At 43.2% G+C, this 72,089-nt stretch overlaps 1 long non-coding RNA gene across 1 annotated transcript; it reads left to right on the forward strand.

The window, feature by feature from the left end:
* Positions 1-23,497: 23,497 nt before the first annotated feature.
* Positions 23,498-30,368, forward strand: LOC141148621 (uncharacterized). Its single transcript, XR_012245236.1, has 2 exons — positions 23,498-23,929; positions 28,032-30,368. It is a non-coding gene; the product is annotated as an uncharacterized lncRNA (long non-coding RNA).
* Positions 30,369-72,089: the final 41,721 nt, after the last annotated feature.

A 72,089-nucleotide genomic window follows, 5' to 3' on the forward strand; every position in this document is an offset into this window, starting at 1 on the left:
CCACAACCTGATAGGACTGAGAAGCTATAAATTGTAAAAGAGGGCCTACCACAGCATTCTCTGTATCTATCACCTTAGAAGGCTGGGCATCTGTGTGCTGCCATGAAGATGCAACAGGAAAGGAAAATTACGGAAAGGTGAGTATACAATTTTCTGTTTTCCTTTCGCATCATAGCAGCATAAACTTGGGAAATAACTCGCCAAATGGGTGGGTGCAAGAAAAAAATAAGTTTATTTAACAAGCAATTGAGGTATTGGCTTGAATAATTTATCGAAATCCACAGTCAACAACTGTGCAGAATCTACTTTGTAGTGGGGCATAAAGGTGTTTCTGGATGACCAAGTTGCGGCTTTGCAAATCGTCTCCCCTGATACTCTGCAGTACACCGCCCATGAAGTTGCCACTGCCCTGGTGTAGTGAGCTTTTAAGCCCTCAGGTATTTGAATCTGTTGTAAGGAATAGGCCTTCTTGATGATCTTTACCAATCATGAGGCGATGGTCCGAGGGCCACCTTTCACCTTTTGAAGAAGTGAGGAATGACTAAAAGATTATCTGTCTTCCTAAATGGACTAGTTGCTGTTAGATATGCTGAGATGCTACTTTTTACATCCAGCGGATGCGGAGCACCTTGAACTGTAAGAAGTACTGGGAGGCTTATTTCTTGGTTAAAATTAAATGAAGAGGCGACTTTTGGAATGAATCAGTCTGAAGGTCCTAGGACCACTCTGTTAGGATAGAACACTAAATAAAGTTCTTACATTTGTAGTGCTTGCATTTCCGATACTCTCTTCGCTGAGGTTATGGCAATGAGGAATGCGACCTTAAGTGTCAAATCCCACAGGGAAATAGCTTCACTGGGGAAAAAAGGTTTGTGAGATAGTGTTTCCAATACTACTGATAGATCCCATGCCGGGGAAGTAGGTTTCCTGGGAGGTCTTATCTTTAGGTAGGCTTTTTTAAACTGTATGGCAAGAGGATTTTGTGCCCATTTTTATGTCATGGCTGATAGTGCAGAGACTTGTACTTTTGAGGTATTTGACCCTAGGCCTTTCTCCAGACCAGATTGGAGGAACTTGAGGATTTGTGTTACTTTGGGTGATGATGTGTCCCAAGATTGTAGTTGTGAAAATGAGATTAAATTTTTCCAGATTCTCTTGTAAGTGTTGTTTGTAGTGGCCTTTCTAGCTTGGAGTAGAGTTTCCACCACTTTTCGAGAACATCCTTGATCTAGAACCTAGACCTTTCAGCCTCCATGCCATCAGATGTAGTTTCTCTGGTGACGGGTGGAAAAATTGACCCTGGGACAGTAAGTCTGGTGTTATCGGTAGAGGTAATGGGTTCACCGTGTTCAGCTGTAGAAGTGTTGTGAACCATGGCCTTCTCGGTCAGAAAAGAATCACTGCTATCACCGTTGATGTTGACTGATCTTTTGAGCTGGAGTAGGAACCTCGCTATCAAAGGTGTTGGAGGGAGCACGTAACCTAGCTGGAAGTGCCAAGGGTGTTGTAGGCAGTCTATCACTTCCGCCGATGGGTAAGCGGCCCTTGAAAGATATTTCTGGTAATTTGTGTTTTCTGGAGTTGCTGCCAGATCTATGTCCCCAGGTCTGAGTTATGAGAAAGAAAGCCAGATGGCTCAGAGACCACTCGTTGTTGGATAGAAAGTTTCTGCTTAGATCGTTGGCTAGTTGATCTTGGGCTCCGGCAAGTACAACGCCATCAGGTCCGTCAGATTCGCTTGTGCCAATTTGAGGATGGGACGAACTTCTTCCATAAGAGAACGACTCCTGGTGCCCCCCTGTCTGTTGATGTAAGTTACTGCCACCTTGTTGTCCATACGTAGCAACACCCTCTTGTCTCTAAAGAGGGAGCCGAATGTTACAAGGGCTTAAAAGGCGGCTCTCATTTCTGGTATGTTCGATACTATATCCTCAGATTGGAACGGCCAGATACCCTGAACTGCCTGGTGCCGGAAGTGGGCTCCCCATCCCTCCATGCTGGCATTGGATGTGACCACTTCTTGTGGAGGGGAAACTATGTTCCTGAACCTCTTGAGGTTGTGTACATGAGTCCACCACCATATGACTTGTTTGGAAATAAAGATTGGTTGAAGCATTGACACTCCATTACACTGTCTCAGAAATTAATTCTGAAATGTCCTTGTGGGTCATTGGGCCCACTGAACCATTTGGATGGTTGTTGACATTGAGCGTAGAGCGCTGAAGCATGCTCTGGCCGGTAGCGATACTGCTGCTAGCAATTTTTTCATTTTCTGAATTGGAAGGGTTATCTTCTCTTGGGGAAGTTGCACTCTATTTAACCGGGTGTCTAATATTGCTCCTAGAAAGATCATTTTCTGAGTGGGTTGGAGGTTGCTCTTTCCCAATTTATCAACCAGCCGAAACGTGGTAGTATGGAAATCAGTGTCTCCCGATGAAAGATAAGAGATTCCCGGCTGTCTGATAGGAGGAGGATGTCGTCCAGGTAATGATGGACTCTTAAACCCTTCTCATTCAGGAGGGCTATCACAGGCAGTAGGACCTTTGTGAAAGTCCTGGGAGCGATGGAAATTCTGAAGGGTAGACTCTGGAACTGAAAGTGCTGATGGTTTACTGTAAACCGGAGGAATTTTTTTCCCCTGGTGACTTTGGATATGGCTGTGTCCAGCTTTTCTCCACAAAGATTTGTTCCGTCGTATGGAATCTTACACCAGTTAGTCTTTAAAGCGGCATCTGCTGTCCAGGGCTTAAGCCATAGGGCTCTTCTGGCAATCACGGAAGCCAGCATTGCCATTGAAGATGATCTGATTGTATCCACCGAAGCCTCTGCAACAAAATCTCCTGGAGGGCTGTGATCACTCTTTATTGTTCTGCCCCTTCCATAATTAGCTTTTCAGCGTTAGATGTCCAGCTGAAGATGGCTCTTCCTACAGCCGCTAAGGTAATGGCTGGCCTACACGCACCGCCTGCTGCCGAATAAGCTCTTTTTAAATCAAGGTTGATTTTCCCAATCTAACACATATCTGAATGTCACCGCATCCTCGAGAGGTAGTGTGACATGCCTGGCCAAACACATTAGTGATGCGTCTACCACTGGAGCTGACACTAACAGATTTACGTTAGGTTCTTTTAGTGAATAGAGTTTTGTCAGTCTGTTGTTGAGACTGGATTTTTTTCTCCAGCTTTTGCCACTCTTTTTAAATCAGGTCTTCTAATTCATCGATAAATGGGAAGGCTTCCAGGTCTTTTTTTTAGGTTTGGAAACATTTTTTCGTTTTCCGTGGAGCTTCTTTAGGCTCCTCCCATCCAATTGCCACGGACTGAACAAATGGTTCTATGAGGGAAAAGTCTAATCCAGCTGATACTTCCAATTCTTCACTGTCAGATAAGTTATCTGCTGTTTTTTTGAAGTGCTAGGTTGAACCGCTGAGGAACTCTGAGCAGGTTTATCAAATTCAGGTGTTGATATTTGCTGGATCAATTCTCTGACCGATTCTTTAATGATGTCAGTCACTTCCCTGGTATCCGTCTCTTTTTCTCTGGTAGCTTCGTTGAAGCAAGCACGACAGGCCAATTTGTCTGGGAGAGCTATGGCGCCACAGACCCAGCAAGCGTTTGCGGTTCGGGCGGGAACGGTGGCTGGCTGCTGATGGTCTGTGTGAGGGAGACCTTCTATGGTTTGAGTGATGGTGTCGTGAGCATGACTTTGAGTGACCCCTTCTGTACCCTGAGTGGCTCCTTTGACCTGAGCGACTTCTTCGGTGACCTGGGTGGGTCTTTCGGTGATCTGAGCGGCTTCTTCAGTGACCTGAGCGCTCTCTGCGTCTTGAGTTTGCTGATCTTGTGGACCTGATAGGGCTGTCCAATGAGGTAGCGTTAGTGGCAAGGCTCTCTTTTTCTCAATCTTCACTACTTACCAATTCGTCCCCTTACCTATTAGGTTGTGGATGGTCTGCTTGGGCAACAGTCTCCATGAGGAGTGAATAGAGGCTCTCACCTAGATTATATAATGAGATTAGCAGGAATATAAGAGAAAACTGGAACAGTCACCCATAGGAGAGAGATAAACTACTCTTACCTTGGGGAAGGAGTAGGGATAGAGCAGGCAGAGATAGCAGGTGTAAATCCAGGAGAAATCCCTTGTGATACTGAGTCCTGCAGTGACAGGAGGAAAAGGAAGTACTGGAGGCTTTTAAAAACGCTGTTGCCATGGCTGAAGTGATGTCACATTCGCGCATGTGCATTTGCCTGCCGAGGAGCCGAGAGCCATATTGGAAACTGACAAACAGACTGCCATTGGTGTCACTTCCGCTTGCGCATGCATCTTGGGGATGGCAGGATGGCTGTGTGGGACTACAGAGCCCAGAGAAACCCCTGCAAGTGCAAGAAAAGGGAAATGGAGACCGCTGCATACAATTTAAGCCTGTTTAAGGCTTATATAATACCAGGCAACATACTCCTGAGACCAGCCGAGTGGGGTTCCTTCCATCTAGCTCATTTAGAGACTGTACAGGCAAGGACTTCCACCCAGGAGAGGCTTGAACCTGGCTGGGGTAAGGGGTACTGAACTGTCCATTAGTCTTGACCAGGTGAGGAAAAAAAGGAGAATGCTGCGGTGGCTCCTCTTTTACAATTTATAGCTATTCAGTCCTATCAGGTTGTGGGGGCAGAGTCACAACCCAAGTGTATGCTAGGGTTGCCACCTTTTCTTTAAGCCAAACCTGAACACTTTAGCAGCCTGGGAGACTTTTGGGTGCCCCAAGGAGAGTAGTAATGAAGTGCGCATAGCATACCACAGTAAACAGTGGGTATAGCCAAATTGCACTTGCTGACATCACCCTGCCCCCCAGTGATGGCGAACCTGCCCCCAGATGGCTGCCCGCAGCTCCCAGATGGAAACAGATTTGTGAGTGACTATCTTGGTTGCTTGGGGAGCCACAGCCTGGTCTGAATAATGTGTCCAGGTTTCAGTCCGCCTGAAACCCAGACATATGATTCAAAACCCGGACTGTCAGGATGAATCCCGGACAGGTGGCAACCCTAGTGTATGCTGCCATGATGCGACAGGAAAAGCTAATTCAATGTCAGATCTACCTACCATCCCAGACCTTCTATATAAACAAGATCTGTTTAAAAAAAACTTCAGGGACAACTAAATGGCATCCTGTATATACAGAAATCTTAAGTAGGTCCTACAAACAAATGCATACTATGTGTAAATAGCACATATAGGCTTTTTGCTTGCCATACCATTTTAACAGTTAGTCCAGTATTTCATTAGTAATTAGAAACAAATCTTTAACACGCTGTGAGTTGGAGGATTATCACAACAGGTTTCTAATATTTAGAGTAGAGCAACATAAGAAAATACATTACTTGACTTTGCACGCATGTGTAGTGCTACCACTGAAGGAGCCACTGATAATTTGGGCCTATCCCCCCCTCCCTCTCACTGCATACACAGCCAGGCGCACAGCATTTTCGTCATTCTTCCACTGGCTCATGAATCAGTCCAGGGGTTTCTTTTTAGGGTTTTTATTGAAGCCGGGACAGTCCCAGAACATGGTCCCTGTCCCGGCGACACAGGGTTGAGTCCCGGATCGCCTGCAGCGTGTGCAGGGTGTCTTGGTTCCCGCACGCCGTGAGCAATACTGTGTATGGCAGCTGCCAGCCGGCTTCTCTCCTGAGGGGAGGGGGTTCAGTCATTGGGGAGTGTAAAGAGTAAAGGGGGGGATATTTTGGAGGAGTGTAAGCTTAAAGGGGGATTTGTGCTAGGAGGGGGTGGGGGAATTGGTTAAGAGGAATGGGGGGGGATTTGACCCCCTATACCCTGCCCTACTACCCTCCGATCCTCCATCCTGCTGACCTCTGTACCCTGTTCTATTGACCTCTGGTCCTCCGTCCTGACCCCTGTACCCTGGCTTACTGACCCCTGGTCCTCTGTCCTGTTGACCCCTGTACCCTGCCCTACTGACCCCTGGTCCTCCGTCCTGCTGACCCCTGTACCCTGCCCTACTGACCCCTGGTCCTCCATTCTGCTGACCCCTGTACCCCACCCTACTGACCCCCTTTCCTCAGTCCTGCACACACCTGTACCCTGATCTATTGACCCCTGGTCCCCCATCCTGCTGACCCCTGTACCCTGCTCTACTGACCCCCTGTCTTCTGTCCTGCTGACCCCTGTACCCTGCCCTACTGACCCCCTGTCTTCCGTCCTACTGACCCCTGTACCCTGCTCTACTGACCACATCTTCCATCCTGCTGATCCCTGTACCCTGCTCTAATGACCACCTGTCTTCTGTCCTGCTGACCCCTGTACCCTGCCCTACTGACCCCCTTTCCTCTGTCCTGCTGACCCCTATACCCTGCCTTACTGGCCCCCTGTTTTCTGTCCTTCTGACCCCTGTACCCTGCCTTACTGACCCCCCTTTCCTTCATCCTGCTGACCCCTGTACCCTGCTCTGCTGACCCCCTGTCTTCTGTCCTGCTGACCCCTGTACCTTGCCCTACTGACCCCTGGACCTCCATCCTGCTGACCCCTGAACTCTGCCCTATTGACCCCCTGTATTCTGTCCTGCTGACCCCTTTACCCTGCCCTACTGACCCCCCTTACTTCTGTCGTGCTGATCCCTGTACCCTGCCCTACTGACCCCCTGTTTTCTGTCCTGCTGACCCCTGTACCCTGTCCTACTGACCCCCTGTCTTCCATCCTGCTGACTCCTTTACACTGCCCTACTGACCCCCCATCCTCTGCCCTGCCCTTGCACTTGCGAATGCACCCGCTCGGCAAATGGATATGAGAACCCCAGCGAGAATTCCTGTGATTAGCTGTGAGAGGCAGCCCAACCGAAAGCAATGAGAGGCTGCCGCCTCTTGCAGCTAAATGCACCCAGTCACATGTAATTGCTCATGCAACAATTATATGCCAGTGATCAGCCCTGGACACAGGTAGGAGATAGGTATCTTGTGCTTATAGACTACGGTGGTATGTCCCTATTTGGTGGTGACAAGTAGGGATGGGCTGAATGGATCCCTGTTCGGTTCACACCAGAACTTCCGAAAGTTCGGACCTGAATAACGAACCCCATTAAAGTCAATGGGACCCGAACGATGGATAGCACGGGCAAACTCACTAAACAGAGGAAATGATGCCCTGCCTGAGGACTGACCAATAAAACCACCTTTGCCTGTGGACACATTTATTGCTGGCCCCCTTACAGTGCCAAGGGAACGTCTGCCTCTCCTTGCTGTCCTCCCAAACATTATTGGGAGGGAGGGGGCAGTGCTTATAAGCAAATGTAAAGAAGAAGTTGAAATCTGTACATAGATGCACTTTAATCAATGTAAAGAGGTGGTTGGTGCACTTTAATTTGAGTACTCACACTACACAGACACACTCCACGAATACACTATAATATACTGCAATATAATGCGCCGAACATACAGTAAAGCACAGAACTATATGGCGTGAAACTGGCAGTAACACACACAGAAGTAAATGGTGTTAAACTGGCAGTAATGCACACAAAACTATATGCTGTTAAACTGGCAGTAACGCACACAGAACTATATGGCGTTAAACTGGCAGTAACGCACACAGAAGTAAATGGCGTTAAACTGGCAGTTACACACAAAACTATATGGCGTTAAACTGGCAGTAACGCACACAAAACTATATGGCGTTAAACTGGCAATAACTTACACAGAAGTAAATGGCATTAATCGAGACCCATGTGGATGAAATGAGATTAATGGCAGCCTCAGCTCGGACTCCAGCCATGCCACGCCCCCAGCGTGTTCCTCTCTGCCCCTTGGAGCTTAATCATGGGAATCCCCATGATTAAGCTCCAAGGGGCGGAGTGAAATTCGTTGGGGGTGTGGCCTGGCTGGAGTCCGGGCTGAGTCTGCCATTAATCTCATTTCATGCACATGGGTCTCCATCATGATGTGCGGCGTATAGATCTTTTCCTTTGATGTACACACTTAGGCTTCATGTACACTGGCTGACATTTACCATGGCTGCGGGAAAACGCAAAGTGCAGAAGAAATGCCATAAAAATGCGGCACAGTTTTGGTGCATATGGCGTTTTCCCACAGCCGGCGGAAAAAATGTTCATATTCCGAAAGTGATTCTTTTGCATTCAGGAGAGGGAGGTTGAAGTTCACTTAAACGCTGCAGCTCCTGACCTGCCAGTGTACATTAACCGCTTCAGCCCCGGAAGGTTTTACCCCCTTCCTGCCCAGAGCACTTTTTACAATTTGGTATTGCGTCGCTTTAACTGACAATTGTATGGTCTTTTGAGGCTGTACCCAAACAAAATTTGCGTCCTTTTTTCCCACAAATAGAGCTTTCTTTTGATCACCTCTGCGTTTTTTATTTTTTGTGCTATAAACAAAAAAAGAACGACATTTTTGAAAAAAAATATTTTTTACTTTTTGCTATAATAAATATCCTCAAAAGTTTATTTAAAAAACAAAATTTCGGGGGCGTGGCCAGGCAGAGCATGTAGCAGGACACACTTCTCCTCAGCTCCGCCGAAAATCCTGGTAATCATCCTTTGGATCACTCATCCAGCCCGCTGATACCTCCAATCGGAACCGCACGCCATCTGGGCCTCAGCAGACCCATTCATCCGACCGATTTGCAGCTGAAAAACATGCCAAAACGGGACAAGAATGGTGGAGGCCAGCCCGCAGCACAGGCCCAAGATGGTGCTCTGCCACAGCGATCTCAAAAGGAAAAATATAAGGAGGCAGCCCAGAAACTCCTGTTTGGCAATAAATCATCAAAAGAACTACCATCACCCACATCTGACCTCAGTGAAGGAGAAGGAAGCCAGCTGGAGATGGATAATACTATTCCACTGGAGGATGGCGCTGGATCCCCTTCTGACTGGGCCGCAGTGAGTACAGTATCACATTCCTATCAGGGCACTCAGACACCAAGTATGCCCCTGGATAATGCTGAACCCACTCTCAGAGACTTTCTCTCTGCAGTGACTATATGCAACAGATCCATCTCAACCCTGACTGATGAAGTGAAGGGTGTTAAAGCTGAGATATCCTTTGTGAGACAGGACATGCAAAAGCTGAGAGAGCGCACAGCTGCAGTGGAGAGCAGGGTCAGTGTAATTGAAGATGATTTAGTACCCATGCAGAGAGATTTAAAGTATAACTGCCATCTTGCAGATCAGCATGCAGCGCGTTTAGATGATTTGGAAAATCGCATGCGCCGCAACAATGTCCGCGCCTTAGGATTCCCAGAAAGGATAGAGGGTAAAGACCCTGTCACCTTCATCGAACAATGGCTCCTCACTACATTTGGAAAAGAAGCATTCTCTCCGCTATTTGCGGTGGAGAGAGCGCATAGAGTGCCATCTCGTCCACTACCCCCTGGCAATCACCCTCGTGCTTTTCTGTTTAAGCTCTTAAACTACAAAGACAGAGATGCCATCCTTGCTAAAGCCAGAACCATGGGAAGTAAGCTGTCTATTGAAAACTCCAAAATCTCCCTGTTTCCGGATTTTTCGGCTGAACTCCAGAAGCAGCGAGCAAAGTTTATGGATGTCAAACGAAGATTAAGAGACCTTAACTTGCCATATGCGATGCTATATCCTGCCCGCCTTAGGGTAGTCGCACTCGGAGAAACCCGCTTCTTTGAACGCCCGGACATGGCGGCTCAATGGCTAGATCGTGAGGATAGGGCCCTTAAAGCTGCCAGACCACAAAGAGATGTCCCTGCTTAAGAGATAAGTCCTAGATATGCAAAAACCTGGCAAGACCCGGTCTATTTTTGCTGGGATAGATCCCTGGGCCTTAAGATTCAAAACAATTGTTATCTAAGGAGGACAGTTCCTACTCTCATATTCGATGTTCAGGCGGTCGAGGAGAACTGTTTGTTTGTCTTACCCTCCTCCCCACGTTTTTTTTGTTTCTTTTGCCCCTTTTTTTCCACATTTTTGTCTGCAATTAATGAAGCAATACGTGCCTACCGTAGCTGTGAAACCCCTACGGGAACTAACCTACTGGTTAACTAGGAGTTTTCAAGGCTTTTACCCCTCCCACACCTGTTGTGTGGGAAAAGTTAACACTGCAGCCAAGTGGCTGCGTGAACTGCTGACCTTTAGATTCTTGCCATGCAGAGTAACATGCATTAAGCCAACAATTTACTGTCTTCTGTACCTATATACTACCCTAATAATGTATTTCTCTTTGCCTTGCAACATGATTTCATGTCTACAAATACCTACATGTTCTCTGAAAGGAGAAATCAAGCATGATTTGGGGAAAGGGGGCCTATCCCCCCTTCCAGATAATATGTTATGGTATGACCTGGGAGGTCTGAAGAGAATTATGCCGGCCTGGTCAATACTCCTGAAACAAGATGGGGATGGCTAAATTGTCCATTGTGACTTGGAATGTCAGAGGACTGGGAAATCCAGTAAAAAAAGGGGCGGTCCTTAGACATCTCAAGTCGCTGAATGCGGGGGTAGTCTGCCTACAGGAGACCCATTTCTCTGCGGACCCTCCCCCCAGCCTCAGTCCACGATTGTATACTAACCAGTTTCATGCAACCCACTCCACTTACTCAAGGGGAGCAAGTATATTGTTCAGAAAAGATACTCAGTTCAATTGCATTAGAAAACGCATTGACCCGGCTGGCAGATATGTCTTTCTTCTATGCTCAATTACAGGCCTCAAATGTATTCTTGCTAGCATCTATATACCCCCACCGTATAACTCGGAGGTTATCAGGCACCTAGCAGGTTTTATGGCCCAATACCCAGAAGTACCCTTACTGGCAATGGGGGACTACAATAATTTCTTAAATCCTCTCAAAGATAAATTTCCTGTACCTACTGCTGGCATATCTCAGGTGAAAGGTAGCACCCTCTTTGCCAGAATACTTGAAGAAACAGGGCTAATAGATGTTTGGAGATCCAGACACCCAAACGATAAAAAATACTCCTGCCACTCAGCCTCACATGACGGGTTATCCAGAATAGATTTGGGCCTTGGGAATGACAAGATGCTACATTTAATAGAGGAATCTGGCTATGCAGACAGGCATATATCTGACCACTCGGCACTTTGGGTAACCATTTCATTACCAAATAGATACAGACGGCCAATGTGGAAACTCAATCCCTTTTGGCTCTCGCTGTTTGCCGAACCAGACCCTCTAGCCAGGGCACTTACACTGTTTCTACAGGATAATATTGGTACGGCTGGACTGGGGGTGGTCTGGGATGCAGCAAAGGCCTTTTTGAGAGGACAACTTATCAAAACAATATCACGGATTAAAACTGACACCAAGGCTTGGGAACTATTGGTACGAAATAGAGTCACTGAGACTGAAAACGATTATATTAATAACCCCACAGGAGACAATAAGAGGGCATGGTTGAGTGCACAGACAATGTCTGGGCAACTGGCGTTGCAGCTGGCGGAGAACAAACGCTTTTTTTTGCAACAATCACATTTTGAGGAGGGGGAGACGACTGGTCATATGCTTGCAGTAATGGCGCGGTCTCAACAATCGACCTCTCTCATCTCCGCCATCTGTGACGCACAGGGCGCTCTGAAATGCTCTACTCTTGATATCCTGACGGTCTTTGGTGATTTCTATGCTGATCTCTATACTTCTAAAGTTACACCCACTGACAGTGCAATAACAGACTTCTTAGGTAGCTGTGAACTCCCCAGTCTGCCAATAGAAGATAGGGTCATGCTTAATGCCCCTTTAACTGCAGAAGAACTGGATATCGCCCTATCTCAAACTAAAAACAATAAAGCACCAGGTATAGATGGCCTCCCTTCAGAGATATACAAACGCTACGCTGATTCCATGCTCCCCACACTACTGAAAGTTTACAATGAGGCATTAAAGGAGGGTTCACTGCCAAGCTCAATGAATGAGGCGATCATTATTGTTATTTTAAAACCGGGTAAAGATGCGAATTCCCCGGGATCTTATAGACCCATTTCATTGCTCACATCCGATATCAAGTTGCTGGCCCGGATGTTAGCAAACAGATTGGCCAAGGTAATTCATAAAATAGTACATAGGGACCAATCCGGGTTCATCCCCACGAGATCCACGGCCCAAAATATAAGAAGACTATTCCTGAACTTACAGCTCCCAGTGGACAACACAGGCAATAGAGCAATTTTCTCGCTGGACGCAGCTAAGGCCTTCGACAGTGTCGAGTGGCCTTATCTGTGGAAAACACTACAAAACATGGGACTGGGAGATACCTTTATTCGATGGGTACAGCTTTTGTATGCTGCGCCCACAGCCAGGATACGGATTAATGGGGAACTTTCAGAACCTTTTCCTTTATTTAGAGGCACCAGACAGGGGTGCCCATTGTCGCCCCTGCTGTTTGCCTTGGCCCTGGAACCTCTGGGAGCAAAAATTAGAGGAGACTCTAGAATAGCGGGATTCCAAAGAGGTATGAATAAAGACGTAGTGTCCATGTACGCAGATGATACCCTGCTCTACTTAGGAGACACAAAAGATTCATTACAAACAGTCATGTCCCTCATTAAGGACTTTGGGGAATTATCGGGCTTCTCCATTAACTGGGACAAGTCAGTGCTGATGCCGCTTGACCCCCTGAACACTCCATTACCATTAGGTGCAGAGATGATACAACAAGTAAGCTCATTCCGCTACCTGGGGATCCAGGTGACCCCTAACCCAACCACTTATGTTGAACAGAACCTAACACCCTTATTAACTAAATTCCGTGAAAAAAGCAGGGCCTGGTGTAAACTACCCCTGTCTGTCGTTGGTAGAATTAACCTTATTAAAATGGTCTGGGCACCACAACTGCTTTATATTTTTAACAATTCCCCGGTATGGATATCTAAAAAATGGTTCGATAGAATAGAGACCCAATTCAGAGAGCTCATATGGAGAAAAAAAATAGCGAGGATAAAACTATCAACATTACAATATGGCAAAGAGGAGGGGGGACTTGCAGTCCCTCACCCCAGGATGTATTATCTCGCTTCCCAGCTACAACAACTAGGAGGATGGGGCTTGCTGGACCCGAAAGACCCGATTCGTAAACTTGTAATACTAGAAGACAATAACTATTCAGCACTGACAAATTTGGAGGCGGGATTCCTGCACTTAGACCCGGAAGCTCCTACGGTTAAATTATTGATTTCACTTTGGGCCTATGTCAAAAAACTAATAGGCATCACGGGCTTTCTGTCCAGCACGCCTCTCTGGCGAAATAGACAACTGAAAGAAATACAAAAACTAAAAGGCTTCAAGAGCTGGGAGGACGCAGGCATCAAATATATCTCACAATTATACCAAGATAACACTCTCAAATCATTCCAGCAGATCCAAACAGAGTTTGGGATCCCACATAATAATTTTTATAAATACCTCCAACTGCGACATGCCTTACAAACCCAGAATAGAACTGTCAGGATCCAACCAACAGAACATCCGATTATCCTGGATGCATTTATGGATGAAGTTAAAAAGGGCATGATATCTAGATGCTATAATACACTTATAGCACGAATACAAGACCCCTCTAGACTACCATGCAGGCAGCGGTGGGAGGAGGATATAGGAGCAATAGATGGAGACACTTGGGAGATATGCCTTATGAATGCCCCCCTGGTATCAATTTCTACGTCACAGAAACTTTCACATCTTTACCTTCTACATAGGGCGTACAGAACCCCCCTTCAACTCTATAAATGGGGAATTAGGGACTCACCCCTGTGCCCGAAATGTGAACGGGATCATGGAAATTTACTCCACATGATCTGGAAATGCCCCAAGCTATTCAGATATTGGAAGGAAGTACTGGACACGATTTCAGAAGTATATATGATACCTCTTGAGAGAACTCCAGTGGTATGTGTACTGGGGGGAATAGATGAAGAGTTAGCACCCCCACCTACACGTATAGCGCTTATTCGTTTACTATACATAGCGAAGAAACTAATTGCCCAGTGGTGGATTACCCCGAGAGTTCCCACAAGAGTGCAATGGATAGACAGCGTGAACAGGCTCCTAATAAGAGAAAAAATAACCTACCAACGTAGGAAGGCTCCACAAAAATTCCTCTCCATATGGCAGGCGTGGTTAGACGTTCCTGGTTTGGCCCCGCACCAATTAATTAAAGATAAGTTACTCTTGGGTTGATGTAGACTTGACTACTGTATAGAAATTATACGCATGCAAGGAAGTGTGGAGTATAAAAAGAGACAGCCCCTGTGGGATATATAACAGTATATATGATGAGGTACTGCATGGCAAGGTTTTACTCTGCTTTGTTCCTATCTTTCTTTTTCTCTTTCTCCTTTTCTCTATTTCTCCTGTCTTTCTCCTCTATTTTATTTCTTTACTTTACCGATGAATACTATATTGAACTAAACATAACGAATCAAGTCAAGGTTGTCGGAATTATAATGCAGTAGAGTTGATTTTGATACTACTGTTAAATGAACAACGGGTTTGCTATTTTTACACTCTAAGATGATCAGAGATCATTAGAGCTTTCAGCATACAAGGGTAACATTATTATAGCTTGTATTTGATTAAATTTGTACCTTATTTGGAGTCATACTCCTTGCGAATTATATTACATGTTAGACATATTATAACTAAAAGATAAGAGCACGATAGGTGATATTCCTGATAGGATATAATCGGAACTGTCTTACAATAATTTTAGGTAGCTGATAAATGTTCCCATAACATGCTTTGTGAGAATTTCGAAATTTGTATATGTTATGTACAAGTATCTGTATGCTATCTGTATTTGTTTTTTTTTTTTTTATGCAAAATAAAAACCTTTCTGATTAAAAAAAAAAAAACAAAATTTCTTCATCAGCTTAGGCCAATATATATTCTTCTACATATTCTTGGTAAAAAAAAAAAAAAAAAAATTGCAATAAGCATATATTGATTGGTTTGTGCAAAAGTTATAGCGTCTGCAAACTATGAGAAATATTTATGGCATTTTTATAGCATTTTTTTTACTTTTTTTTTTTTTTTTTACTAGTAATGGCGGTGATCTGCGATTTTTTTGCAGGACTGCAACATTGCGATGGACAGATTGGAGACTTTTGACACTTTTTTGGGACCATTGGCATTTATAAAGTGATCAGTGCTATAAAAATGCACTGATTACTGTATAAATGTCACTGGCATGGAAGGGGTTAACACTAGGGGGCGATCAAGGGGATTAATATGTGTTCCCTCAGCATGTTCTAACTGTGTGGAGATGGGAGTGACTAGGAGAGGAGCCATATCGTTTTTCCTACTTAGAAGGAAGAAACCATATGGCTCCTCTCCTCTAACAGCATAGGGATTTGTGTGTTTACACACACAAATCCCTGTGCTGGTGCTCGTGCACGTGATCGCCCTCTGGTGGACGAAAACAGGGGTTTTTTTTAGGTGTTGCTTTCTTTATTTTCACCTGGTGATCTGGCCAGTAACACCATTTTTTTTCACCTTTTAGGATAAAGGTTTTACATAAATTAATAAAAGCTGGTAATTATAAGCAACCTTGTTAGCGTCAAATGGTTTGTCAGCCTCTAACTGATACTTTTGCTGGACAGCTTTGTCTGTTAAGGGAAGTTGAAAAATAGCAGACTTACTGGCTGCATTACCAGGTGAAAAGACAGGAGTTAAAAAAAAAAAAAAAAAATCCTGCAGCATCCACAATAAAGTGACACTAACTGATATTCTTCTTATTATCCCAAGAAGCTGCTTCCAAAGCGTCTTAAAACCGATTTCAAAGTGCCGCAAAACGGGAGTTGTTACCATATTTTTTTTTGGTAATAACCGCCCCGCTAGCAGCCGAAAAGCACCGCTAAAGCGCAACAAAAACTTGCAGTGCTTTAGCGCCAACTGCACAGGTGCTCAGTGTGAAAGGGGTCTAAGTCAGTTCACTGCAGCAAAAAAACGGAAAATTTATATCAAATACTTACCGTAATTTTCCTTTCCTGATGGACTCCATGGCAGCATACGTATGGGTTAATCCCGCCTCTCATACCTCATAGGACCCCACTCCCATAAATCTTTGCTCCTAGCCAGAGGCCGTGTTCCGTAACTTAGCCTACTCCAGCAAATGGGAGGGAACTCCTGCTGCCATGGAGTCCATCAGGAAAGGAAAATTACGGTAAGTATTTGATATAAATTTTCCGTTTTCCTGACAGACTCCATGGCAGCATACGTATGGGAAATGACTAGCCATACACTCCCGGGTGGGAAATTGCTGGTTTAAAGAAAAAAGGTTTATTTGGCACCGTCAACAGACAAGACATGCAAACCAAAATTAACCGAAGACAAGGAAGCCGGTTCTACACAATAATGCGTCATAAACGTGTTGATCGACGACCAAGAGGCCGCTTTGCAGATCACTTCCGGAGATACATGACGGGAAGCTGCCCATGACGTAGAAACGCTCCTGGTAGAATGAGCGGTCACCGCTTCTGGAGGAGCCAGACCCTTGGCTGCATAAGCCCCTTGTATAGCCTGAACGATCCAAGCTGCAATGACTCTGGAGGAAGCACGCAAACCCTTGTTCTTTCCTTGAAAATAAACAAACAAATAATCGGATCTTCGGAAAGAGGCAGTGATTTCAAGGTATTGCCTTAAAACTTCTCCCACATCCAAAGGGTGAATGCTAGAGTCCTCAGTCGTCCGGAAAATTGGCAGAACAATCTCCTGATTCTCATGGAATACCGATGTTACCTTAGGATTTGCTCCTAGCATAGGAATTAGGACCACCCGGTCAGGGAAGAAGGTAAGGAATGGTTCTTTACATCCTAGAGAACTGATTTCGGAGACCCTCTTGGCTGATGTTATAGCCACTAGGAATACAGCTTTTAGAGAGAGATCTTTAATAGCTGCTTGATCCACAAGTCGTATTTCCTTCTCAGAAAAGAAATCCAGGACAAGAGGAAGATCCCACTTGGAAAACCTCGGCTTTCTTTGAGGCCTGATCCTTATTGCTCCTCTGAAAAATTGCCTTGTAAGGGGATGTCTGGCCCAGGATATACCTGTGAAGGCAGAGATTGCGGAAACCTGAACCCGTAGAGAACTTACTGATAAGGATAGATCCAGACCTTTTTGTAAGAAACCCAGAATATCCTGAATCCTTGGGTCAATACAGGAACCGTCAGTGGTGGCAACATAATCTGCGAATTTTGACCAAATTCTCTGATAAACTCTATTGGTACCTGGTCTTCTGGCATTTAGTAGAGTTGAAATAGCTGCACTTGGGCATCCTAGGGCTTCCAACCTTTCCCTCTCAAGAACCAAGCCATCAGATGGAGCTGGGATGGGCATGGGTGAAGAGATGTCCCTTGTGATAGGAGATCTGACCTGGATGGGAGAGGAATTGGATTCCGGTAGCTGAGCTGTAATAAGAGGGGGAACCACGGCCTGTTGGGCCAATATGGAACAACTGCCACTATCTCGACTTCTTCCCACCTGAGCCTCGACAGAAAGCGTAGAATGACCGGAACTGGAGGAAAGGCATAAGCCCTGTGGAATCTCCAGTGGTCCGTCAGGGCATCCACTCCGAAGGCCTGGGGACAACGACACCTCGTATAGTATTTCCCTATTTTGTAGTTGCAAGGGGATGCAAACAGGTCTACTTCCGGTGTCACTCCCAGGGATAGAATCCAACTGAAGACTTCTGCATGGAGAGACCACTCGTTGTTGTCCAGAGCAAACCTTGAGAGAAAGTCCGCCTGGACATTTTGAGCTCCGGGAAGATAGACAGCCGTCAGATTTGTCAGGTTCGTCTGAGCCCAGGACATGATTGACCCACTTCCCTCAGTAAGGAGAGACTGCGTGTGCCCCCTTGTCTCTTGATATAGGACACCGCTGTCGTGTTGTCCATCCTTAGGAGGACTGAGGCTCCTGAAGTTAAGTGGAGAAAGGCTCGTAGAGCACAGAAGGCAGCTCGAAGTTCCAGAACATTGGAGACTACACCTCGGGATGGAAAGTCCCACTTGCCTTGGGCTACCTCTGCTAGACAGAGAGCGCCCCAGCCTCTGCTGCTGGCATCCGTTGTCACTGTGATCCAGGAAACGGGTGCTATGGAATGACAGTTGAGGAGGTTCTTCCGCTGTAGCCACCAAGGGAGACTCTCCCGCATGGACGGGGTTATCCGGACCAGATGGTCTCGAGATCCCGGATCCCACTGCTGAAGAAAACCCTTCTGAAAGGGGCGCATCTTCCACTGAGCCCATTTCACCATGGGGGCTGTTGCTACCATGGTGCCGATTATCCTGAGACACTGAGAAGCTCTGAGTAAGGGCGATGACATTGCACGATGAATTCTGTCCCGAATTAACGGGATTTTCTCCAGAGGCAGAGAGATGGTGCTCTCTATCGTGTCGAACTGGGCTCCGAGGAATACCAAAGACTGAGTCGGGTCTAGATGACTTTTCTCCCTGTTTAACAGCCAACCAAACTCCGTCAGAGTAGAAATGACTTGATCTCGGTGCGATAACAGATGCTCTCTGTTCTGTGAAAGCAGGAGTAGATCGTCTAGATAGTGGTGTAATCGGATACCCTTGACCCTGATTAAAGCCACGACAGCCAGTAAGAGCTTCGAAAACACTCGAGGCGATGTTGTAAGCCCGAATGGGAGACATGTAAATTGGAGATGCCTCTGATCTACTGCAAAGCGAAGATACTTCTGGAAGTCCTTTGCAATCGGTACGTGAAAGTAGGCATCTTTCAGGTCTATGGAGACCATCCAATCGCCTGGTTGAATTGTTTGGCGAATTGTTAATAGAGATTCCATCTTGAACTTCTCCTTCTTGATGAAGGAGTTCAGGTGTGTTAGGTCGATGACTGGCCTCCAGGAGCCATTCTTTTTGAGGACCATAAAAAGGGGGGAATACACCCCTTGAAATCTCTCTTCCGAGGGTACCGGGATGGCCGCACCTTGAGCTATCAGTGAGTCCGTGTATGATAGAAGAATTTGTTTCTTCTCCTCCAGGTGAGGAAGGACTGTGGAGACAAACTGGTGTAAGGGTGGGCTGCTGAACACCCATGAATGACCTGATGAGACTGTCTTGATTGTCCAGTAATCCCTGATCGAAGCTGCCCAGACGTGCTGAAAAAGGAGTAACCGAGCCCCAACTTGCTCCGCCTGGACAGGCATTATATCAAAAGGACTTGGAAGCCTCCCGTCCACCAGAAGAGGTTGTCTTAGAGGACTTCTGACCAGAAGGCTGATTTCTCCTCCAGTTCTTTCTGAACTCACGACCGGGTTTGTAGCGGCGGGCATCTCTAGAACGCTCTTGATCTTGCCTGGGTTGAGGTCTTCTCTGACCCAAGAGGCGACGGTCCTGGGGTAAGAACCCTGACTTACCCCCTGTAGCACGGGTGATGGCGGAGTCCAGCTTATTCCCGAAGAGGGAAGAACCCTCAAAGGGAATTCTGCACCAGGCCTGTTTAGAGGCAGGATCCGCCACCCATGGGCGTAGCCACAAGGCGCGCTTAGCTGTGACTGAAGAGAGCATGACACGTGCCACTAGGCGAATAATGTCAAGGGATGCTTCACCCAAGAAGACTGACGCCAGTTTCAGCTCATGAATCGGTGAGTTTTTAACCAAATCTTCAGAGACACTTGCCAAAGCTGCACCCACATCATCCGACCAGGATTCCATGGCTTTAGACAAAGCTGCAAGGGCTAAGGCTGGTTTACAAGCCATACCTGCCGTGATGTAGATACGTTTAAGATCCGTATCGATTTTCCTCTCTAGACCATCCTTGAATGAGACGGTATCCTCGAGAGGGAGAGTGACATGTCTCACCAACCTCATCAAAGCAGCATCAATGAGCGGAGCCGATTCTAGGTGCTTAACCTCTTCACTCCTGAATGGATACATTTTAGCCACTTTTGAAATCAACGAGTTTTTCCTCTCGACTTTAACCCATTCCTCAGAAATGATTTCTCCGAGTTCCCCCAGGAAGGGAAAATTTGGGCGATCCTTTTTCAGATGTTTGAAGTATTTCCTCTGTTTAGAGGGTGCTTCTACTGGATCTTCCCATTTCAATGCATCCTTCACAGCCTTGACCAACCGTGGTACCAGGGAAAAATCAAAACCCACTCCAGGATCGTCCATCTCAACCTCACTCTCCGAGGATTCACTCAAAGAGGGACTACGTCTGGAGGGACCAGGAGCCCCAAGGTCGTCCCTGCCGGGAGCCAATGTAGGAGCAGAGGGAGCAATAGTTGTGCGGATGGGATCCGTTCTGATCAGAGATTCCTGAACCACTTTCCGGACCAGGGCCTCTACCTGCTGGTCTTCTGCTCCCCTTTCTTTTGCAGCTCGGGAAAAACATAGCTCACAGAGGGATTTACCCTCTGGGACCTGAGCTTTACATCCCCAGCAAGCTCTCTTCTCAGAGCGACTGGAATGGCGGTAGGAATGACGCCCGGACGTGGACTTGGGCTCTTCACTATGACGCCTAGAAGCTGAACTAGGGCGTCTGGAACTAGATGAAGATTGTTGGTGATGTGATCTGGAACGATCCGTATCTTCGCGTGCTGAGGACCTATGTTCAGACCTAGAAGGGCTGAGCAAGAAAAGAGAGAAAAAAAAAAAAAAAAAAAGAATCCATAGAAAAGCAACCCAAAAAAAAAAAAGAAGAATACAAGCAGAAGGAAAGATAAATTTCCTACCTGCAGCGCAAGGGTTGGCCACTGGGGGGCGGTGACACGTCCATAGTAGAAACCTATACCTGTAGTGAAAATCCATAATCAGCCAAGGAAACACTAACAGAGGACACAGGAGAGCTGGACAGCCAGCAGCATAGCTTCCTACCTTGGCAGATACAAATCACTGCACTGGGAGGCCGCCGTATCATCTGCAGATCATCCCAAGTAATAGCTGTATTTTGACAGCTATTTAAACTTGGCGCCGATGATGACGTCACCACGCCCCCCAGCGTGATTCAGCGGAACTCGCGCGCATGCGCGATCGCCGTTCTATCTCCGGAACTGCGCGTGCGCGAACCAAGCCTCGTTTTCAGACGAGGCTGGCCGCTGCACAGAACCCGGAAGTACCCGGCGGACTGAGACGCAGATGCGCTCCAGCCGCCATAACAGGAGAATACAGGAAGACAAACAAAACACACACAGACACTGCTGCCATCAAAATATGCAAGGCAAAGGCTGTATACAATACCACCCAGCACGATCCTGGTCCCTCCTGGTTGGGAACGACCATCCACTGCACGACCGGGCTTTCAGTAAGGGGGGCCTCCTGCTAATAGCAAGGACGTTTGGCCCAATGCCGCTTGCCTGCCAATGGCGAGGATAGAAGCTCTTCATGGCATCGCATGTATAGCCCGTCTCCACCCTGCTAATAGCCGGGAATGCTGGACTCCAGAACCGCCATCAGGACAATCGTGCACGCCAGGACCGGACCGTAGATAAATCCATAAGGTAAGATACACCTTGGTCCTAGGAGGAGGACAAAAAAGGAACACGGCCTCTGGCTAGGAGCAAAGATTTATGGGAGTGGGGTCCTATGAGGTATGAGAGGCGGGATTAACCCATACGTATGCTGCCATGGAGTCTGTCAGGAAAAGGAATTTGGAAATTGGAAGAGGCTTTCTTTTTGTTTAAATTAGGAGTTTAATTTTACTTTAAGGATAGTAAACTGCAATATATGAAATTTGTGCTTTTGGGTTTAGATATGTTTTAATGTTATTCATTAAATATTATAGTTCTCTAATGATATTTTATAACCAGCTACAAATAATTAGACAGGAAGCATGCAATGATCAGCTGTAAAAGTATTGAAGATATCATGTTACTCATGAGAGCTCTATTATTAGTGTGGTATGATGTGTTGTGAACTAGTCCAGGACAGTGGTTTATATGATATATTACTGCAAAAGTCTGCCCCCCCCCCCCCCCCCCCATTAACTATACAGCACTAAAGCATATAGAGTAGCCCATTGTTGTCTTCTAGATTTCAGAACAGAAACAGAACACAAAACCTTTATTTATTAATTTTGCCTATATTAGGTTCCATCAGAAGATTTTTCATTTAGGGCTCAATGTTAGCATTGGATGAATGTACAGTAAATGCATGTGCGTTGCCATGTTTCATTGCATTTTAAAATGCACTATAATTTTTTTTTTTTTTAACCTCACTAAGCAGTGTGCTTACATTGTGTTTACATGTGCTGTGTTGTATTGCACTAAAAAAAGTAGGGCCAATTCTATTTTTTTTTTTTCAGCGTAAACACACCACTCATCAGCACAACACACCACTGCGAACTGCTCCTATTGAAATACAATGCTGTTACAATGTTTATGCGCTGACATGCATGGATTTATGCATCTGTTGTGAATGTACACTTAGACCCACTAGGGACATTGAGGATCATTTATTAAATGAGGTGAGAATTTTCACAAATAAATTGTGTGGATATTCACTTCAATTATCCAACGTATGTGCAGATGAAATAGATTTACAAGAACGTGCTTTTCACATGACAGATGACAGAAGTGAATATTCACCCAATTTATTATGCAAATTAGTCCCAACATTATTAGTAAATTAGACTCAATGTGTGCTGCTGATTTCCTCTAGTTTTCATTTAGGCATTCATCTTAGTCAGCTGTCTCCTGCAGAAGGTAAATCCCTGTGGTGGTTGGTATCCTCATTTTGTGAAAGGAACTAAATAGGGACTAAATGAGGCCTGGGTAGGAATATAGTAATATATATGGAACACTATTTCCTGTGTTAAACCATATAAAATGTGACAATATGTCATTTATAAAGTGATCATTGTGCATAAGATGATCCTTGATGCAAATGTGCTTCAATATAATAAAAATTAATAAAGTGACTAATGCATAAACCACAATATAAAAACAGTGCTCAAAAAAGTGCAAAATGAATAAACATTCAATAAACTTATTATAAATACCGTAATAAGTGCCTTTTGTGGCTCTTATTTGTAACACACAAAGTTCATATAGTGAATAGATGCAGCATATGTGGATTCTCATTCGAACAATCTCCTGTATATGTCTCCTTTGCTTTCAATCACTGAGAATTGCAAGATGTCTATGATATGATGTCTCATAAAGTAAAAATTGGCCTCTTACCAGAAATGGTGGACCCCTATTACAGAGATCAAACTCGCTATAGGAGTATATTCGCCTGTCTGGATATCACCCACTTGGTTGTCCTGCTTCCATGCAACTCACAGACTTAAATTTAGGTGATTCAAAGACCAAGGTATTGGATTGCTTTCATGGGCTTTATATCCAAATTTCAGGAAATCATAGATAAGGAAAGAAAAAGCCTTATAGTGTAAAACTGCATGAATTTCTTTAAAAGTTTATAAAGGTTACATTTACAACAAGGCATGAAAAAATTGTAGTATCTGGCAGCGATATCATTCATCTAACCAGTTGGGTGGCTGATAAGGTTGGAAATAATAGGTTGGAGTTCTACTTAAGTTGTTTTTCTTTTTATGTATAATATGTGCGTGTCAGTTGTAAGACGTAGCTTAAGTCTTTCCAGATGTGTCCAGCGTCATGTATGTTGAAATTATACTGCTTGTTACCTTATATGGAGATTTGCTCAAACTGATGCTTGTGTAACCAGCTTATAAAAAGCCCCAATAAAGAGCCGACAGGTTCAGTTGAGAGTACGGGACCTTTAAGGCTCGGATCTGATATACAGAAATCTATATTCTGTGTCTTATTTCTTTGATAGCTAAATTTGGCAAAGCAATATAAACTAGAAGCAGTTAAGTTGAAAACTGCACTTAACATTTCTGGCGCCCGGAAGTAGGGACACACCGATGACACTTCAAGAGGTGGATGAATTGGACTGACGGAACAAAAGGTCAGGCATTCCGGGAACCACAGATCAAAAAACCTGCGCAGGTAAGAAAAAGCTTTATTTTTCTTATATTCTGTGCTCCCCTGATTTGTGCCTATCCGTTCTGTCAGTTACGGTTCTCCTGGTTTTAAAACACCAGCCTCTGTAGTGGTGAGTCTAGAATTACTGCATATTGTGGTTTATATTGCTGGAATTATTTGTTGTTTGTTATTTGTCTGTCTTGTTGAGAAAGTGAATGAGCCTTGCCTAGGTTGGTATGAATTGAAAGAATATCATCCCAATGAGCAGTAGAATGCGTCCTTAACCTCGCAAGAGGACTTTGGGGGTCTGCCGCTTAAGTTTGATATTCAATTTAATTCATAAACCATAGACGGGTTGAAAGTATAAGCCCTGTCTGCTCCATAAAGCAGGGATAAGAGTGTATGAGAGGGATTCCCAGATACAGGGGGAATGAGGTCTCCATAAGCCCGGAGATCTAGTCGGATACCTGGTCACTTAAAGGAATGCTTGTATATGTGTAGCTGTCAGTCTGGTCATAATATTTGTGAGTTGGCTAGCATATAAAGTAATTCGATTTCAGAAATCTCATCCGGAGAGGTTTTTAGTATTCTGGCACCCTAGGAGGAAGGCAACGAGGAACTAGTGTAGCTTTTTTAGTATTTAGTACTGTACACTAAGTGTCCCACACGCTACCTAGGCACGGACTGTCAGAATGGGCCAGCAGAACACGAAACCCCGTCAGGGAATTGTGGTGCATTATACGGTGCCACAGATAATTAAGGACATCTATGGGAAAGATGAAGCATAGGACTTAAAGGATGTCCTTCGTAAATTTAAGGTGAAAGGAGCAGCGGGTTTAGACCTGGATGTATGGAGTGAAATAAAAAGGGACAGACAAGGAGAGGTGTTAGAGAAGCAATGGATGCGTCAGATTCAATGCTTAATTAAGGTCTCAAATAGAGCAAAAGAAGAGGGGTGGAAATATAATTCAGATTGTGATGGTTGGGATATGAAAGACAGAAGAATAAAAAAAAAAAAAAAAAAAAAAAAATGTTGAAATTTTAAATAATCTTAGTTCAGCCATCCCACCCCCATATACTGACATAGTACGTAAACTACACAAGATATATCCTAAAAAATTGAGGGTAGAGGATGGGTTTTGTATAGCAAAGCCAGCTGCTTTCTGTAGATTTTTTTTTTTTTTTTTGTGACACAGTTAATGAATACACATGAAGCAACCTGGCAGGATGGGGAGGATTTATGCAGACATAAAATGACTCTGACCCTGTTTAAACTAGTTTATGACCGACCTGCAGACCGAGCTGAGGGGGGATGGCAATTTAGAGACAGGAGGTCAGACACATAGACTCAAGGGCCCCTTTTATTGCTAGATTAGAAGCTTTCTCTCAGGCAAAACAACAGGAGAGAGGGTCAATATCACTCATGAAACAAATGCCAGGACAGACTGTATCAGAATTTTACTTATCTATGGAAAGTATGATGGCAGATGAGGGATTGGATTTGGCTCTGCCAGTCACGATCTGAGCCTTCAATAGACAGTTTATGGAAGGATTAATTCCACAGATAAGTGAAAGACTGAAAGCCTGCATACCACCCTTAATTTGTTGCGATTTTTGGCAGAAAAAGGTTGCAAGGTTAATAAGAAAAAGTTGCAAGTGTGTCAGAAAAAAGTTATCTTTTTGGGACATTGTATATCACAGGGTACGAGACATCTCACTGAGGAGAGGGTTCAAGTGATAAAGGGAATGTTACCCCCACGGAATTTCAAACAATTGCATATGTTTTTAGGTATTGTGTCATATTGTAGACAATGGATACCACATGCTAGCGTTTTGATGCAGCCATTATACGATTGTTTGAAAATTGTACCGTATATGCTTACAGAAGTAGCTTATGAGTCGTTTATCACTTTGAAAAGGTTGTTGATTTCTGCCCTGGCTATTGGTATACCAGATTACACCAAGATATTTTATTTGTACATTGCTGAAATCACTGGACACGCCACAGGTGTTTTGACACAGGCACATGTAAAACAAAGATCCGTTGCTTAATTTTCAGCAGCATTAGATCCAGTGTCCAGAGGTTCACCGTCCTGTGTACGGGCTATAGCAGCGGTGTCGATAATCCTAGATAAGTCATCAGAAATTGTTCTAGACAATCCAGTTGTAGTGCACACCACACATGAGATACATGCAATCTTGTCTCAGGTACAGCCCAAACACATTTCAATGGCTAGGCAATTAAGGTTACAGTGTACTTTACTTTTACCTCCAAATGTTACTTTTCAGCGCTGTACAACTTTAAATTTGGCTACCTTTTTGCAGTCACCAGATTTGGCAAGGGGGAATAATAGTGCTAATAAGGAAGAAGAAGAGGAAGAAAAAAAAAATTCTCGAGAACTTCTGATAAGAGAGGACATTCTAAAAACAATGGACTTTTTAGTTTTTTTGACTATTGATGAAATAATTTATCCATCAGATATGTTGCAGTTTTTATATATCATTTTTATGTGACAGGACATGTTTATTATATCAAGATGAGATATTTTTTACACATCATTTTTTACATTCATATATAGTGTATTTTCAGAGTTGAAAGGGTTAAACATCCCTACAATAGAGTCATTCTAGTTAGAAGGAACATCTGGTGATAATTAAGACAGAGTACATTTTTTCTTAAAGGTACATGTTGCAGATACACCAATTTTAAATGCTGAGCACACTTTGTACATAGATGGCAGCAGGTTTGCTGATGACAAGGGTAAATATCACACAGGGTATGCCGTAGTGACTGATACACAGGTGATTGAAGCACAGCCCTTACCAGCCCATATGTCAGCACAAGAAGCAGAATTAAAAGCTTTAGAACAAGCCCTAGAATACTTAAAAGAACGAGAAGGGAATATTTACACTGACTCTGCCTACGCTTATGGTGTAGCGCACGATTATGGCCATATATGGAAGGCTAGAGGTTATCTGACAGCAGCAGGTACACCTGTAAAACATGGAGAAGGGATTAAGAGAGTTCTGAACAATCTTTAAAAGGTTAAACGAGTAGCCATTATGAAGATAGCGGCACACACGAGCGCAAAAACAATTGAGGCAAAAGGAAATGCATTTGCAGATTTGACTGCAAAACAGGCAGCTCTAGGGGAAGGAAGCCCTGAGACCTTAGCAGCGGTAGAGGTGAGTATCCCAGAACCAACATGGCAGCAGTTGAGTAAATTACAGGAGCAAGCAGGGGAGAGTGAGAAAGATAAGTGGGTCAGGATGGGAGCAGCACCAGACCTTGACAATGTATGGAGGGAAGGAGGCAAAGTATGCCTGCCTGCCTCTCTGTACCCAGCAATGGCAGCGGCAGTTCACCTACCCACACATGTCAGTTCCAATTCCATGTATAGGATTGTGAACCAAGGATGGCTCGCCCCTGGATTCAGTAGTACTGCAAGAAACTACTGTGCAGCCTGCCAAATCTGTCTCCTGAATAACCCAGGATAGAGAGTAAAAACCCCACGAAAACACCAGGTCTGGGCCCAATACCCCTTCCAGAGACTGCAAATTGATTACATACAAATGCCTAAGAGCGGCCCCTTTGAATTTGTCCTCGTGTGTATCGATTTATTCTCGGGTTGGCCCGAAAGTTATCCAGTAAAATCAGCTACAGCAAAAGTCACAGCCAAGAAACTGATTACTGAGTTAATACCTAGGTTTGGTCTTCCTGAAACTATAGAATCAGATAGGGGGATACACTTTACAGGAGAAATCATGCAGAATGTGATGACCATGTTAGGGGTTCAACAAAGTTTCCACACCCCTTATCATCCACAGAGTTCAGGATCAGTGGAAAGAGTAAATGGGACAATAAAGTTGAAAATACAAAAAGCCATGCAAGAGTTAAACAAGCCATGGCCAGAATGCCTGCCTTTTGCTTTGTTCTCTATAAGATACACTCCAACAGGGAAAACAGGATTATCCCCATATGAAATACTTTTTGGGAATGCACCTAGATTAGGTCTATACTTTCTACAGAGTATGCAATTGCAATGTGATAGTTTGACTGCATATGTGATACAATTACAACAACGTCTAACTAAGATCCACAAAAGTGTGTATTCTTCTCTTCCAGACCCTAACTCAATAGCAGGTACACATACACTGCTACCAGGAGATTATGTATATGTTAAGAAACACACCAGAAAGACATTGGAACCTAGATTTGAAGGTCCTTATCAAGTGCTTTTGACTACAGCCACTTCAGTGAAATTGGAAGGAAAAGCAGCCTGGATCCACGCATCACACTGCAAAAAGAGTCTTGAACCGAGAGAAACAGAATGAAGATTCTTCTATGATAATAATGCTTGAATGTTTTCAAATGTTTGTTTATACATGGACTCCGGGTATCAATGTAACAGTTCATGAAAATAGTACTGATCTTAGATGGGTAAATCAGGATAAGAGTATAACACAATATCCTTACTACGAATGGTATTTTGTACTAGTAAGGAAATGGGAAAACACAACAGGAGGATATATACAATGGCAACATTATGGTTTCAATATAAAGATAGAAGACGCTCTACCCACCATCTTCGAATCCTTTGTATTAACTCCTATTCCTAGATCTTGCATAAATGTTTCGGTATCAACAGAAAACAAAAATCAAATTTAATGTAACTTTTCCCCAGCTACCAGAATGTAGGTATCGCCGAGAATGGTATGATACAGTTCTGGGAGCTGCAGGAACTGGAATGGGAATAATGAATGGGATACAGATGGAAATGATACAAAATAAGTGGAAATGTGCAGGAAGTCACATAGTTGATAGTTTAATAATCATAAGCAAATGGTTACCTACAACATTCGAAACACAAATTTAGCTAGGTACAATTAACTAAATATCTCAATATTATGGTTAATCACACAGCACTAGCTAGTCTGGAGTTGTGGAAAGAAAATCAGGAGTTCATAAACATTACTCAATGTGCTTTTTCTACACTATCTTATCACATTCAAATTAATAGAGCTTGAGATGAGCTACGATTAGGGAATTATCACACTTGGATGAACTATTTCAAGGGTTTAAATTTAGAAAGTACATGGTTTGAAGTACCAGGAAAAGAAGTTGAATGTGAGGAAAGATGGTGTGCTGGAAGGTTTGATGTATACAAAGTGGAGGAGGTCCAGGTAATGTGTAAGTTAATAGTGATGCCACTCCTGATAGGGAGGGATCTACCTGAATTTTGGTATCCTGACATTTATGGACACTATGTAGATACACAAAACATGACTCATGATCTAAGTCTATGTGCTAAAACTAATAAGGGAATAGTCTGTGGAAGAAATTCTCCAGTCTATGAACTTTGCTTATTGAAACATCAATCTAACATATGTAAGTTTCAGAGATTACCAGCAGGTGTAGGAAACAGATTTATGGAGATAGGAACACAACATATTTGTTTAGTCACAAATGATCAGGAAACTATGGAAAGTTTAAATAAAACGGCCCCTTTTTCAGGATGCGTAAAGAATGTTAAAATGCTTAAATGGCAAAATGACACTTTCCTTTTTGAACCAGATGCACATAGAATATTTAATCTAGAATGGACGGTAGATAATCTTACTGATACTACTCCTTTTATAATATCATTAGAGCTCTTACAGCAAATCTTAAATGAGTCCGAAATACTTAGAAAACACATAGAGACACAAGAACATACCCTTCAAAATAATCTAATATCTGCGGTTATAGATAAAGGGAAATTAATACATTTATCCTCACAAATAAGAGATGAAACAACACATCACTGGTATGATGTATTTGCTGGATGGTCACCCACTGCTATGGCAATTTTTAATTGGATGCTCAATCCGATACTTAATCTAATTTTAGTTTTTGTACTGCTTACCGTGATAAACTGTTGCTTATATAGGAAGATTAAGGTATGAACAGATAGAATGGAAAGAGAACGGTATTAGGAACTCCAATGACAAAAAGGGTAACTTGACATCACCCCTTTTCTATTCTCTTTGCTTATAAGATGCAGGTATGGATTTGAGGGATGAGGGTAAATAAAGAAGACTTATCCTCCTCTGACAACCCGCGGTCAGGGATAGTACTCTTTGAAGTATCGGCTGTTCACTTGTTTGCAAGGACCCAGAATCGTGGAGGGGATGATGTCAAAGGGGGAAATTGATAAGGTTGGAAATAATAGGTTGGAGTTCTACTTAAGTTGTTTTTCTTTTTATGTATAATATGTGCGTGTCAGTTGTAAGACGTAGCTTAAGTCTTTCCAGATGTGTCCAGCGTCATGTATGTTGAAATTATACTGCTTGTTACCTTATATGGAGATTTGCTCAAACTGATGCTTGTGTAACCAGCTTATAAAAAGCCCCAATAAAGAGCCGACAGGTTCAGTTGAGAGTACGGGACCTTTAAGGCTCGGATCTGATATACAGAAATCTATATTCTGTGTCTTATTTCTTTGATAGCTAAATTTGGCAAAGCAATATAAACTAGAAGCAGTTAAGTTGAAAACTGCACTTAACAGTGGCGTTACAGTGATTCTCCGATCGGACGCATAAACGGCTTCTTTCTTTAGAGCACCAAAAGCAGAGTCCCTTCACAGAGAACTAGATTGACTAAGCTCTTCAGGACACCAACCAATGTCCCCTTTAGACAAACAAACAGCTGACTCTCTAGCACAGGATGGGTGGCAGCAACCCAAAGGTTTCTAAGATCTCTCACAGCAGTCTGTACTCACAAAATGTCCAGGGACAGTTGGTTCCCCTCTTCCAACTTCCAAGCGACACCTTTCTCCAGTGATACTAGACTAGATCTTCAGCAGACAGCCCCTCACTCAGCTCTTTGTAGCTTCTGCATCCATGCCCTCAGGTCACCCACCTGAGGCCTCATGAACAGCAAACACATGGCAGTGTTGCCCTGGAGGGCAGCAGCTCTCCAGGCTGGACTGATCTTCTACAGGAAAAGACCCAGAAGCTCAATCTCTCAGAGTATTTATGCAGTTTCCAAGCAGCCTTCAGGGTCCTATTCCCTGGGATTGGCCAGGGCTGCATAAATATTCATACTGCCATCTATATAGCTCCACACCTATGAGCCATAGAATCCTACCGCCCTCTGGAAAGCAGAAGGAGCTATCAGACTAGCAGCAGCTGAGAACACTGAACTGACCTAATTAATCAGCTGCACTGGTTACAGTGAGATCAAGTAAATTTACTTAACAAAAACACACCTAGCTCAACTGAACACAGTAAGCACTAAATCTAACTAATCCTAGCACTTGTCTAGGAGGGTGCTACAATTGAATAATATAACTTGTACAAAAATAAGGTCTCTCATAGCCATTGAAGAGCACTTGCCTCTTGCACTTGTAGCTTAGCCCACTCTACTCTACCATTTGGTTTCTCCACCTTCTAACTTCTTGCTCTCCTAGTTTCTTTTACACAATAGACTTTTTGTATCTTTTCCTTGGCTCTTCCTACTTCCTCTACTTCTGTATTTATCTTAAAAATCTTTTTTTCATATTGTAACGCTTCTGGCTAGTTAATGCACAATAACTGTTCTATAAAGGTCTTTAACATTAGTATATTATACACACGCACTGCCATTTTTTGGCCCCAGGGCCATAATTCTGTAGTTCTGTCACTGAATTAACAGCTACAGCAAACTACAGATGAATTAGACCTTGGAAGTCACAACCAGAACATTGGGGCCAAAATGGGAAACTAAAAAGCCAAGCTGTACAGAACTGTAGTCACAGCAGGCTGGATCGAAAGACAGCACTCTCTGAATTTTCATATTAACTCAATATTAGCTTTAAAATCACTCTAAGGATGCAAGGCATCCTTAGAGTGATTTTAAAGCTAAGAATAATAATAAAAAAATAACGAACATAGTATAACTTTCATGCTCTGTACAATGATTTTGCACAGAACAGCCCAGATTCGCTTTGTGAGTCCCCTGCCGGCAGTCCAAGCCTCTTGCTATGGGGGCACTCGAGCAGGCACATTTCTGAGTTGCGCTCCTGTTAATGACCCTACTGTCACCTCATTGGCTCAGTGGCTTTGATTGACAGCAGCAGAAGCCAATGGCTCTCATTGCTGTGTGAGCCAATGAGGAAGCAGAGATCAGGAGAGCCACTGCTTTCATGCACATCACTGGATCAAGATGGGGCTGAGGTAAGTATAAGGGGGCTGGATGGGGGACCTGCACCCAGAAGGTTTTTTAGGAAAGTAAAAAACCTTGAGCCTTTAGAACCACTTTAAAGACACCAAATGACTAATGACTGGTGGGAACCGGGAACACTAGTCCAAATACATATGCACCAGAACACAGGTAAAAATTCGCGCTGAACTGTAAAAAGCAAGCGGCCAGCAAAGTTCGTAGATAACAAACAAAAAGTCACATGCACCAGAGGCTGAAAAAAAAGGAGAAATTAGAGTTATGATCAACAATTTTTCCTTTTTACTATATCTTCATCACTTTGTGTGTTGCTACACAAATTAAGACCCCATATTCCCTTCTGGCATCTGGAAGGGATATACATTCTTAATCTGAAACTGACTTTAAAGTGTCCCTGTGAACAGACTATGCACAGTGAAGTATTTATTCTGAGCAAAGTACTTAAAAAAATCCCTTGTTCACCTCTGTAGCTATAGGCATTGTGGAAAATATCATTTTTAGATTTCACAACAGAGAAAAAAAGCTCTTACCTTATTACTCTCTATTGCAACAGAAACTTGGTCTATCCCCCTTTAGCCAGCCATAGAAGGTTCGAATATTGGCCGATTCAGCAGGGACTGGCTGAGATTCTAACAACGTATGGGCAGGCTGAATGTACCCAAGTTGATCGATCGATCATCTTGGGTACAACCAGCCTGTCGGATTTTACATATGATTATAATAGCCACTAGCAGTAATCAGTGTGTTCTCCCAGCGGGGGAAGCAAAATGGCTCCATGGGAAGGATTCCCCCATCAAGGCAGTCATTGTTGATGGGGGAATTGAGCGGTTTTCTTTCCTGCAACCCGTGGAAGATCACTCCCCCTATGGCCTGCTTAAGCTGTTAGAAACCAAATAAAATCGAACAAAGTCTGTGATCTTTGGGGATCTTTGAGAATGAATAACTTCACAGTAAATGAAGCTTTATAGGTCAATAATGGGTTGTCATAAAGCTATTTTACTGCTTGTTATGAATATGGAAATATTTGGGGCTTGTTCAGGCATTTTCACATCAGCAAGCTGCACTGATTGCACAGCTATTGGTGTGTGCTGGGAATAAAGAGTCCCAATATGTCAATCCTAGAGCATTGCACTCTTATTAATGAAAATTATCTATCAAAGTGGGGTGATGGTACAGGTAGTTGAGAAGTGACGTTACAATGTAGAAGTGGTATATTGCAGATTTATGCAAAAAAGTGAGGTGATGTAATGGATAGTCGAGATGTGATATAAAATATAGGCGTAATTTTAATTTCAGTAATCAATAACAGACAGATGCCCTGATTAATTTAGCGATATTAAAGGTACAGTGTTTTCTTAATTCAATAGTCAGTAGTAGACAAATGGTCTGATCTGAATAGGCCGCTATTGAGCCTGAAGATTGAGGAAATTAACACCTAGAATAATCAAACGGTCACCTCCTTGAGCCTCAAAAAAAAAATCTTTAGATGTGTTGAATGCAAGCCCAGTTAGGGAGAAAGTATTTGTGCACTCTGGGCACTCCCTTGGCTTCAAAGCTTTTGTCTTTCTCTTAGATCAGGAAATTATGTTTATTTTCTAATAAAATCCAGAATACTCGTTGCAGAGAAATTAAACGAATTCTTTCTCATAGTGCATGGGCATAGGCTACACGCACATATAACATTGTATGTGTCCGCTGTACAGAATCTCTGAGCAACCAGGTTGAGGTGCTGATGTTGGAAACTACTGTGCTGACTTCTGTGGTTGCATAGCCAAAAATATTGGCACCTCTACATTTCTGTCAGATAATGCACCACTTCGGCCAGAAAATTGTTGCAATTACAGATGTTTAGGCATTCTCATGTTTATTTCTTTTATTTGTATTTGTATGACACAAAAAGTGAAGAAACAAAAAACTAAATCTGACACATTTCATGCAAAACTCCAAAAATGGACAGACAAAATTATTGGCACCTTCGCAAAATTGTAAGAAATAATTGCATTCCAGAAAAAAGGGAATTGTCCCCCAAGAAAAGGGGTTTTCTAGGCAGCAGGCAATATGGAAAAGGTAACACTAGATTAAAAAGAATAATCTTTATTAAGACATAATTTTAAAAAAATGACAATAAAGTTAAAACATGAGCTGTGGTACAGGAGATGTTAAAAGCGCAGTGGCGCATGAAAAAACTACACACAAAGGTACAAATGATCAAGCGCTTGGATGAATCCTGACGCGTTTAGACCCCATCGGGTCTTCTTCAGAGGATATGTATGCGCTGTAGGGAAGATTGCATGCATGAAAAATATATCAATGCAACTACACATGATTATATATAATAATTATAGAAATAAAGAACAATATTTGGCATAGTTACCAATCACGTGTGTATAGCCATTTCTCCTGAACCTGAAGTTCTCAAAGATTGCCACCACCCGGGTCCAGCTAGGGTCCCCCCGGCCCGCCAACACCCCAAGGGGAAAGGCCGAGCACAGCTGCATGACTTACGATGGATTACAATTGTGGAATTACCCTATAGTCGGCAAGGGGCGTGTGGGCAAGCAGCACCTGCAATCTAAACATCGAGCAACAGCACTATTAGTGCTTATAAGAGGATACAACTAAAATTATAATTATAAATATGTGTACATAACTGGGTAATAAAATAAGAGGGTCAAACCCCTTTATGCCACGAAACAGGTAGAGGAAACAACTTATACTCCACTCCAATAGAAACTCTACGGGGGAACCTGTTAGTAGTTAGTTATTTGTGGTGTATTTTTTAATACTTTTGTATGTTTTATATGTATTAAAATTTGACTTTTATCACAATTAATTTGTCATTGTATCAGTACCGAGAAAGTCCATCAATCACTTTAGGTGGTCATGCGTCAGCAACTGCCCCCACATTTCCACCTTCTCAATTTTTCATATATCAACTTGGATGATGGTACTTTCATATTATAAATTATTCATGTATATATGAGGCTATACTCAAAAATTTGTCATAATCTCCCTGGCTGTTGACCAAAGAGAAAATTGATCAACGATTGCAATAAAGGATGGTTTGAATGGTGGATTAAGAAACTTGATTAACTTCCAGACTAATTCAAGCTGACCTTCATGCACAGGGTCCAACTGTGTCATCTTGCACTATACGTTGCTATCTAAATGAAAAGGGACGCTATGGTAGGAGACCCAGGAGGACCCCACTGCTGACACAAAAAACATAAAAAAAGCCAGATTGGGGTTTGCCAAAACTTACCTGAGGAAGTCAGAATTCTTTTGGGAGAATGTGTTGTGGACAGACAAAACAAAATTACAGCTTTTTAGTAAAGCCCATCGTTCTACTGTTTTCAAAAAAAGAAATTAGACCTTTAAAGTAAATAATACAGTCCCAACAGTCAAACATAGTGGAGGTTCATTGATGTTTTGGGGTTGCTTTGCTGCTTCAGGCACTAGATTTCTTGACCGTGTGCATGGAAATTACAATGTGAAAGACCTGGAGCAGTTGGCGAAAGAAGAGTGGTCCAAAATTCCAGTAGAGAAGTGTAAGAAACTCATTGATGGTTACAGGAAGCCATTGATTTCAGTAATTTTTCGAAGGGGTGTGCTACCAATTATTCATTTGAGGGTGTCAATAATTATGTCCGGCCCATTTTTGGAGTTTTGCATGGAATGTATCAGATTTGGCTTTTTTGTTTCTCCACTTTTTTGTGTCATACCAATACAAACAAAAGAACTAAATGTGAGAATGCCTAAACATTTGTGATTGCAACAATTTTCTGGGAGAAGTGGTGCATTATCTGACAGAAATGCAGGAGTGACAATATTTTTGGCCATACATATACTAGGGAAAATTTAGACAAGATTCAATTAACCTAGCATCATGGCTTTGTAGTGTGGGAGAAAAACAAGTACACCCATGCAAACACAGGGAGAACATACAAACTCCATGCAGTAGTGTCCTGACCAGGATTTACGCTGAGGATCCTAGTGCTGCAAGGCAGAAGTGCTAAAATAGAACTTTAGTTAGAAAATTAAAGTGGACGAAAACCCTCACTTATACTTAGTGAAATGAACAGCCTCAGATGATACACAGAGATGAAACAAATCTCCCTACATAAGTTTTACAAGCATACCTGCTGTCTTCAGCTTGTTATATTCTTTAGAAAGTGCACATCGTGTTAGAGATTTTATTTTCCTGTTCAGTACTTGAAGTGAAGTCTGGGCAAACAGCCAAGACAGCTGATTGGAGGAAAGGCACACACCCCTCTCCACATAGGCAGAGCCTTGCAGAGCTGTGCTGTGAACAGTTCATCTCTCTGCTAATCTATTCATAGCAACCTTCTTCACACAAAATTCAGGCGGTCAAAATCTCAGTTGACAGAGAACTTGTCAGAAGTTGTCATGCTGATAACAGAAGAATGGAGCAGAAGAAAGCCAGGGGACTTAGTGCTTTGAAGAGAGAAAGAAAACACTGCAGATATATGTTCCCAGCTCAAATTTCAGGAATCGGGTTTACATCCACTTTAAGTCCTGATAGATTACTTCAGGCTGGCCCCTTTTGCAGGTATAGTTACATATTCTGTTTAAAATCCAGTAATGTGCAGTGGGGGGGGGCTTTATGCCAATAGAGGAAAGATTAAGGAGGGATAAAAGAAAAGCAGGAGAGGTGACAGGACAAAGGCTGATTCCAGGGAGGCACAAAAAAGTTAAACATACAAGAATGGTGTCTTATCTTATCTCCCTGACATCCTATCCTTTCTCCCACTGCATGACATCAGAAGCTGTGAACCTGAGCACTGTCAGCTACTGCAGCTTTTCCTTTTAGCTGAGCCAAGACATACAACCAATGCTGGAAATGCACACATTTTAATAACAGAAAGTGACAAATAGTTTTTGAGACCAAAGAGAGGGGGAGAGTTCTGAATACAGAAGCGACTGCTCTGGGCTTCAATAAAATGGCAGCCTCTAACAAGAAGAAACAGGCAATTTACAGCACACAATAATATTGGTATTATTTTGGAATGTCAAATGTATTTTCCTCGCTAAAGAACATAATTTTTTATCAAGTTGTTATGGGTAAAGTTCTGCTTAACCATTAAGCCACTGTGCTACCCACTAATAATAATAAATACAGGAAAAAAAACCTTGTAAATATTGGATGCTGCAGGGGAGGGAAATCCCTAAGGTACCAACATAACCACTAGGAGTTAAGGTTATAGAGATCTCAGGGTTGCCAGAGTATACGAATTTTATAGGCATATCCTGAAAGGTTTGGAGGAAAGGTAACATAATGTTTTCTATGCATAACTGGAATTTAATCGAATAAAAGTGACTATAGATTTTTTTTTTTTTTAATCGCAACATTATATTTACATACATGAAAACTGGACTAACAGCTATGGAAGGGTTTTCAGCTGCAGAATAGGTGTCAGGAGTTGTCAGAATGATTCTTCTTGGTCCCTTAGGAATGTTAGCTTTCCAACATTCTGAATGGCCTTTATTGAGTTGGGATACATATAGCACAGTTCTACAAACGAACAGAACATGTAAAGCAGAATAACTCACATTACAGTGTGTTTTGAAATGAAGAAAGACTTGTTCAGTGTAAATAGGCTTTCTATATATCAGTTTATATTTGCTGTCTTATACATGTAGGTCTCATAGCCACAAATTGAAAGCAAAGCAATGATGTACTTATTGCCAGTGTTACTTTCAGGCTACATTCTAGTCTGGTGTTCTGTCAGAATTGGCGACCCGTCAGATTAGGTAACGGAAGTGACGTTCCTGTGACAGCCATCTTGCTACACTCCGCACTCTGCCGCAGTAAGCCTGCAGTCAGAAGGCGGCAGCGGACATCTTTTTACACCCATCCGTCTTGCATTTCACACTGATTTTTACCAGTAAACTGAGCTTATATAGTGAAATACAGTATTTGGAAATCCATGACACTGTTTTGATGTTGAATTTTAAAAGCAGTGGTCTTCTGTCAGATTAGCAAACTTGTAAGATTAGCAGGCTTTCCACTGCTTTTAAAATTTAAGTTCTGCACTCTAGTGTGAGAAATGGGCCTAGGTAATAATAATTGAGGCTAATTACAAAGGATCCTTGCAAGATCCAATAATGGCCCACTTTTATTTGGAAATTTAAAAAAAACAAGGTTATGCTCGCAGGGGTTTTCAGAATATAGAACACAGCACAAAAGAACATACATTTTCCAGCCTCCTGGCTATTCAAACTTTGCAGTCCCTGAGCCTGTGTCCTCACAGACTCACTAAGTTATCTCAGTCAGCTTTCTGACAAACAAAATGCCCACCTGGACTGCACATACTCTTACCCAATGACACACCATTTCTCAGTACCTCTCAGGCAACGGTCTGCTCAGATGGCCTCTCCTTGAGGCTAGCATCTACAGTCTACCAGTGTTGGCTCACACATCCATATGCTGCTCTTGCAGTAGTTTGACTCCAGGGAAATTGAACCCTGAATCACAGCCAAACACTTGATTAAGAAGGCTGTGCACTAGGCTGCTGGTCTCCCATAAAATATGGACACAGAGTTAGAGGCTTTATCCACTCTTCAAAATCTCTGGACTCCAGAACCCAATTGGGGAGTTACAAATCCCAGAGAAAACCAATTTTCTTCATTCAGAACAGACATCCTGGAGCCTCACAACCTGCAACATTGAGAATTCTGTGTAACATTTGCCATTGGACAATGTGACAAAGCACATCACTGTCACACATAATAATTCAAAATAACAGGTGCTTTTTAAACCTCTTTGTTGACCTCGGTTAAATATTAAGGTATATGAATGTGAAAAAGCAAACACATGATAAAATGTATTGTCTTATCATGTTCAAATTATTCACGTATCACCTAGTCGGCAGTTTTTTAGAAGATAACCTCCACAAGACAGAGGTTTGAGAGTTGGTTGCTATGCACATTATTAGGATGTTTCCTCCTTATCTGTGCACTTATTTTCCATCTATTGAATATACAGGAACAGAGGTCAGTTCAGTTCAGATCCTGTGCAGACATATAAATATGTTTCCTGTGCTCTTGCATTTTTAAAGTTGTTTATCATTTCACCACAGTGGGGTTTATCATATGGTTCATTCCAAAATGGTACGTGAAAAAGATTGGCCACATGGAGCAATGGACTGATAAGGTTTTATAAAAGGTTCAGCTCTAGTGTTTTATTGTTGGTATCTGGCTCTTGAAATGCTCTAGATATAAAAGTGTCACATGCAATGGCAAGCCTAATTAGGAAAAAATATATATGTTTTAATATACATTTCTAATATTATCTGTTTGAATATTGTATTGTATCTGTGGGTGCCATCTGCAGTTATATCAGTATAACTAAAGCTGAAAGTAGTTCTAAAGCCTTAAAGTTTTCACCTTAACACATTCCTATGGTTTCCTATGGTACAAGTTCACATCTATTTGTTTTGCGGCAGATGCGTTTTTGGAAAGGGTCGGAGACTTCAATGGAACTGCACCAGAAATGCAAGTGTTGTGTTTGTGGTGCGATTTTTTTATGTGTTTTGTTTTAACACTGTATATAGCTGGTTGCTGCTGCATCCTTAAAGAGGAGTTCCACCCAGGGGGGCCGTCAAAAAAAAGAAAATTAAAAGTCAGCAGCTACAAATACTGCAGCTGCTGACTTTTAATTGGACACTTACCTGTCCCTGGGTCCAGCGATGCGGGGGATCGAAGCCCCGCTCGTCCCCCCCCTCCGCTCGTCGGCGCCGGCATTTCAACTGTGGGCGCCGGGCTGTGGCTTCACAGCCTGGCACCCACTGCGCATGAGCGTGCGCCGTGATTGGCCGCTCAATCACCTGGGACCTGTAATGGGTCCCAGATGATTGACAGGAGGGAGGGAGCAGAGCGGAGCCCTTCCTGTGCCTGGGGGGAAGTGATGTCACCAGCCCAGGCAAAGGAACAGGCAGACTACGAGGGACCACCTAGCAACAGGCATTTTAGAGGTAAGTGAAAAAAAAAAAAATATCCAAATGTTTTTTTGTTTTTTTTTTTAGAATTTTTCCAGGTATTTTTGTTTTTTGGGTGGAACCCCACTTTAACAACCGATGAGTGATCAGCTGTCAGCAGGGTTACAGCTGAATGTAAATTTTAAAAAATTACCGTAAAAATAAAATTGCGAAAGAACGGCATGGGTTCTCCCCCAGGTCTATACCAGGGTCTAGTATGGATTTGGAGGGAACCCCCCCCCCCCCCCCCGCAAAAATTAAAAAAAAAAAAAATAGTGTGAGGTCCCCTCAAATACATACCAGTCCCTTATCCGAGGATGCTGCCCGGCAGGTCAGGAAAGCGAGCGCCCCCCTCCTGAGCCATACCAGACCGCAACCCCTCAAGATGGGGGGGACAAGGGTCTCTTCCCAACAGGACAAGGGCCTCTTCCCAACAACCCTGGCCGGTGGTTGTCGGGGTCTGTGGGTTAGGGCACTTATTGGAATCTGGAAGCCCCCCTTTAACTGGTTCAATACAGGGCATTTTCACACCCTTCCTTCCCAGGCCAATTTTTAGTTTTCAGCGCTGTCGCAATTTAAACGACAATTGCACGGTCGTGCGATGTTGTACCCCAAAAAAATTGACGTCCTTTTTTCCCCTCAAATAGAGCTTTCTTTTGGTGGTATTTTATCACCTCTGCGTTTTTTATTTTTTGCGCTATAAACAAAAGATTTTGAAAAAAACACAATTTTTTTTTACTTTTTGCTATAATAATTTTAAAAAAAAAAACTAATTTTTTCCTCAGTATCGGCCGATACGTATTCTACATATTTTTGGTAAAAAAAATCGCAATACGTGTATTTGCGCAAAAAGTTATAGCGTCTACAAAATACGGGATAGATTTATGGCATTTAAAAAAAAAAAATATTTATTTTTTTTTTTACTAGTAATAGCGGCGATCGCGATTTTAAAATTGCATTGATTACTGTGTAAATGTGACAGGCAGGGAAGGGGTTAACCACTAGGGGGACACAAGGGGTTAAATATGTTTCCTAGGGAATGATTCTAACTGTAGGGGGCAGGAACGTACAAGGGGAGGAGACCGATCAGTGTTCCGCTGTACTGGGAACACAGATCGGTCTCCTCTCAACTGACAGGATGTGGATCTGTGTGTTTACACACACAGATCCACGGTCCGGCCCGGTTAATGGGCAATCGCGGGTGCCCATTGGACATCGCAGCCGCTGGGCACACGCGCCGGGTCGCGAGCAACGCGGCGGGCGCTCGCGCGCGCCCCCTAGGCGGCCGGGAAGCCCATCTGTGGACGTCATATGTCTATGGCCGGGTATTGAAGTGGTTAAGAAGAGGGCCCCCAGATCCCGGGCCCGCTGCCTATGTGAATGGGTATCAGGTACATTGTACCCCTACCCATTCACCTCTAAAAGCAGTAAAATGTAAAAAACAAAAACAACAAAAATGTTTTTTGACAAATTCTTAATTAGTAAAATAGCTCTGAGCTATCTTCTCCCGCAACCATCTCTCCCAGGGCCGTCTTCTCCCGCCGCTGTCTCTCCCCATGCCATCTTCTCCCACCGCTGTCTTCCCCTGAGCCGTCTCCTCTCCGCTGTCTCTCCCGCCGCCGCCTTCTCTCGCTGCAGTCTCTCCAAGTGCCGTCTTCTCCTGCCGCTGTCTCTCCCGCCGCTGTCTTCTCCCCGAGTCATCTTCTCCTGCTGCTGTCTCTTCCCGGTGCTATCTTTTTTCCTCGCCGCCGGTTACCCACTAAAAAAAAAACCTCTTCTGTGGTTGTCTTCCTCCATTGTGTTATCACCCGCTGTGTGGCATCTCTTATATAGCCATGGGGGCGTGGCCATCCGACACATAGACAGAATCACAATTATTCATATTACATAGAATGTATCATACGCTGGAGAAAAATGCAGCAGCTACATGCACTGCAAAACGTGCCTGAAAAATGGAACAAGGAATATCTAAATCCTGCCGCTACAATTTGCACTGGCCTAAATTGCCAATGTGAATGTAGCCTTACATTTCAAAAGACTAGAAACAAATCCTCTGTACTGAATGTATCTAAAGTAAAATTGTGTTGGATTAAACTTCAGTGTCTCAACTGAAGAAAAAAAAAATATAAAAGAGTCATATCAAAGAGTTAAGCTGCTTGTGGATCATGCAGCAGGTGGCCATACTACCTGGACAGACAATTCTCACGTGCAGTGTTAATTTTGATGTCAAATTTTCGAATTAGTCATAGTCTTTTGACAAAAATGCCATTTTAGTTTTAGTGGTATTTTAGTTATTGGAATTGTTTTAGTTTTAGTCATATTTTAGTCAACTAAAATCTCCTACATTTTAGTAGTGTAAAATCTCCAGTACATTGTAGTCAGATGAAATCATTTTAGTTGACAAAAATCTAATGGGTTTGTTTACATTATTTAAATTGTAATGCATTATTTAAGCATTTCTCTAGAATTTCTAAACTCATTATATACTCCTGGATTAAAAATCTAATAACATGTTATTATTTATGGTATTAAGGTTTTAACAAACTACAGACACAGATTTAGACACATATAACCAGTGGTAATTTTGATGTCAAATTTCAATAAAATTTTAGTCATAGTCTTTTGCAGTGGTGGCCCGTCCATTAGGGGCCCCTGGGCGCCGCCCCCCATGCAGGACGCCAGATGCATGAATTCCAACGGGGGGGGGTTGAAGCACCTGATTAGAGCCAGATTCTCTAATAGGCTTTAAAATAGGGTGGGCTCGGGGGGCTGAGCATTACAACAGCGAATAAATATTCAATATTGAAACACTGATCCTCCTCCTGGCCAATTAGGAAGCGGGTCTGAGACCCGTTTCCCAATTGGCTGAAAGAAGAAGCGTCCCGATTGGCCGCTGAGGAGGAGGAAGAAAACAGAAGCCCCCGCCTTCATGATGCCTACAGAGAGCAGGAGAAGGGGAACCCGCCGCTGTGATGCCCGCTGTGAGCAGGGGAAGCTGCCGGTAATGCCCGGGAGAAGCGATGCCCGCCATAGATGGTATGGTAAGCGCTCCTGACCCGACGGGGGGGGGGGGGTTGTCACTGTTTGCTGCCCCCCCCCAACAAAAAAATATCCACCAGCTGCCACTGCTCTTTTGACTTAAATGCCATTTTAGTCGTATCTTTCTTCTGTCTCTCCAACATCCAATGTCCAACGTTGATGTCAGTGGATGAATCTCCTCTCCATATAGCAACTGGTTAAAAGAAAATGTGGGGAAGTTTAAGGAAAAAAAAATGTATGCTGACCTTTTATTTTTATTTGGAATTTTAATTCATGTATTTTGGTGCTTAGGATTCTCATCCATATGCATATGATATTATTCGGATTTGTTCTTCTGCTTTACATTGAGCACACTAAGTACTGTATTGTGTAAAATTCTAAATTATTACCATTCTGGAAATGCAGAATGGCTACTTTGATAAAAACTGAAAATATTACCACAGTGAACATATGACCTAGTTTGCTATTGCTTCGGGTCAACTGTGCATACATCCAGTCTAATCCGCTTGTGGTCAACTGAGGTCTAGCAGCAGCTTCAGTGAAGTGAGAAACACTTATCAGCTTTAAGATACTGTTAACACATGACAATATGGTTCTCTGGTGGCCAAATAAGAAGTAATGACTTTAAATGGGTCCTTGTGTCACCCGAAAGTCACCATAGATCACTCTACTGCTTAAACCATGTACATGTAGATGTTAAAATGGTTTAGCTTGTAAGAGGCCATTTTTTTTTTGTCAATTTCTTTTTATTGTTGTATGAGGCCATTTTTCAGTCTAACTTTATGTGTACAAAGATAGCTGCCTCCATGAATATTACCAATTATACATGGATACAAGGTCTCTAACCTTGTAACATTGTTAAAGAGACACTAAGGCTTGGTTCACACTACTGCGATCTTACTTTGATGCGATTTACAGTTAAATTAGGTGGTCAGGTAATGCTGTACCCAAACTAAATTTGCGTCCCTTTTTTCCCATAAACAGAGCTTTCTTTTGGTGGTATTTGATCACCTCTGCGGTTTTTCTTTTTTGGGCTATAAACAAAAAAAGAACGAAAATTTGGAAAAAAAAAAACAATATTTTTTACTTTTTGCTATAATAAATATCCCCAAAAAATGTTTTAAAAAACAAATTCCTTCATCAGTTTAGGCCAATATATATTCTTCTACATATTTTTGGTAAAAATCACAATAAGCGTATATTGATTGTTTTGCGCAAAAGTTATAGCGTCTACAAACTATGGGAAAGATTTATGGCATTTTTATGGCATTTTTTATTATTATTTTTTGTTGCGGTGATCTGCGATTTTTAGCGGTATTGCAACATTGCGATGGACAGATTGGACACTTTTGATACATTTTTAGGACCATTGACATTTATGCAGCAATCAGTGCTATAACCATGCACTGATTACTGTGTAAATGTCACTGGTAAGGAAGGGGTCAACACTAGGGAGCAATCAAGGGGTTAAATGTGTGTTCCCTCAGTGTGTTCTAACTGTAAGGGGATGTGACTGACTAGGGGAGGAGACCTATCGTTGTTCCAACTTAGTTGGAACAACGATAGGTCTCCTCTCCCCTGACAGAACAGGGATTTAAACACACAAATCCTCGTGCTGGCTCTCGTGCACGCAATCGCACATGCGCCCTCTGGCAGCTCTTAAAGGAGACAAGGTACCAACACGGGATTTTGTGCAGCCGTGCCATTCTGCCGCAGTATATCTGTGTGAAGCGGTCAGCAAGTGGTTAAATAACAAACATATTATACTTACCTCCTCTGTGCAGTTGGTTTTGTACAAAGCAGCCCAGATCCTTCTCTTCTCGGGTGCCTCTTTGCTGCTCCTGGCTCCTCCCTCCTGTTGAGTGCCCCCACAGCAAGCAGCTTGCTATGGGGCACCTGAGCTGAGCTGCAGCTCCATGTGTCCATTCAGACATGGTGCTGCCGTTCTGCTCCGCCCCTCTCTCCCCTGATTGGCTAACTGACTTTGATTGACAGCCACAGCGCCGCTGCTGTATCTCAGCCAATCAGGAGGGAGAGTTCCGGATGACAGAGGAATTTGTGGACATCGCTGGGGGCTCAGGTAAGTATTAGGGGGGTTGAGAGGGGCTGCTACACACAGAAGGCTTTTTATAATGCATTAAGATTAAAAACCTTCTGCCTTTATAGCTTTTTTAAGTGTAATACAAGAGAAAATATATATCACTCTACAACAAAGTGATCAAATATATGCACAAAAAATATTATTATATAGCACTAAGTTAGACAGTCCATTTAAAATGTGAACAAAAGTAAGAAAATAACAAAATCTTTCTTTAACACTCCTTCTTCCATGTAAACTCCATTCCATAAAGTGTCAATACAAATCAAATTCCATCAATTAATGTGATATAGTCCATCAATAGTAGAGGAGATTCCACCACCCTGTGACATGGTTAAAAGCATCAGATGGACCATATTATAAATGGTCTTAATAGGCTCAGCACATCATATCTAAGGATGGCTCCACCATGGCAAATGAACACCGTCAACAGCCAATGTCACCAATGGATGAAAAATAACCATTGTGAAGTATGTTAAAAAAACCTCTCACTTTATTTTATAAAAAGCGATTTCCATATCCACATTACATAGGTGTAAAATGTCAATAAAACAAATTCCTTACAGAAAAGTATAGCAGGCTGATAGCTCCAGCATACAATGCTAGATCGAACCGGCAACAGCACGTACTGTCGCAGATACATGATGATGTCACGAACAAGCCATGCCCAACATGTTTCGTCAGACTGACGTCTTTGGGGGATAGTTTTGAACTATATTAGGTTACTATTGTTCTGATATATGCTGACATCTTGTGGTGGTTTAAGTGCCGGTTCACACTAGACGCGGCACGACTTGCAGGTCGCCTCACCGAGCGACTTCTGTATAGAAGTCTATGCAAGTTGCCCCCAAAGTAGTACAGGAACCTTTCTTCTAAGTCGGAGCGACTTGCGTCGCTCCGATTAGAACGGTTCCATTGTACAGAACGGGAGGCGACTTGTCAGGCGGCTAGGTCGCCTGACAAGTCGCCCCCGTGTGAACCGGCTCTAAGGCTGCAACAACTTGTTTACTTATGTGATTTATTAATTTGAATAATTGCTCCCAAGGGCCTATAGGCAGCTAGAAAAATGTAACTGAATAGAATATATCAAAAAAGGTTTTTTTTGTGTACAGGTATATGAAAAAAACACATTCATTAAAAATGACAGGAGCTCTGTTATGCATGGTATCCAAACATGAGATGTCAATGTTACAAATGCAAATAGTAAAAAAGTGTTTCTTAACACTAAATGCTATTGCTCAGAGAAGAGCTCCAACGCGTTTCGATTGTATATTGTTCTGATCTTCCTCAGGGGAATGAAGACATCTAATATCACAAAACATATCAAGGTTATGGCATTCTTTTTTGCTATTTGCATTTGAACATTGACATCTCATATTTGGATACCGTGCATACCAGAGGTCATGTAGTTTTTAATTCATGTGTTTTTTTTCATACATCTGTACGCAATAAAGTACTTTTTTTGATATATTCTATTCAGTTCATTTTTTTCTAGCTGCCTATAGGCCCTTGGGAGCAATTTTTCAAATTAATCATATGTTGGGCTAGCAGCACTTTCTCTCCATTCAGGTGGGTGGGTTTCACTTGATTACTTATGTAATTTATTAACTATCCCTGTCCGGCACTCCTGTGTAGTGCAGTTAGTTTAATCCTCCCTATTTTCTTTCATGTTTCATGTATTGGTTCTTTGCAGAGACAGGGCTTAGGAAAGTCATTGCCTTCTTAAACTATGATTTGGTATCTCTTTCTGTCCTCTTCTTTTGTTCAATGCGATCTACAATTTTTATCAGGACTGCGACATCATGGCGGACACATCGGACACTTTTGACACATTTTTGGGACCATTGGCATTTATACAGCGATCAGTGCTATAAAAATGCACTGATTACTGTAAAAATGTCACTGGCAGGGAAAGGGGTTAACACTAGGGGGCGATCAAGGGGTTAACTGTGTTCACTGTGCGTGTTTCTAACTGTAGGGGGATGGGACTGACCTAGAGGAAATGACAGATCGTGGTTTCTAGCTATTAGGAACTCATGATCTGTCACTCCTCAAAGAACAAAACAGGGATTTGTGTGTTTACACACACACTTCTCTATTCTGCCTCTCGTGCCCGCGATCGCTCATGGCTGGCGCTCATCACAACCGTCGGCCACAAGCATCGGCACTCCCGCAGTGACCAACCCCCCAGCCCCCTGTTTTACTCACCTGACCCCCTTCGTTCCCTCGGCGGAGACATGCTTGACCTCTCTGCCCGGGGTTCTCGGCTCTTATTTGGATAGAATGATAGCAGTGCAGCCATTGGCTCCCACTGCTGTCAATCAAATCCAATGACGTGGGGGCAGGGCCGAGTCCTACATTCTGCATCCATGAATGCAAATGCTGGACTCAGGAGTGCGTCCGCAAGGTAACCCCCCGGGAGAGTGCTTCTCCTAGGGGGTTATACAATGAGGGGAGGAGCTGATAGCGCCGCCGGGGGACCCCAGAAGAGGATGATTGGGGGCCACTCTGTGCAAAACAAACTGCACAGTGGAGGTAAGTATGACATGTTTGTTATTTAAAAAAAGCTTTACAATCACTTTAAGCCTTGTAAACACTACTGGGTTGAACCAAAAAAACCTGACAGCTCAGGTCGGAGCCACTTAACTAACAATACAATGTTAGTACAGCGATCTCCCCTGCTGTGCTATTATGTTTTGACAGGGGGGCGGCTCCCCCGCCAGAAGACTCCAGTCAACTTTCTAATATATTGGCCAAGAGCGCTAATCAGGAGCCGGCCAGCAGACCTTTTTCGGTCATGACTCTTCGCTTCTGTCAGACTGGCTGCGGCACACACCGGCCGAATGTCAGCCGCTTCCTATTGAACCGGCCGATGCCAACCGACATTCGTACCTGTGTGTACTGAGCTTTAAGCTAGACAAAAACAGAATGGCGCACGAGGGGGTACCGAAACACACTAATAACACAACCAGAAGTCTATAAAGTCCAGGAAGTATACATATGCAGCATTAGTGGTAGTTTCCTTGAGAGCGAAGCAGTCTCTGGAAGAACAATGGGTGAAAAACAAAGTGCGTCAAAAAACTAAGTGCAGCAGGAGATGCAATGAATGGTATATTTAATTAGAATCAGCCAAATGGCTACTCACCCTAATATAAAGATCAATAGGCATATAACAGTATAATACTGTAGTCACTCAGTGGGTCCCCAGTGGATGGTGGTGTGTAGATGAGGAGAGGAACAACCGGCTGGACATTCATCTTGTTGTCTCAGAACCAGCATAGAACACACTCGGAGTCGCATCGGAAGTGATGTCAGAACATGGAGATAACGTTTCAAAGCATCCGCTTCTTCATCAGATCTAAATGGCTATTGATCCCTAGGCTTTAAAGGGGTTGTAAAGGTAAAGGTTTTTTCACCTTAATGCATTCTATGCATTAAGGTGAAAAAACATCCAACAATACCGGCCCCCCCAGCCCCCCGTTTTACTTACCTGGCCCCTCGAAAGTCCCATGCCCGCCCCCCCGACATCCTCTTTGCTGCTCAGCCTGGCCGTTGATTGGTTACAGTGGATGGATTGAAAGCAGCGCAGCCATTGGCTCGCGCTACTGTCAATCACATTCAATAACGTGGTGCGTTGGGGGCGCGGGGCCGACTGATACAGTGAGCGGCTATGACCGCCGGCTGTATCACGGGAGCTCGCCCGCAAGCACTCAACACCATGTGAGGGAGCTTGCATGAAGGTGTTGAGTCCTTGCGGGGGGGGGGGGGAGCCGAGACAGCCGCTGAGGGACCCCAGAAGACCAGGTTCGGGGCCACTCTGTGCAAAACGAGCTGCACAGTGGAGGTAAGTATAACATGTTTGTTATTAAAAAAAAATAATAATCTTTAGTGATCCTTTAACCACTAGGCGTCCGCGCTATAGCCGAAAGACGGCTACAGCGCGGACTTCAATTGCCGGGAGGGCGTCCCTGGACGTCCTCCTGTTTACTTCCGCATTGCGCGCTCCCGCGGGCGCGCATCGCGGAAGTTTTGTGCTGGCCGTGTCCCTCGGACACAGCCAGTCACAGATCACCGTAAACGGCCAATGACAGCGGCCGTTTACAGTGCGATCGGCGGTGCCAATGAGAGAGGATCTGATATGTAAACATATGAGATCATCTCTCATCGCCGGCTCTCCCTCCTCACACAGAGACAGCGTGTGAGGAGGGAGAGCGGAACCGCTGCGGCGGTGAGTGTAAAAGAAAAAAAAAAAAGGAAAAAAAGGTGTCCCGCTGTTAACGGTCCCTGCCATCTGCCCTGCTATCTGCCCCTGCTATCTGCCCCTGCCATCTGCCCCTGCCATCTGCCCCTGCCATCTGCCCTGCCATCTGCCCCTGCCATCTGCCCCTGCTATCTGCCCCTGCTATCTGCCCCTGCTATCTGCCCCTGCCATCTGCCCCTGCCATCTGCCCCTGCCATCTGCCCCTGCCATCTGCCCTGCTATCTGCCCCTGCCATCTGCCCTGCTATCTGCCCCTGCCATCTGCCCTGCCATCTGCCCCTGCCATCTGCCCCTGCCATCTGCCCTGCCATCTGCCCTGCCATCTGCCCCTGCCATCTGCCCCTGCCATCTGCCCTGCCATCTGCCCCTGCCATCTGCCCCTGCCATCTGTCCCTGCCATCTGCCCTGCCCTGCCATCTGCCCCTGCCATCTGCCCTGCCATCTGCCCCTGCCATCTGTCCCTGCCATCTGTCCCTGCCATCTGCCCTGCCCTGCCATCTGCCCCTGCCATCTGTCCCCAGTGCCATCTGTCCCCACTGCCACGTATAAGTGCCATCTGTCATCAGTGCCACATAGTGCCATCTGTCATCAGTGCCATCTGTCATCAGTGCCATCTGTCAGTGTCACGTGCCATCTGTCATCAGTGTCACGTGTCATCAGTGCCACGTATCAGTGCCACCTGTCATCAGTGTCATCAGTGCCACGTATCAGTGCCATCTGTCATCAGTGTCATCAGTGCCACGTATTAGTGCCATCTGTCATCAGGGCCACGTATTAGTGCCATCTTTCATCAGTGCCACGTGTCATCAGTGCCACATATCAGTGCCATTTGTCATCAGCGCCACATGTCATCAGTGCCACATATTAGTGCCATCTGTCAGTGCCACGTATTAGTGCCATCTGTCAGTGCCACGTATTAGTGCCATCTGTCATCAGTGCCATGTATTAGTGCCATCTGTCATTAGTGCCATCTGTCATCAGTGCCACATCAGTGCCATCTGTCATCAGTGCCACGTATCAGTGCCATTTGTCATCAGTGCCACGTCAGTGTCACATGTCATTGTCCTGGTTCTCCAGGGCCTTCAAAAGTGTAAGAGGTAGTCAACAAATGAGATGTGTAATTTATGCTCCTAGAACACCTGATGGTGCTCCCTGCATGTTGGGCCTCTCTATGTGGCCAGGCTGTGAAAAAGTCCCACACATGTGGTATCGTAATACTCAGGAGGAGTAGCAGAATGTATTTTGGGGCGTCATTTGTGGTATATACATGGCATGTGAGAGAAATAACCATTACAATGACAATTTTGTGGGGGTAAAAAAAAAAAAATCTTCATTTTGCAAAGAATTGTGGGAAAAAATGACAACATCAAAAACCTCAACATGCATCTTACTAAATACCTTGGATTGTCTACTTTCAAAAAAGGGGTCATTTGGGGGGTATTTGTACTTTCCTGACTTGTTCGGGTCGCAAGAAATGAGATAGGCCGTCAGTACATCAGGTGTGATCAATTTTTTATGATTTGCACCATAACTTGTAGACTCTCTAACTTTCACAAAGACCAAATAATATCCACTAATTTGGGTTATTTTTACCAAAGATATGTAGCAGTATAAATTGTGGCCAAAATTTATGAAGCAAAATTACTAATTTGCAAAATTTTATCACAGAAACTAAGAAAAATGCGTTTTTTTTTCAAAATTTGCGGTCTTTTTTCATTTATAGCGCAAAAAATAAAAAACCCAGAGGTGATCAAATACCACCAAAAGAAAGCTCTATTTGTATGAAAAAAAGGACAAAAAAATCATTTGGGTACAGTATTACATGACTGAGTAATTGTCATTCAAAGTGTGAGAGCGCTGAAAGCTGAAAATTGGTCTGGTCACGAGGGGGGTTTAAGTGCCCAGTTGTCAAGTGGTTAAGCTGCCTTTGGATGTGCCAAGTCAGTAGGTCACCATACTGTCTGGACAAACTGGATCTTCGGAGGTGTATCAGTGCGTAAAGCAACATTTGAACATGCCTACTTTGCCTGCTAGTAAATCCGACACTGCGGGTTGTGAGTTTTTAAATATCTGTGCTGTTCACTGAATAACATTTAATCAGCCACTAATGACATCATAATGGATGACAAAGTCAAGACATTAAACACAATAGACCAATTAACTAAAAATGATAAAATGGTCCGAATTAGTCTGAATACTAGCTCCACCTTTTCCTTTGTACCATGGTTCACACATGCCTCCCAGTATACAGAATTACACAATCCATCAGACTAAGCATGATGGGAAGGCATTAATAATGAATAGGCAAGGTTGCCAGCAACCATAAGGGAATAGACAGCATTATTTCAGACAAGCAAAATATCTTTTATTTGCAGTGAATTCTCATGCTCATGTAAAACCAGCAGCAAATTACGTTGTCAACGCAAGCTGCAATCATCCCCTAATACAAAGCTATCCTTTTTATATACGGTAATGTAACAGTTAATATGTACATGTTAATAATACGTGTTGTACATTCTTTGGTCTAACCCAATGATTCATTTTCAGTTCTGCTCACGCTCTCTTCCTTCCTTTCTGGCTGGGGTTACTCTCGGTCAAAGAACTAGGGTATCACTATGTATTCCAGGCAGAGAACAAACTGACTAGCAGAAGCAAGTCTGTTCCAAACTGTTTCTCCTCCACTGTGTTATGTTTCCACTTAACCCTTACTCATCACATACTGCCAGCGCAGGATGGCAGATGTCACTGGCAAACAAAGGAATGCAAGAGCCAGACTAATCCTGCATTATGTGTCCTGCCACTTGTATTATTTCATGATAAAATCCCCTGTTCGGTCTACAAACACAGATGTCCTTTAAGAACTCAACATTTGCTTATTTCAGAATTTTCTGTTTTTGCCTCAATTTTGCCATATCAAAGCATAACATAATATTAAAACAGTAACACAACTGCACACATATACACAATAACAATGTTTTTTAACCCCTGCCTGCCCAGCATCCCTTTAACAGGGTCTTTACACCCGGAGGGGGGAGTCGGAAAGTAGCAGACGATCATGTAATCACTGTGGAGCTGGTCACGGTGGCTCCCGATCATAAGTAGAGACCAAGGGCTGTCTTTGACAGCTCCGTAACTGCATAGCTCTCAACTGTCCCTAATTTGGAGGGACTGTCCCTGATTTGGAGCAATGTCCCTCTGTCCCTCATTCCTCCTCATTTGTTCCTCATTTTGGTCTGATCTTTATAGTTGTATATTAAATGCACTTTTTATCTTTCAAAAAGTGATTCCCAGTACTAAACCTTTCATCCAAATTCTAAATTGCTGCATTTGTAAATTTATAAGCCAATATAAAGGAAATGTAGTGGTAAAAAAAAGCACTTGTGGATTTAACCACTTGCTTATTGGGCACTTAAACCCCCTTCCTGCCCAGACCAATTTTCAGCTTTCAGCGCTCTCACAATTTGAATGACAATTACGCGGTCATACAGCACTGTACCCAAATGAAATTTTTATCATTTTTTTCCCAAAAATAGAGCTTTCTTTTGGTGGTATTTAATCACAGCTGGGATTTTTATTTTTTGCTACACAAACAAAAAAAGATGGAAAATTTTGAAAAAAAAAAATCATGTTTAATAGTTTGTTATAAAATTTTGCAAACAGGTAATTTTTCTCCTTCATTGATATGCGCTGATGAGGCGGCACTGGTGGGCATTAATAGGCTGCACTGATGGGCACTGATAGGCTGCACTGATGGGCACTGATAGGCACAGTTAAGGCGGCACTGATAGGCACAGATAAGGTGGCACTGATGGGGACAGATAAGGCGGTACTGATGGCCACAGATAAGGCGGCACTAATGGCCACTGATAAGATGGCACTGATGGGCCCTGATGGATGTCACGGATGGGTGGCACTGATGGGTGGCACGGATGGGTGGCACTGATGGGTACCACTAATAGATGGCACTGATGGGCACTGATAGGTGGCACTGATGGGCACTAGTAGGTGACACTGATGGGCACTGATAGGTGGCACTGATGTGCAGCACTGTTGTTCTGTCACTGATTGTGGGCACTGATAGGTGGCACTGTTGGCACTAATAAGTGGCACTGTGGGCACTGATGGGTAGCACTGGTGGGCACTGGTAGGCAGCACTGTTGCCTATTGCTAGGTGGCACTGGCAGGGGGCACAGGTGGGCACTGGTGATCTGGCGGCACATCTCCGTGATCGGCACTGATGGCCCTCTCACGGCCGTCGGTGATCGGCTTGCGTGAGGAGAAAAGATAGCCGATTATCGGCTCTGTTACATCACATGATCATCTGTCATTGGCTGACAGCTGATCACATGGTAAGGGGTCGGGATCGACCCCTTACTCCGATCTGTGATCCAGGGAGTCTCATAGACTCGCTGATCACAGAGCATGCCGTGCACGCCCTGCAGGTCCGCGCTGTAGCCATCATTCGGCTATAGTGCGGATCTCAAGTGATTAATTAACCTTTTTTTTGGTTAATTCTTCTTTAAAGGGGTGTGGCAGGGGGCATGTCTTATGCTTGCATACATTTGCTAGTAGGTGTCCCTCATTCCCATCTCAAAATGTTGGGAGGTATGGGCAACTGTGCTGGCAGCGCATGCCCAGCACAGAAAGCTCGATGTAGATATGGCACACCATACAAATGCATTGTATCAGCGATTAAGGTTTCATTCACACGGGCGTAAAAAAAAAGACGCATTTACAAGTGTTTTTTTTTTTTTTTGTTCAACAACCATATATTAGAGAGGCAGAAGAAGATACATACAGTATACTACAAGTATTTTTTATTTACAGAGCTGAACGCAGCTGCTTTGTTTGCAATGGGGGCATTCACACAGATGTGTACACATAATACAAAATCCAAAAATCTGCTTCTGAGGACATACATATGCATGTATGCCAGATGCAGGTATTGGGAAAAAAAAAAAAAAAAACAGGACAATTTTACGTAAGTAAGTATTTACTGATCATTACGCAGACATTTTTGTGCTAGAAAAAAAACATGCATAACAAGATCAGTAAAATGTTTACACCCTTTATATGTAGTCCAAACTTTTTATTTTCTTTAGATATTCAGTAGTTTGGATGGGTTAAACCTATAAGGTTTGTAATGCTGTTTGTGTCCCTGCTGGAGAGATTCACCTTCTCTGTTTGTCCTGGTGACCCTTAGCACTGGGAGAGAAATGAAAGGAGAAGTAGGGCTAAAGCTCTTTTGGCCCTACTTCTCCTGTGGGTCACAGGAGTGCACTTATTTCTGCATTTTTGTGAACCAGATTCAGCTGACAGTATGCCAAAGTCAGCTGTTGGCTGACATCACAGAGCCGGTCCAGACTCTGTAGGTATCCCAACAATAATATCAGGATCTGCCCAGATATCTGTCTGGCAGATGGCTCAGTCTCTTAGTGTGCAGCTGTTAGCCTGAGCCTGCTGCTCCAACCCCCTCCACTGCCCAGTGCTCCAGTGAGCACTGGAGGGGCAGAGCAAAGAGCCATGTTTGATAGTCACCACTCTGTTCTCAGAGCAGACCTGAGAACTGAGCGATCAGCAGTCAGTGATTGCTCAGTTCTCGGTGTAGAGCCAGCGGGTTGACAGCTGCAGCATCGGATCGATGCTGCATCCACCAAGATGAGTATAAGTGTTTGTTTTTGTTTTTTTTTGGTTCCCTGCACTTCAAGTCTAATGGGAAATTCTAAACTTAATGGTTGTCACTAAAACAGAAACAGAGGGGAAACCTTCCAATGAGAACATCTGTTCTGGCGATAAGTGTGTAAAGAAAAATTATGGTGTGCAAAGTGCACAGTAATCAGTCAATGTGACAGACCCTTGTGTGACCCTGCTTGGGTGCTTTTGCCAAACAGTGTCTCCTGCCCTCCAAACCCTTCCAGCAGCCCGAGAGCTAATACCAGCCCTTTTTACCCCAAGCATCATACACAGACACAGACATGTTGAGAAAAAATCCAAAGGAATGACTGTTTATTGAACAGAAATACAGATTTTTATACACTTCAAAAGTAGGTCAGTCACCACATGAACAATAAAACCAAATGTTACCCAAAACATCACACAATGGTTGGATAATGAGGTTCAAAAATCTGTCATTTGGACAGTTCATTCGTTTATAGTCCAGTTAATGGGCACAAATGGAAAATCGGTTGTGACATTTTTGAGCCGAAAAATCGAAGAAAAAGTTTGGAAAACTTTGGCCGAACGGATGATAAATTGAAAGGTTAATGTGAACAGTTTGCACTAGGCATATGTGACAAAACAAATGAAAAACTGATTAATTTATGTCCTTTTATCGATTCATCGACCAAAATTCGGTCATTACATGATGGCAAAATCGTTTGTTGTCACGACCATGTGTCCGTTTTACAAAAACTCGTTTGAAATATTTTTTGACAGGTGTATGGCTAGCATTAGCCAAATTAACCAACAGACAGAAACAAAAGGTGACTCAATTAACTCAAGTAACAATGGGATGCACACATAGGAGGCACACAATGGGAAAGACACACTTAATAAACACATAACACCCTAAGAAACAGACTATAGCAGAGACCGCCAGCATTAGGTTGCTGGAGCTGATTATATTAACATCTACTCTGAATCTCACAGTCTGAAGCAGTCATTACTGGTTTGGACATAGAGGCCCCAAATATGTATTCATGTTCCCAAAGTCTGTGTGTTTTGGGGAGACATGGACTTGCATTCGAAGTAGAATTACTCCAAAGGTCCCATAGGCACACACCTCCCAAAGAATAGAGCCCCCCCACACACCAGGGCCCATAGTCAGTAGGCAAGAGACTAGCCTTCAGTCCCCTCCAAAAGCCCCTGTCCTGGTTCGGGTTGTCACAATCAGTTCTAAACTCAGCTTTTGTATGTTTAGTATACTGACGGCAAATACAGTAAATATACGTTCACTCCTGTGCTTAAACAGGAATGTATTTTTGAAGTGATTTGTGCATCGAGTGTTGCAATGTCTTTTCTGACATGTTCTTGCACATTAACATGTCTTTTCAGGGTCTGATTTGTGTACCTGAATATGACAAAAGCTTGTAAAATGAGCTTACTGTATAATGATCAACACAACAATTCCTCTGCTTGCTAAAGATTCTGGACGGTAGGAGCTTAAAGTGGAGCATAATCCTGGAAAGTCCCCGTCTTGGCCACCCTCTCTGCTAGAGGAACAACAGTTTTTTTCTCAGGTTCGTTCTGTTCTTTACGTTTTTGTGACCCGGCGCTCCCCGCCATTCTTATCTGGAAAGAATGACATGTCCTTCTGCAGCCTCCTGAAAAATCCCCTTTGCATATGCCAGGAGGCTACGGGAGCTCATTTACTGTGTGCCAAGAGGGCAGGGCTGGCGCATATTTTCTGATGACTGAGTTCTCCAAGGTGGAGGCACAGGACCCAGTCTGTGACACTTGATCAGTGGATCACAGCAAGACAACGCTGGATCTGCTGGGCAGGTGAGTATGCTTTTTGATGGAAGCCCAGCATAAAGTTATTATAAAGGCAGAAGGATTTTTTACCTCATTGCATTCTCTGCATTAACCACTTGCAGACCACCTGCCCACAATGTACTGCGGACGGGTTACCCGCACAGGCAAAGTGACGTACCCGTACTTCCCTGGACACAGCCGGGACCTGCTGTGTACAATCCCAGCCCGGAGCTCTGTACAGAGAGAACGATCTCTATGTTTCTCATCCCTGCAAAGGGATGAGAAACTTAAAGAGGACGTAATACCTGAGAAGTTTTACTTCCTCTTTGTTCCGCTGCAAAGTAAAAGCATAATGGGCTAGTATGTATTGACAGTATATAATATCACTGATCACTGTATTAATGTCACAGGTGAAGCCAATGGCAGTTAGTAGACATGTGCGCCATCAATAAATTTGTTTTGTTTCGTTCTGTTCCGTTTCGTATTAGAATTAATCCGTATTTCGTAATTCGGGTCCGAAATACAATCTGGATTCGTACGAAATATGAATTTTCATTAGGTTCATCAACTTTTCGTAACAATTACGAATGTTCGTTATGACCAATTTATCATTATGAGGGGCTCCCACCATCCCTGTGCTGTGCTGACTTCCTGGGTTTTTAACTTTTAGGTTCGTTAACTTTTCGTAACAATTACGAATGTTCGTTATGACCAATTTATCATTATGAGGGGCTCCCACCATCCCTGTGCTGTGCTGACTTCCTGGGTTTTTAACTTTTAGGTTCGTTAACTTTTCGTAACAATTACGAATGTTCGTTATGACCAATTTATCATTATGAGGGGCTCCCACCATCCCTGTGCTGTGCTGACTTCCTGGGTTTTTAACTTTTAGGTTCGTTAACTTTTCGTAACAATTACGAATGTTCGTTATGATGAATTTATCATTATGAGGGGCTCCCGCCATCCCTGTGCTGTGCTGACTTCCTGGGGTTTTTAACTTTTAGGTTCGTTAACTTTACGTAACAATTACGAATGTTCGTTAGGAATTTGGATCCGAAATTCGTAAACAAAATTTTGTATTTCATACAAAATTCGGAAGCATAGCAATTCGTATTTCGGATTCTCCCAAATGTACGAATTTACGGAAATTTGTACAAATTTTCGATTCGTACGAAACTAATCGCACATGTCTAGCAGTTAGTCAGTTCCCCCCAGCATCAGTTAGTGTCAGCTTGCCTGCTGTACTTTCACAGTCCCATTATAAGTCGCTGATCACCGCCATTAGAAGAATATAAAAAAGATGTAAAATTCCAGTATATATACCATAGTTTGTAGGTGCTATAGCTTTCAGGCAAACCAATCAATATCTATCCATTGGGATTTTTTTATCAGACATGTGGCAGAATACATTTTGGCCAAAATTTATGAAGAAATGTTTATTTTTTTAATTTTTATTAGATATTTGTAGCAGAAAGTAAAATTTTCAGTCTTTTCTTTGTTTATATTGCAAAAATTAAAAAAAACCCAAAGGAAAGCTCTATTTGTGTGAAAAAAATGATATAAATTTTGTTGGGTACAGCATTGCATGACCGCACAATTACCAGTTGAAATAGCGCTGTCAGCAGGGAACTCCACTGACAGTGCGATGACTCATCGGTAGTTAAGAACGTGGTGGCTGCCTGCTCCTTAACAACCAGCTATTCACAGTTTGTTAAAGAGAAAAAAAAACCACAAAACGCATGAAAACTGCATGCAAAAGTGTATAAAAAAATCATGTGCTCTTAAATGCACCATAAAACATGGGGGAAAACTGCATCAACTGCAACCGCGTAGATGTAAAAAATGGCCTGGTATGGATTGGGGGGGGACCCAGAGCCGTTTTAAATAAAAAAATTCTTTGCCAGCAATTCTTTTTTTTTACTTCCAGCTGTCAGCGGGAAACTCCGCTGTAGCTGATAACTCATAATTTGTTAAGGACAGTCACCCTCTCCTTAACCGGCAATTCACAGTTTGTTGTGAAGAAGGAAACCCATGTAAAAATGCATCAAAAAATGCAAAACGCAATCTGCTGCGGGAAAAACAGTCCCTGACACTTTCTAAAAACGCAGTACTGGAAAAACACACACTGTAGATGTGAACGTGTACCATAGGAAACCATGTTTAATAGACTGTAGTGCATTTCTGCATACTGCAAAACACACTAAAAAAAATGCATAGGTGTAAACCTAGCCTTAGCCCTATCTCGATCCAGCGATGTGCCCAAGACGAGTAGTGCTGCTCTCCCATTCCCTTAGGGCACTTTCACACTGGGGCGGTGAGAGCATAGACGGTAAAGAGCCACTAGTTTTAGCGTCACTTTACCATTGTTTTAGGGGCGCTCTTCGGCCGCTAGTGGGACGGTTTTAACCACCACTAGCGGCCGAAGAAGGGGTTAATAGCACCCGCAAAGCAATGCTGCTGAAGTGCTTTGCAGGTGCCTCAGCAGCACTGCCCATTGATTTCAATGGGCAGGACGTTTTAGGAGAGGTGTATACACCGCTCCTAAACCACCCCAAAGATGCTGCATGCAGGACTTTTTTTAACGTCCTGCAAGCGCACCGCTCTAGTGTGAAAGCACTCGGGCTTTCACACTGGAGTGACAGGAGAGGCGCTTTGCAGGCGCTATTTTTAGCTCTATAATGCCTGTAAAGCGCTTCAGTGTGAGAGTGGCCTCACAGGCACAAAAAAAGCAGCAAGAGCCATTGGCTCCCACTGCTGTCAATCAATGCTTAAAGAGGGAGAAGAGGTTGGGAGCGAGCTGTGCTGTGTTTGTATAAAGAGGCACACAGCCTGATTCAGGATTGAGAGGTTTGCCATAGGGCTCTTGGAAGGGAGGAGGAGTGCCAGCTGGGGGACCCCAGAAAAGGAAGTTAGGGGCTGCTCTGTGCAATACCATTGCACAGAGCAGGTAAGTATGATATGTTTATTATTTTAAAAAAGAAATGTGTTTGTGGCGTGGTATTTTAAATTAAAATCCCCATTGTGATATAAGAAAAAGAAAAAAAAAAATCATTCATTTTGATCACAGCATGGGGTTTGGGAGAGTGTCCTCAGCCCTGTGTAAGCTCCACCTAGAACTGACTTACACAGCAATTCTTGTCTTCGGTCCCAGCAGCAAATTAAATAATGGGAATGTGAACTTATGCTGTTGTGTGGGGTGGCTAAAGCTCAGAAGCTTTCAGTATGACTGCTTGTCAGTTGCTATAGGTTAATGCACTTTGCTTTGTGCTTTGTTTTTAATAAAGTAAGCCTTTTTAGCACGGTTGTATTTGCAATGCCAGTTTAAAACTGCCGAGACTGTAACTGATAGTGTGTAATAAATCTGCAAACATATTGCCATTTTGCCCCAATGTGGGTGAGAGAATAAAAGGACTTGGGTTTGAACAAAGAGCTTCAGTTGTCTGAGAGTCAGCCATATTGCGGTGACTGCAGCCAGGGAGGAAGAAGTTGTGTAACAGGCTGTTCTGCCTAAGCTCACAGCTGTTGCTGACATCAAGTTACCTTTCACCTACTTCTCCAGCTGATGGAAAGGTTACTAGCGTTCAGGGCTGTTCTGCGCATGTGCACTCTCGTGCTCCACTATTATGTACACTGTATTCAGTTCTCTCTTTTAAATGACAGAATGATGACGGTGGCAGGACAGTGAGATCTCATAAAAGCAACTGGACGTGTACATACCTCCCAACTCACAAGTGCTTTTTTTTACTACTGTTATTCCTTTATACTGGTTTTGAAATTTACAAATGTAGCAATTAAGAAATTGGATGAAAGGTTTAGCACTGGGAAACACTTTATGAAAGATAAAAAGTGCATTTTATATACAACTATATAGATCAGACCAAAATGAGGGACAAATGAGGAGGAAAGAGGGACATTGCTCCAAATCAGGGACAGTCCCTCCAAATCAGCGACAGTTGGGAGCTATGCATGTAAAAAACAATATATCAACGCTTTACAGTGCTTCCATAGGGGCAAAGGCATATTTAGACCCCTTTCACACTGGAGGCGGTTTTCAAGCGCTTTAGCGCTAAAAATAGCGCCTGTAAAGTGCCTGAAAAAAGCCTCAGCTGCAATCCCAGTGTGAAAGCCCGAGTGCTTTCACACTGGCAGGGTATCACAAAAAGTCCTGCAAGCAGCTTCTTTGCAGCGAAAACACCGCTCCTAACGCACCCCTGCCCATTGAAATCAATGGGCAGCGCTGCCGAACCACTGGCAAAGCGCCGCTGAAGCAGCGTTTTGCGGGCATAGCGCCGCTAAAACGATGGTAAAGCGCCGCTAACAAAAGCGCCGAAGCCCGGGTGCTTTCAGTGTGAAAGTTCTCTTAATGAAGAGAGTGCAGTGACCGAGGTGTGCTGCGTATAGGTGAAGATTTTGCTGACTGGAAGATAGGCAAAAAGTCCTGCAAGCAGCTGGATGTCACAAAAAGTCCTGCAAGCAGCTGGATGTCACAAAAAGTCCTGCAAGCAGCTGGATGTCACAAAAAGTCCTGCAAGCAGCTTCTTTGCAGCGCTGTAGGAGCGGTGAAAACCCCGCTCCTAAAGTGCCCCTGCCCATTGAAATCAATGGGCAGCGCCGCCAAACCACCGGCAAAGCGCCGCTGCAGCAGCGTGACCGAGGTGTGCTGCGTATTGGTGAAGATTCTTGCTGACTGGAAGATAGGCATAATGTGGATCCGGATGACTGCATGACAAAGATGGAGAATTGTTTTCTGCAACTCAGACACAATAGCAGTGCTGATAAGCATGGTCACAAGATGACAGTACTAGTATAGGACACAGTACGCCCAGTACATAGCGAGGGATGACTACCTCAGATGCTCCCCTTTCTGGCTGTACAGTTCTTCACTTATGCAGCTACAGTATTAGGTCACAACTCATTTGATTTAAAGCTCATATCCACTGTTGTGCAGTGTTAGGCCAGACATACACGGAGCAGATTTCTTTCCTGCAACCATGGGTTGAAAAGAACTGTACTGTGCCATAACAAAATAAAAATCAGCTCCGATCAGCAACCATGGGTTGAAAAGAACTGTACTGTGCCATAACAAAATAAAAATCAGCTCCGATCATTGGTTGTTCAGCATTGCTTCACACCATTGTTATATGAACTCTAGTAAGCTCCTAATACCATACAATGGCATTGTATCTGCTAGATGCAACAAAAGTGTAGATAATCAGTAAATCACTTTGACTTTCAGTACATGAGAGTTTTAGTGCACCCAAATAAACCTCAGAGCTTATTTGTCTGTGCAAGTGCCTCAGTCACATCCTTGTTCTTTGACCGATAGTAACCCCAGAGAGATGGGAAGAGAGTTTACAATAAAAACACTTCATTATGGGGCTTGCTTAACCAGTCTGGATGAGTAAGTGAAGAATCTGCTGAACCCATGTAAAGGGTACATTTTTATTTAGTGTGTGATATCATATTATTCAAAAAAAAGACAAGCTCACATGGGGCAATTTACAACAAAACAGCACAATAACACCGTTTGGTTTTTGTTTTTTGTACTTTTTAGCTTCTTTAGCTATTTTCTCCATTTATTCTAAAGCTTGAACTTGTTGAGGACAGAAATAAGTAGGGATATTGGTTTGCAATTGGCTGTTCATTTTACCTTCGAAGATCAGAAAAGAAAAAAAAAAAGAAAGAACATTTACAGTTTACAAATCATAATTAGGGTCTGCACACCCTTTATACAACATATAACTTTAAGTCCAACTCCTGTAATAAAATAAAAAGAAATAAAAAAAATCACCCTTGCAGTGAGCCCCCCTTCCCGTACTGCAAGGGTTAAATGCTTATTATGTAGGGTAGAGGGATATAGAAAAACACCTTCCACCACCCATGGGGCTGGTCGCCTGCAGCTTCTCCTCCTTCCTTCTGGTGCCCCCACAGCAAGCACAGTGCTAAGGGGCACCTGTGTGGGTGTGCTCCAGATCCAGGCGGTGTGTGTCTATTGAATCATTCAGTTTGCTAATATATAGTAATAAATGAGCTAAAGAATGGCAAATGTAATGGTAAACCGTGGGAAAAGGTAACAGATAAGAAGCCTTAAGCCTCGTACACACGATCAGATTTTCCAATGGGAAATGTGTGATGTCAGGCTGTTGGCGGAAAATCGGACAATTGTCGGATTTTCTGCGGACAAATGTTGGATCGCAGGTTTTAAAATTCTCCGCAGATTTTCTAAGCGTGTGTACACAAGTCCGTCGGACAAAAGTCCAAAGTACAAACACGCATGCTCGGAAGCAAGGACGAGCCAGTAGCGGACGGTCTTGTAAACTAGCGTTCGTAATGGAGAATTAACATTCGTGACATGGCAAATTATGAAAGCTCAAAATGCAGTATACAAATCTCTTCTTCTTTAATGGGATAATAATGAAGCTGCTTTGCTGGTGATACTGATGGAGTTATTGCAAACAAATTTTCAAAGGCTTTTTTTTTCTAGTGATATCAAGAATAATATTATTGTGCTGTGTATATGCTATATATATAATATATATTAATTTTTTTATTTTTTTTTTGATCAAGTTACCACAACACCATTATCCCGTAGTTGTTAAGATCAAAGATACAACTATGTTGGTTTCCCTTGTTAATTTTACATTGTATTTTTTTAAATGTAACTGCCTACTCCCAAACTGTCATTTGAAGTAAAACACATAGCCAAGTATTATTCTCCACAATTTTTTATTGTGCATTAAAGCGGAGGTCTACCGACAATTAAATTTTTTATTAAAACATTAATAACTTTACTTATTGTCAATGTTACACTCACTTGTTTGGGAAAATCTATCCCCCGATGTCCGGCTTCGAACGAAAAACCTACTTTTAAAATGTGTTGCTGGCAGGTTTCATCTTGCTTGTGGGCATGTGAAGCCCACAAGCATAAACTTCCTGGATGCAGTGAATGTTGAGCTACCAGCATTCACCGCTCGTTCCCGCGCATGCTCAGTCGGTACGGCGCGGAACGCCGTAAACTTCCACGTTGCCATCACAACATGCTGCGGTGTCGGAAGTTCCCACCCCGTTGTGATGGCAACGAAGCTCACAGAAAACACACACAGGGGGCGTCACTTCTGTCACCGCCATCTTGCTACACCCCACACTTCTCTATAGTAATGATACGCCGAGAAGGGGGCAAGCGGACATGACGGAACAGTGGCATCTGCACTGACTCCTGGGAATAATGAGACAGTGCGCCGCAGGATATGACATCCATACCCGCTCACTCCCGCAAGGGTCTGAGACTGGAAACAAGCAAGAAAACACGGATATACAGGCACCCCCTCTGAAAAAAAAAAAACACTGTATGCAATGCAAGAATGCGATGGAGGTTATCTTAAAAATTTGTGTGGACCTCCGCTTTAAAAAAAGAAAACAAATAAAATTAGACATGCTATCTGCCAATAGAACTTAATCAAAAAGTGCATTCTATGCATCCAAAAATATAGAAAATATACCAAATCAAATCATTATTCAACCAAAAAAATAACGTCAAAGCAATAACTACAAGGCCACTAATAAATAACACGTTATCTTCTCCGATTCCGCAACATGTCTGGTTGACGAACGGCCATTCAGAAATGAACTGAAAAGCACAAACTGAAAAGTGCGAAATGAAAAGCGCAAATCAACACTTATCAAACTTCTACTAACATGAAAATAGCAGAAGGAGCCCAATAGGTGGCACTAGAGAGCTGAAAACAACGTAGTACATCGCTATGTTTGTGTTTGTTGGCTGACAATTCCTTGCCATTCGTATGCAAGTTTGGGCCAGCGCCCTTCGGACAAAAGTCCACAGTTTTGTTGGCCAACAATTCGATCGTGTGTACAAGGCTTTAAAGTGTTACTAAACCCAGGACCCTGCATTTACTATATCTGGTCTCCCACAGTACACAGGACATGGCAATGCAATTTTTTTTAGTAAATATAAACCTCCAAATACTTTTTCACATTAGCAATATATAGCAATCCTATGACTTCTATCTGTGTCTGGTTAAAGCTTATAGGAGGAGTTTTCATTCCACTCTGACTGTTCTATGAGGCTGTAGGATCCCTGACCCTCTGTCTGGACAGGGCTGATGGGCCCTGTGCTGATCACATGCACCCTCCCAAGAACAAAAAAAAAAAAGAAAAGCAAACTGAGGATGTGCAGAGTACCCCCAAGGCTCTGTACTATCAGGAGGTGGCTTGGGGACAGTGGCAGAAGAGGAGGATCGGAGAAGACAAGATCAAACAGCCTTTTTACACAATTCAGAGGATTAACTCCTTAGGTTTCATAGTGAGTATAACAAGCATGCTTTACTGCATATACAGACTGATTTTACTGTTGTGTGTTTGGTAACACTTTAACCTATTAAAAATATATTGCTTGCAAACTGAGGATCCTTGGGATCTCTGTGCTCTAGGTAATGGTCCCTATCTCCCTTATATCACCCGTACTTTAGCCTGTCTTGTGAAGTCTCTTGTTACGCTTTGCTGTTGCCTACAAGTGATCAGTGTCTCAAGTTGCACTTGGGTCTCAGACCTACCAGACAGACATTTCAGACAGCAGTGCCACTCTGACTGCAGAAGTGGTTGTATGATTGACATTGCCATATACCACTGTCTTACCTGATAACCCTACTGCTAGTTGTGATACTGAGATGGTTATCACCTACAAACGGATGGAGGTGCAAAGCAGGCACAATGGAAAGTGAAGTTTTATCTGCAAAAAACACAACAAGCAGAAGTGTGTTTCAGTGGTAAATGAAGAATGTTGTTGCACCCATGGTCAGACTTATTGTATAGTCCACATTTTCTATTTTCAGTTTATAATGGCAAATGATATAACCAGGGCTTTTTTTCTCAGAGAATAGGTGCAGGAACTCTTCCTTTCTCAGTCACCCCTCCACCCTTACCCACCTCCGAGCACCATTCCTTGGTTCCATCTGCCCACCTCCCAGCAGGGGCAGCCCGTCCATTAATGGCGTGCACCGCTCCCTCTATGTAGAATAGATAGATTCATGCATTGCATGAATCTATCCATACCCCCTATTCAGGCATCTGGCCCCTTTTTGGACGCCGGACGCCTGAATTACAGCGGCGGGGGTGTTTTTTTTAAGCACCCGATTAGAGCCTTAGGCTCTAATAGGCTTCAAAAAAGGTGAACTTGGAGTGAAGAGCGTTGCGCTCGGAGCCCACCCAGGTGTGTTAGAAAAGCAAATTAATATTTGCTTTTCTAACACTGAACCACCTCTCTGCCAATCAGGAAGCGTGGGTCTAATACCCATCACTTGATTGGCTGAAGGCACAGCCGATTTTATTGGACGCCTAGCAGAAGGGAAGAAGAGATGCACGGGAAGCATGGAGGACACAGGAGCCGTCGCCTGACCCGCTGCCTGTCCCACAGCTCGCCGCCGTTGTCACCCGCTGCCTGACCCGCTACTAAGTGTCGGTCAGACAGCAAAGAAGCAACAAGGATGTTTGGAGTTGCTGGCTCGATTCTTTGTATTTATATATTATCACAAAATTGCAAATATTATAACAAAAAAGTGCAAGATTTAAATTTAAAATATTTCTACCAAAACTGGAAATTCAGTATTCTCTGACCGTGTGTCTTTACCTACTTCTGAGATTGCATATCTCTTCCTTTACTTTTTATGACTGACTCTGTTTCACAACACCAGCATACTGCTGAGCCGCTAATCGAATATATTTAACCCTCTCAGAATCTAACCATTCTCAAAGAAATACAGCCCTGAAGAAGGGGGAGGCAATTCCCCCAAAACACATTGGCTCCACTTGTATACTTTTATCTTGAATAAAGAACTCAAAAAAATCATCAAGTGAGACATTTTTCTGGACACAGAGCACTCTTCTTCAATCCCCCAAGCTTTTACTTTATAAGGCTACTTTGGACGGTGCAGGACACACAGTTGATGTCAGTAACCATGTTGACCACCACAATGGGAAAAAACATAAAGCCCCAAATTAGATTAAGGCACTCTTGACAAAATTATTTTTTTAGTGGTCTCTGTTGACCTAGTTGTTTAGTGGAGAAAAGTACAATAACCATAATAACTAGTTCTGCAGTGCCCTGGGCAACTAGAGGTACAATGGCTTGTGTGACAGGTACATTGGCTGTACAAGGGCAAGTTCTTCTCATAGACATTGTGCACCTGTTGCTTAGGAACACAGGGGTTGATTTACCAAAACTGGAGAGTGCAAAAACTGTTGAACTCTGCATAGAAATCAATCAGCTTCCAGTTTTTTTTAGAAGCTGATTGGCTACAATGCACAACTGCACCAGATTTTAGACTCTCCAGTTTTAGTAAATCAAACCCACAGTCTACTTTGCGGTAGTGAAATCATATATCTAGGTTTGGCAACAGCAGGTTCACTCCACCTGTACTTCTATGGTAGCTTCTGTCCTACTTGGGGATGGGGGCATAGATCTGTGGGTTCATGTGGCAGACTCTCTTACACTTAGCCTTACAGTCTCCATAGGGAACATTTCTTATACAGGTACAATTGTCCTCAAGGTGAGTGGTCTCTCTGCACAATAATTGATCCCAGGCACTCCAAAATTGGCTTCTAAGGAAAAGAAACTGACTTTCCGACATCTGCCTCTCTAGGCAATTACCTGGTGACCCCCAAACTTTCCCACTCCTACACTCATCCACACTCCAGGCTCCAATACTATAAGCCATTCAGTGCCAATAACTCTCTGCATCTCTTCCCAGACTCAATGAGCACATAGACCTGCAAAGAGCTCCTGTTACCCATTTACAGTAATACATAACATGCCCATATTCTGATTTTGGAATCTAAGGTACAGCTAGCTATTCATGGTCCAGATGTGAGGTCCTCTGTTACAGTATAAGCCCTATTATATGCCCTAAGAAAGCACTAAAAGGATTTTTGATAGTAAAGTCTTTCTCGGCAGATGACAATGTTCCCAGATTGAGGGACTGGAGTGAGTTAAAGCACATCAGAAAAACAGAAGGAAGCGAGTGATGAATGGAGTCATCCTTATATACTCATTGAACCATTCATTTGGTTTCTTGTAAGTGCCTGGCAACATTTTTAACAAACTGAATGTTTCAATCAGAGTTTTTAACCTATCTTTTTTTTTTTTTGCCTTTTCATTGAAATATCAGTAGCATACAACACATTTACAGACACAACCGATACAATTGTGCTGCTTAATAACTTTTTTACATTAGTAGTAGTGTTACTATTGCATTAAGGCTCTACTTTTGTTACATTCTTACAATAACATTTTAACAATGTATTTGTTCATATTTCTGACAGCCTGGCACTGGTAGTTTGGCACATCTGTTTACCAGCACTGGGAACTAGTGTGCACAGTAAAATTTCCCAGTGTTTTTACAACAAAGTATGCCAAACAAACAAACAAACAAAGTAAGTGTACTGTAATCCCACCAACAACTAACCCTCCGCTATCTAAACACCAACCTGTATTAGTGTGCAAATAATATTACTTATAGTCTGTTGTCCCATTGGCAGGAACAACAATGGTAAAAATCTGTCCATTTTATCTAGAGCTTGCAGTTCTTTAAAATGTATGTATAGTGTGGGTTATCTTATATGTATTCTCACAATATGTATATTTTGTCAAAAAATATTCAAGGGGTCTGTATGAAGCCATTTTGAAAACAAATAATTCTAGATTGTAATCTCTAACGAGCAGGGCCCTCTGATTCCTCCTGTATTGAATTGTTTTGAAACTGCACTGTCTGCCCTCATATTGTAAAGCACTGTGCAAACTGTTGGCACTATATAAATCCTGTATAATAATAATAATTACCTCAGCTCTGCCCTAAGGCTTAATGTAGACGTTCTTAAGACCTCTACTGAACGATTCAACTTAACAGATAGTAACCGACGTTTAAAAAGGTCCGTTTTGCTGCGTTTGCATGCCACGTTTAGCCGCGTTTGCGTTTAGAATCGTTTTTTCTTTCAAAAAATCAAAAATGTATCTCCGTTAAAAATGCCTTTAAACGAAGAGCGGCTAAGCGCGATTTACCACACTTACACTTGTTTACAAGCTGTTACAGGCATTTGGTGTTTCAAATGCCTCTGAACATCCGTCATGAACGCATTTTTTTTGCTTTCCAAAAAATGCTTCTAAACCCAACTGTCTAGAAACAACTATAAACGACCCTGTGTACATGTACTGATAAGATAACATAGAGGAGAGTTCAGGGGCAGCTGAAAAAAAATGCCCAACTGCTCCTAAATGTCCGTTTACCAGCAGCAGTGTAGCTGAGGCCTAAACTGGCACAGACAATAGCACAGTCCTATTTTTTTTTAATACAATTGTATAAAAGCATTAAAAGGTACAGCTTCATCCAAGATCCCTGTATGCAAGCATTTTGAATATGTACTGTATGTGAGCTTGAGGCTTGGCATCCACGATGTCAGGAATGAATTTAGGGAACACAGTTTGTTCTGATAGAACAAGCATCTGGCACTACTATACGCTGGATTCGCAAGGCAAATGGAAATATAGTAATCCTGTATCCGGAGATCACAGTTCAAAAGATTTTCAGCAACACAGAATTACGTCGTACAAACTTCATTTCCCAGTATTCATTGCTTTAACTCCACCTCATGCTGCACTGGGAAGGATAACTCTTAAAAGGGCAATTTAATGAAGGGGCCAGCAGATGAATAACAGCAATAAAGTACTCATTGCTGAATAAAATTAAGTTTATATTTCCACCTTATATTGCTATAAATTTTACATTTACAAAATCAACCAACTCTCCCACAAAAATGACTTGCACTGGTTTAGAACACATTCAAAAATGTATTAATTTTCTTTCAGAAATTGCATGATGCACAAAGGATTTTCAACTTCAACCATCAGTCCTTATGCAAACAGTGTTCTTCTCCCACCCTGCCCCATTATAATTATTCGTAAAAATTCATGATTTTTGAGATCCAAGTTATATGCATCGCTGCTTAACCCCTGTGACAGCCTCCTGGCAGTGCTACAGCGTACTTCCAGTGTAAAATGTTGTACAAACATTAAATGATTAGCAAGAGACTGACGTCCTGTCCATAGGCACCTTCAAACCCATAGGTGTGCGCAGTGGTGTGTCGGGTGTGCCTGGTCAAACCCTAATCACCAAGGTTGCCAACCATGCAGTGTCTGTAAAAAGCCTGAGGCTACAGTTGCTCCATGTCTATGCTGCCTCCTTAGCCAATGGTAACGACACTGCACAGCTCCCTTCCCCAGCGTGCCTTATTTGACTTTACAACAGAAGGTGTCGGCAGCTGGAGCAGGACAAAAACTGTCCCTGCAGTGTGGGACAGAATTCAGCCTACCAGGAGAAGGTAAGTACAATGTAGTCAGTACACATACATACACATGCATGCAAGAACTTTGGGGTGCACAACCTAATGTTATGTTCAAACCCCTTTGTGAAATAAAGGTGGGAAATTTACTTAAATCCTAATTAGATTCAGGGCTTGTTTACACTTTATAGGCTCTTAGCACCCTCCACCTACTCTACTTTTAGCTGCAAAGGCAGCTCACATGCAGTGGCAAGAACCACTTGTTGCATCTGGTGGGCAGTATGTCACCAAACACAACTTTTTCAAGTGAATAGGGCTGTTCTGCAACTGTGTGCAATGCACATAGTTGGAGGGTGGTGATTCAGGCTTTTAGGGGTCAAAATGGGCAGTGAGAAGGCAACATAACACCACTGCCTGTCAAACATTCTCTGAAAACCGATCCACTGTGGCGCACTCTTCATAGAGCTATTGTTAGTGTAAACTAGCCCTTACTGAATAAATCTATCTTACTTATCGTAGGTTAGCCATAAGAATTAAAGGGCAGTTGAAACTTTTAAAAAAATTTTTATTAGCATTTATTACAGGTACTTACAGTGGTGGCCCGTCCATAAGGGGCGCAGGTGCCCCCCCCCCCCCCCCCAATCCATGCATCTGGCCCCTAATCTACATGCAGGGCACCGGACGCTTGGATTCCAATAGGTTTTTTTTTCTTTTTTTTTTTGCACATGGTTAGAGCCTGAGCCTTATTGACTACAAAAAAGCCCAGTTGTTTGACAAAAGCAAATTAATATTCGCTATTCTCTTCCTGATTCTCCTCCCGGCCAATCAGGAAGCGGGTCCTGAGACCCAATTGGCTCAGAGGAGAAGCGATCATATTGGCCGCCGAGAAGGAGGAGACGCAGGGGAAGCCGCCGAGGAGGAGGAGACACAGGGTGATGCCGCCGAGGAGGAAGTGCTGCCCGTGACCTAGATGGAGTAAGTGCGGGGCTGGTGGGCTGATGATTGAGCGGGGATGGTGGCATGTGGTTTTCTTTGCGGCCCCCCCCCCCCCCCCCAAAATAATGGAGCACCAGCCACCACTGGGTACTTATACAGTATAGTGCCATCAATTTTATGCAGCACTTTATAAATACAGTACAGTATATTATACATTCACATCAGTCCCTGTCCTCAAGGAGCTTACAATCTAAGGTCCCTAACTCACATTCATACATAGACACACACATACTAGGGCCAATTTAGACAGGAGCCAATTAACCTACCAGTATGTCTTTGGAGTGTGGAAGGAAACCAGAGTACTTGAAGGAAACTCACAAAGGCACAGGGAGAACATGCAAACTCTTTTTTTTTTTTATTTTAATGCTGAATAAACTTTTAACTGAGGAGGGGTGTAGGGCATGGGATACTCTAATAAATACAGGTTTTAACGAAGAGGACACTAACTTCACTGTCCTGAAGATAGCACTCCCTGACCACTGAGACTGGAAGAGAAAGGCCAGGTTAGGAGCTGTTACGCAATCTGTACCCCATATAACGTCACCCAGATCAGCAAACAGTATTTTACTCACAAAGCCAAGATGCCTTCTAGTGAAGTGATAGTAGACTGGATCCTCAATAGTGAAGTCTCAGTGGTGTTTTGTAGTTGCAGGTAGGGCTCCACAGACGGGACCCTGGTGAACAGCAATTTAACTCACAGCATGGCCTTAAGAGATGGCAGCTTACCAAGCAGGTGAATCTCCTAGGCCAGATGCGTATAGCTGGATACACAGC

This window comes from Aquarana catesbeiana, linkage group LG01 (genome assembly GCF_042186555.1).
Source record: "Aquarana catesbeiana isolate 2022-GZ linkage group LG01, ASM4218655v1, whole genome shotgun sequence".
Lineage (NCBI taxonomy): Eukaryota > Metazoa > Chordata > Amphibia > Anura > Ranidae > Aquarana > Aquarana catesbeiana.